The 65,137-nt window shown below is 41.9% G+C and overlaps 1 protein-coding gene across 1 annotated transcript; it reads right to left on the bottom strand.

Annotated features, from left to right (window-relative positions):
* Positions 1-35,098: 35,098 nt before the first annotated feature.
* Positions 35,099-64,643, bottom strand: LOC128701506 (kielin/chordin-like protein; the record flags this gene model as incomplete). Its single annotated transcript, XM_070081294.1, has 28 exons — positions 35,099-35,191; positions 36,273-36,464; positions 37,159-37,347; positions 37,450-37,644; positions 38,203-38,394; positions 38,471-38,566; positions 38,832-39,017; positions 39,639-39,830; positions 39,919-40,014; positions 41,342-41,527; positions 41,972-42,160; positions 47,780-47,875; positions 49,109-49,294; positions 50,157-50,348; positions 51,383-51,478; positions 51,914-52,099; positions 52,710-52,901; positions 53,041-53,136; positions 53,848-54,033; positions 56,011-56,208; positions 56,284-56,373; positions 57,324-57,506; positions 58,824-59,018; positions 60,464-60,562; positions 60,650-60,829; positions 62,681-62,776; positions 63,993-64,178; positions 64,427-64,643. Coding segments are annotated over 28 exons (4,406 nt in total), but the record flags the coding sequence as incomplete, so codon positions are not given.
* Between the last annotated feature and the right edge of the window lie 494 nt (positions 64,644-65,137).

The raw sequence follows: 65,137 nt of genomic DNA, 5'->3' as shown, positions 1-65,137 counted from the left end.
TGGGACAGAACTGGAAGCTCGACGGTGTTACAGTCAGTGAACCACTCGATCGCATGACTCGAATCCCAATGTAGCCACTACCACAATGAATATTGCTTCTACCTAACTGAACATTAACAAAAATTAGTTGATACACAGACAAATACACATGGTATATAGCAAACTTCGTGCACTGAGTGTGTGTGTATATATAATATAATATATATATATATATATATATATATATATATATATATATATATAATATAATATAATATATATATAATATAATATGCAAAACAACCACTCTGAAAGAATAGAGAAATTCCAAGCGCTTTCGTGACTACTCACATTGTCAAGTTCCTTGATAATGTGAGTAGTCACGAATGCGCTTGGATTTTTTCTATTCTTTCAGAGTGGTTGTTTTGCATATATTGAAGTCACCTGTTTACTGTGATCTTATTGCATAATATAATATATATATATATATATATATATATATATATATATATATATATATATATATATATATATATATATATATATATTTATTTATTTATTTACACTGAGAATATATTTTAAAGGCTTCATGACTAGCGAGGTACAGGTGATATGAGGCCATCATGACCCCATTGTAGTTCGAAAACTTTCAGCTTTACAAACCAGTCAACACGACATATTAATAGAGAAGTGTGCATCTCTTATACATATACAAATAATGTCTTCAATCCCTGTGCTACCAAAAAAAAAAAAGTATTTTTGAATGTTAATATACAGGTAATATAGGTAATATACGTATAGTCGATAGGTGTTAGGAGTCACACATTAAGTGCACACATGGCATATATATATAACTTTAGCCTCAGTGAACGTTATTCACTCGATAGGCCTTAAACTTGTCAAACTAACATGAACAGACCAATGGAATATTCTCTGTTGACATTGTTTACATAAAAAGTTTGAAGGAATGTTATTTTTTATGTCCTTTGAAGGCACAAGCATTGCATCCAAATGTTTGTGTTATATCGTAAAACACTCACATACGCCATACTGTATACCTTTTAGTTATATAAAGTTTACTATATGTCAAATTTATTATTTCTAAACCAATATATTTTTAGCTGTTGTTGACCGTGTCAAAGGAGGGTGGATGCTTGTGTTATGCCTTGTACATTACCTCTTCAGAGCCGGGGAAGTAGTAGAAGAGAACACTAGATGCTGGCAATGTGTTATTGATCCAAGAAATTGGAGCTACTTTCCTCTACACTTGGATCAAACCTTATTCCTCCTCCCCATTCCCCATAAGCTGTATGACCACTTATTATTATTATTATTATTAAAGATTAGCCGGTATTCTCCCGGCCCGGGCCTTTTCCAAGTGGTGGCCAGGCCTTGGCTCCCTCTTTAGGGAGTGTCTGAGACCTAATTCTCCCATGGGAGGAGGCACAAGTACCTCCTCATCTTTGGGACCAACTGTCCCCAGGCCTAGCCACAAGCTAGGCCTCTCTGGTCTGCCATCCCCGACCCAAGGGGGATAATGGGAATGACAGTCTTATGAGCTAAAGGCTCGGGCTCAGGCACCTACCCTACCCTAGAAGGGTTAGGCATGGTATCGATGTGTATGACCACTGCAAGTTAAACTCTTCCCACGACAATTATATTTCTTATACAGGATCCACACATCATTTCATGTAAATACTGAACAAGACTTCTAATCAATATAATGACTATCTGTCAGCACGTTGCTGCTTCGAGCATTATCTTTAGTGCAACGTTAGACTTTCAGAAATGATACACACACACAGTATTTGTCAGCATCGACCATTACAACTGATTATTTAGTCTCGTTGCTTTAGGACAGCTAAGCATGCGTTTAAAAATATTTGGATCAGAGGGATATGCAACATTCTCAGTATAGTCTGCATCCAGCTGTTGTGTGTTGTAGTGATGAAGGTAGACTCCGTGTGTTGTGTAGGAGTGATGCAGCTAAGCTCTGTGTTATCTAGATCAGTGGTTCCCAAACTGGGGGTAAATTACCCCCTGGGGGTAATTTAACCATTTTTGGGGGGTAATGGAGGGGTGACAGAAAAAAAGTTATGAATTCTGAAAATCAAGAAAACAATGCGGTACCCGGTATGAGGATTATTGTTAACTTTGTCTTAGTATATAAAGTTGTAAAGTAAACCTATTATAAGTAAGTAATAAAGTTAAACCAAATAATAAACATCAAAAACTAATATACAGTATTAGAAAAGAAGAAATATATAGCTAAGTGTGTGGAAACCCAAAAGTATTTTGACAAGTATGCTTCAGGACAAAAGTCACTCAGTAGCCCAGATCGACCTGTCCAGTACGCGTCACTCACTTCCTGAGGCTGCCTCTATTTCACACTGTCACTTTATCTGTGAGCATCAGCCGAGGTAGACATAAGCTGGTATGTATGTGTACTGCCCTGTGCAGTATATAGTTAGTATTTACCCACTGTTACTGTGAATTTGTAGCTATTATTAATTTTATATATAATGTATGTGTGGTTCTTACGTTTTCAATGGTTTTGCTAGGATTAGCAGAGTATGCGAGGCTGTATACGTTCACGTTTAGCCATATATATCAATAATAACAACATTTTGTGAAAGGGGTAACAAGCTTTATGTGCCATGTTAAATTGGGTAACAAGCTGAAAAAGTTTGGGAACCACTGATCTAGATGATAACAAGGCTGAGATAGAATAATTACGTTTAGTGATAAATAACATGCTGGGAAATATATCTCCGGTAATAAGACACTCGTCAAATTGTCATAGATAATCTATTGAAACTTACCAGAGGTTCCGAGCTTCTGCGTGCCAGAGGAAATCACATTTACGAATCTTTACATAAATCATCATAGATATATAGCAACCTATTGACTATAAAGTAATAATAGTCATTTTTCGCAGGTTTTTTCCGTGTCTGATTTCCCAGTTGTCGGATTACGCCAGTGTCTACACACCGGCTATTAAGAACACAAGAATTAGGAGGATATCGGATTTCTCATTAAGGATGTGATGTCCATCGCATTAAGAGGAAGATGAATGGCGTTTTGGCACAAAATAAATCATTGAACCTCACATTCGACCGTCCAGACTTCTCTATGTCTATATATTTGTGGTTGGAGGGTGGTGATGCTCAGTAATACTTATGATAGGTTGTGTGCGGGGTATATGTAGGAGTGTGCTCATCTGCATGATGTACAGTTCCGGAAACAAGTTTCTGTACTCTCTGTGGCGGGTAGAAGTAACATCTGGCAACTCAGATGTAGTAAACAGAGGAGTAAAGACAGCATTTCTGAATGAATTAACGCAGCTTGTAACGATGATGGCGATTCTTTGACAAAATTAATTGCCGGTACTTTCTGTGCATCTATATAAAAGATTTATTACTATTACTCTAATTACTATTAATATTGCTATTACTATTATTACTACTAGTTAATACTACTACTAGTTTTGTGGAGATCTGAACTGGGTCTTTATGACAGGCCACAGTCTCTGCAACTCTGGAATGCTTCAAATGTTACGGTGTGTGGCGGGGCTGGAGAGAATGTTATCAAGAGTATTGCTGCTCCAGTAGTTAACACGGTGGACAGCCATTTCACAGACTCCAGTTCAAAGCTTCGAAAATCCACTGGATCGTTACAAGAGTTATTTTTGTTTACACTGCCCATGGATATATGGGGGACGAGAGCTTGATTTTGCACTGGTAGCACCGATATACGATGTTTACTGTTAAAATAGCAGTTAGATAACTGTCCAACTCTCCAGTGCCACAGCATCGGGCGGTTTGCAGAAAATACTGGTAAAAATATTTCAGATAGAAACTAATATACTATACCTATATTTTTTGCCATAAATATGTAATAACCATTGTTTATGACCTATCACGATTCAAAAAAAAATGTTTACGCCTGTAAACTTTCTTAAAAATAGGCCTAAAATCAACTAAACTCTTGTCATGAGGTCATTTAAGACCTGGACAATTAATGACGAAAGAGGTGAATGACAGAGGATAAATTTTCCTCTCATGCCAGGGAATTGTGGGATACGTCCCTTTTACCACTGTTGGCTATGTGGAATCCCACCTAATTTGTGGGCGTCTTAAGGGTCACCTTTTCTAAATGTGAAGGGAATAAAAGACACGTTTCTAACTCCCTAAAAACAGTGTCACCTGTTTAAATTTGATTTAAGAGTTACGTCACCCTACAGCCATGACAAAACTCATAAATCACAGCTGCACACTAACAAATACACTTACATAGGTAGAAAACTAGAAATAAGGTTTAATACAGATTCAGAGCGTAACTTAAACAGAATTCAGTGTTCATTTATGAGCCTCTCAGTGGGCGAGTTGTGTGGTAGGTTGGTCTCGTCTAGCTGACCTACGGTCGTGGCTGTCTTTGTGGTTGTAATTACTGGACAGTTTTCTGTGTCACCTCCAGTAATTCCACCCACCTGAACAGTCTCTATCGTAGACCAGCTAGACAAGACCAAGTTTCCATACAATAAGGTTACTGGGGGTGGTGAAAACCGCTGACTTGGGGAAAGTGAGGAAAGGAAGACATCCAGAAGCGAACGGATGGATTCCTGGCGAGGTTGTTGAGGCTGACCTTGGGGAGGTGAGGAAGGGGAAACATCTGGGAGCGAACGGATGGATTCCTGGACTCATGAACCTGGGAAAGGCATGAATACTAGTTAAGGCAGACCTTGGGGAAATGGGGGAGAGAATATCTGAGGGAATACAAATGGACTCTTGGACACATTGACCTGGGGAATGCTGAGGCGACGCTGACCTTAGGAACGTGAGGAAGGAGACATCCGGAAACCCAAGGATGGATTTCTGGACACGAACCTGGGGAAGGCGAGGGTACTGGTTGTTGGGGCAGACTTTGGAGAATTGGGGAAGGAAGAATATCTAAGGGGACACAGATGGACTCCTGGACATATGAAACTGGAGAAAGCATCAACACAGTAAGGTGGGCGGGCTGACCTTAAAGACGAACCACTGGCCCCCACGTGGCAGGGATAACTCTTGAGGCTGACAGTGGTCGCATTATATATATATATATATATATATATATATATATATATATATATATATATATATATATATATATATATATATATATATATATATATATATATATATATTTTTTAACACATCGGCTGATTCCCACCAAGGCAGGGTGGCCCGAAAAGGAAAAACTTTCACCATCATTCACTCCATCACTGTCTTGCCAGAAGGGTGCTTTACACTACAGTTTTTAAACTGCAACATTAACACCCCTCCTTCAGAGTGCAGGCACTGTACTTCCCATCTCCAGGACTCAAGTCCGGCCTGCCGGTTTCCCTGAATCCCTTCATAAATGTTACTTTGCTCACACTCCAACAGCACGTCAAGTATTAAAAACCATTTGTCTCCATTCACTCCTATCAAACACGCTCACGCATGCCTGCTGGAAGTCCAAGCCCCTCGCACACAAAACCTCCTTTACCCCCTCCCTCCAACCCTTCCTAGGCCGACCCCTACCCCGCCTTCCTTCCACTACAGACTGATACACTCTTGAAGTCATTCTGTTTCGCTCCATTCTCTCTACATGTCCGAACCACCTCAACAACCCTTCCTCAGCCCTCTGGACAACAGTTTTGGTAATCCCGCACCTCCTCCTAACTTCCAAACTACGAATTCTCTGCATTATATTCACACCACACATTGCCCTCAGACATGACATCTCCACTGCCTCCAGCCTTCTCCTCGCTGCAACATTCATCACCCACGCTTCACACCCATATAAGAGCGTTGGTAAAACTATACTCTCATACATTCCCCTCTTTGCCTCCAAGGACAAAGTTCTTTGTCTCCACAGACTCCTAAGTGCACCACTCACTCTTTTTCCCTCATCAATTCTATGATTCACCTCATCTTTCATAGACCCATCCGCTGACACGTCCACTCCCAAATATCTGAATACGTTCACCTCCTCCATACTCTCTCCCTCCAATCTGATATTCAATCTTTCATCACCTAATCTTTTTGTTATCCTCATAACCTTACTCTTTCCTGTATTCACCTTTAATTTTCTTCTTTTGCACACCCTACCAAATTCATCCACCAATCTCTGCAACTTCTCTTCAGAATCTCCCAAGAGCACAGTGTCATCAGCAAAGAGCAGCTGTGACAACTCCCACTTTGTGTGTGATTCTTTATCTTTTAACTCCACGCCTCTTGCCAAGACCCTCGCATTTACTTCTCTTACAACCCCATCTATAAATATATTAAACAACCACGGTGACATCACACATCCTTGTCTAAGGCCTACTTTTACTGGGAAAAAATTTCCCTCTTTCCTACATACTCTAACTTGGGCCTCACTATCCTCGTAAAAACTCTTCACTGCTTTCAGTAACCTACCTCCTACACCATACACTTGCAACATCTGCCACATTGCCCCCCTATCCACCCTGTCATACGCCTTTTCCAAATCCATAAATGCCACAAAGACCTCTTTAGCCTTATCTAAATACTGTTCACTTATATGTTTCACTGTAAACACCTGGTCCACACACCCCCTACCTTTCCTAAAGCCTCCTTGTTCATCTGCTATCCTACTCTCCGTCTTACTCTTAATTCTTTCAATTATAACTCTACCATACACTTTACCAGGTACACTCAACAGACTTATCCCCCTATAATTTTTGCACTCTCTTTTATCCCCTTTGCCTTTATACAAAGGAACTATGCATGCTCTCTGCCAATCCCTAGGTAGCTTACCCTCTTCCATACATTTATTAAATAATTGCACCAACCACTCCAAAACTATATCCCCACCTGCTTTTAACATTTCTATCTTTATCCCATCAATCCCGGCTGCCTTACCCCCTTTCATTTTACCTACTGCCTCACGAACTTCCCCCACACTCACAACTGGCTCTTCCTCACTCCTACAAGATGTTATTCCTCCTTGCCCTATACACGAAATCACAGCTTCCCTATCTTCATCAACATTTAACAATTCCTCAAAATATTCCTTCCATCTTCCCAATACCTCTAACTCTCCATTTAATAACTCTCCTCTCCTATTTTTAACTGACAAATCCATTTGTTCTCTAGGCTTTCTTAACTTGTTAATCTCACTCCAAAACTTTTTCTTATTTTCAACAAAATTTGTTGATAACATCTCACCCACTCTCTCATTTGCTCTCTTTTTACATTGCTTCACCACTCTCTTAACTTCTCTCTTTTTCTCCATATACTCTTCCCTCCTTGCATCACTTCTACTTTGTAAAAACTTCTCATATGCTAACTTTTTCTCCCTTACTACTCTCTTTACATCATCATTCCACCAATCGCTCCTCTTCCCTCCTGCACCCACTTTCCTGTAACCACAAACTTCTGCTGAACACTCTAACACTACATTTTTAAACCTACCCCATACCTCTTCGACCCCATTGCCTATGCTCTCATTAGCCCATCTATCCTCCAATAGCTGTTTATATCTTACCCTAACTGCCTCCTCTTTTAGTTTATAAACCTTCACCTCTCTCTTCCCTGATGCTTCTATTCTCCTTGTATCCCATCTACCTTTTACTCTCAGTGTAGCTACAACTAGAAAGTGATCTGATATATCTGTGGCCCCTCTATAAACATGTACATCCTGAAGTCTACTCAACAGTCTTTTATCTACCAATACATAATCCAACAAACTACTGTCATTTCGCCCTACATCATATCGTGTATACTTATTTATCCTCTTTTTCTTAAAATATGTATTACCTATAACTAAACCCCTTTCTATACAAAGTTCAATCAAAGGGCTCCCATTATCATTTACACCTGGCACCCCAAACTTACCTACCACACCCTCTCTAAAAGTTTCTCCTACTTTAGCATTCAAGTCCCCTACCACAATTACTCTCTCACTTGGTTCAAAGGCTCCTATACATTCACTTAACATCTCCCAAAATCTCTCTCTCTCCTCTGCATTCCTCTCTTCTCCAGGTGCATACACGCTTATTATGACCCACTTCTCGCATCCAACCTTTACTTTAATCCACATAATTCTTGAATTTACACATTCATATTCTCTTTTCTCCTTCCATAACTGATCATTTAACATTACTGCTACCCCTTCCTTTGCTCTAACTCTCTCAGATACACCAGATTTAATCCCATTTATTTCCCCCCACTGAAACTCTCCTACCCCCTTCAGCTTTGTTTCGCTTAGGGCCAGGACATCCAACTTCTTTTCATTCATAACATCAGCAATCATCTGTTTCTTGTCATCCGCACTACATCCACGCACATTTAAGCAACCCAGTTTTATAAAGTTTTTCTTCTTCTCTTTTTTAGTAATTGTATACAGGAGAAGGGGTTACTAGCCCATTGCTCCCGGCATTTTAGTCGCCTCATACGACACGCATGGCTTACGGAGGAAAGATTCTTTTCCACTTCCCCATGGACAATAGAAGAAATAAAAAAAGAACAAGAGCTATTTAGAAAAAGGAGAAAAACCTAGATGTATGTATATATATATATATGCATGTGCGTGTCTGTGAAGTGTGACCAAAGTGTAAGTAGGAGTAGCAAGATATCCCTGTTATCTTAGCGTGTTTATGAGACAGAAAAAGAAACCAGCAATCCTACCATCATGCAAAACAGTTACAGGTTTTTGTTTCACAGTCATCTGGCAGGACGGTAGTACTTCCCTGGGTGGTTGCTGTCTACCAACCTACTACCGTATATATATATATATATATATATATATATATATATATATATATATATATATATATATATATATATATATATATATGTATTATATCTCTACCTCAGTTTGCCAGAGGGTAAGCAGCAAGCAGATTATTATTATTATAATCAAAAAGAAGCGCTAAGCCACAAGGGCTATACAGCGCTGCAGGGCAGGAAGGAAGCGAGGGCATCAGGTGGCAAAAGGGAGGTGGATGAGTAATAGGTTACGGATAACAGCGGAGCAGTGGATGGTGAAAGGGTAAAGGGCAGCAAGAGACTGAGCTAGAAAGGGCTGAGGGGAGTGCGTAAGGTATCATCAGAGTTTGTGGAGTAAATCAGTCGTTGTCAAGAAGTCAATGAGAGAGTCAGGATTAAAGGAGGGTCCATCAGCAAGAAGGGAAGGTAAAGAGAGAGTAGTAGAACGAAGACGGCGTTGGAGGTAAATTCTGCGTGCTCGTTGATAGAGAGGGCAGTCTAACAGAATGTGGCTAATCGATACTGGAACTTGACACTGCTCACAGAGAGGTACAGGGTGCCTCTCCATGAGATACCCGTGAGTAAGACGAGTGTGGCCAATGCGAAGACGGGAGAGAGTGGTCTCCCAACCACGGCACTGATGACAAGAAGACGGCCAGTAACCTATGCTCGGTTTAATAGAATGAAGTTTGTTACCAAGCAGAGTTGACCAACGTTGTTGCCAACGGGCGCGAAGGTGGGCAGCTATTGTAGCAAAATAGTCCAGAAATGGAACACCTCTATAGGAAATTGGTAGGTCATGTACTGCTGACCGTGCAGCAGTGTCTGCCTGTTCATTGCCCTGTACGTCGACATGACCAGGGACCCAACAAAAAATAATATCTTTATGCTTCGTAGAGATACGGCGTAGCCAAAGTTGGATACGGAGAACTAGGGGGTGAGATGTATCAAATTTTCGTATAGCCTGTAGAGCACTAAGGGAGTCTGAGACTACCACAAATGATGACACAGGCATAGATGCGATACGAATAAGTGCTGCAAGAATGGCATACAGTTCAGCAGTAAAAATGCTAGCCGAAGATAGTAAATGCCCCCGCACGACGCTGTCCGGAAACACTGCTGCGAATCCGACGCCGTCTGAAGACTTAGAGCCATCTGTGTACACAGCGGTGGCATGAGAATGGGAGTGGAAGTGATCAAGAAAAAGAGAGCGGGAAGCCACCGTAGGCAGTTGAGCTTTCGAGCAAGGGAGTGAGAAAGAACAGACCCGAACAGCTGGAACTTCCCAGGGGGGTAGGGAAAAGTGAGATGCTACATGAACATATAAAGGTGGTAACTGAAGGGAAGACAAGAGTGAATGTAGGCGAAGAGAAAAGGGACGGAGCAAACAGGGGCGGCGAACGAATAAAGAATGTCTACTAATATCGGTGACCATTCTATAAATGGAAGGATTGTGGAGATCGTGAGAGCGTACATAGTAGCGAAGGCAATGGGCATCACGGCGATCAGACAAGGATGGAACATTCGCTTCTGCATAGAGGCTCTCAACAGGGGAAGAGCGAAAAGCACCAAGGCACAAACGTAATCCTTGGTGATGGATAGAGTTAAGGCTAGAGAGAGTAGCAGGAGAGGCCGCGGAATAAATCTGGTCACCATAATCGAGTTTCGATAAAACGAGGGCTGAATGTAGGCGAAGCAGAGTTCGACGATCAGCTCCCCAGGAAAGATGAGCAAGGGTTTTAAGAAGGTTTAGCCGGCTGTGACAAGTTGCCTTCAGAGAGGTAATGTGAGGTTTCCAGGATAACCTACGGTCAAAGAGAAGGCCTAGAAACCTGACTGTATCACGTTCGGGGATACGGGAGCCATAGAGATACAAAGGATGATCGGAGATAACAGAGCGTCTAGTGAAAGTAATTTGGCGAGTTTTGGTACTTGAAAATTTAAACCCATGCGTGGTGGCCCAAGTGGAAACACGGTCGACCTCATGCTGGAGAGAAACTGCAATAAGATGACAGTCAGCGCCTGCACAAGCAATAGCGAAGTCATCAACATAGAGTGATGACCAAATATTGGGTGGAAGAACAGAGGCCAAATCATTTATAGCAAGGAGAAAAAGTGTTGTGCTTAGAACACATCCCTGAGGGACACCTTCAGCTTGGACGAAGTCCGGGGAAAGAACATTATTGACTCGAACACGGAAATGTCTGTCAGTTAAAAAGTTCTTAAGGAAGGATGGTAGATTGCCTCGGAGGCCTAAGGAATGGGCCTGGGCCAAAATATTATACCTCCAAGTTGTGTCATATGCCTTCTCAAGGTCAAAAAATATGGCAATAACTGAGTGATTATTCGCAAAGGCATTACGAACATACGTATCCAAGCGTAGTAAGGGGTCTATGGTAGAACGACCCTTACGAAAGCCATATTGACTAGCGGAGAGACTGTTGTGTGTCTCTAAATACCACATTAAACGTCGATTTACGAGACGTTCCATCACTTTGCAAACTGCACTAGTAAGAGCGATGGGACGATAGTGGGAGGCATCATGTCCTGTAGTACCCGGTTTGCGGAAAGGGAGAACAATGGCAGATTTCCACAGCTGGGGAAGAACTCCTTGTGCCCAAATAAGATTGAAGAGGTGTAAGAGGACTACAAGGGCTGACCGATGTAAATGTTGTAACATACGAATATGAATGTCGTCAGGCCCAGCTGCCGATGATCGGCAAGCTGAGAGCATTGCCTCTAGTTCTTGAAGTGTAAAAGGCACATTATACTGTTCTTCTCTGAGAGAAGAAAAGTCCAAGGGTACTAACTCTCTGGCAGACTTTGAGGAAAGAAACGAGGGGCATAGATGGAGCCCTCGGGAAATACGGACCAGATGTGTGCCAAGTTCAATGGCAACGTCGAGAGGGTTTGCTACATCAACACCAGCGACCCGTAGAACAGGAGCCGGGTCAGGAGAGTATTTACCACTCAATTTCCTCACTTTTTTCCAGACTGCACTCATAGAAGAAGCAGAGGTGATGGTGGAAACATAGTCTCGCCAACAAGTGCGTTTAGCTTCATGGATGACACGGCGAGCGATCGCACGCTTCTGCTTAAAATCAAGAAGTCTCTCAGCGGTTCTATTGTACCGGTACCTGCCCCATGCAGCGCATTTCAAACGTACTGCACGAGCACAAGCAGGAGACCACCAAGGCACGCACTTCTGAGAATGCCTGCCTGAGGTTTGGGGTATAGAATGAGAAGCTGCGGTATAAACTGACGTCGAGAAGAGGTGTAGGAGCTCATCAATGGAGGATGAAGAAGGAACCTCACTAAAAGCAGTGAGGTGTGAGTAAAGATCCCAATTTGCCCGATCAAATTGCCAGCGAGGGCTACGGAAAGGTGGTGAATAGGAAGGAGAAGTAAGAATGATTGGAAAATGATCGCTGTCATGTAAGTCCGGTAGAACAGACCAGGTGAAGTCTAGTGCAGTGGAGGAAGAGCAGACTGATAGATCGATGCAAGAGAGAGTATGAGTACGAGGATCAAAATGGGTGGGAGTACCCATATTTAAAACATGGAGGGGGTGAGAGGCGAGAAAAGCCTCCAACTGGATGCCACGTGAGTCACAATGAAACCCCCCTCAGAGGAAATGGTGGGCATTAAAATCACCAAGTAACAGAAGTGGTGGTGGTAAGGATGAAACAAGAAAGGCAAAGTCTGGGATAGAAAATGCTCGAGAAGGAGAGAGATATAAAGAACATATTGTAAACCACTTATTCAAGTGGATACGGGCTGCAGTGTAATGCAGCGAGGTATGTACAAATAGTTGACAGTATGGAATATCTTTGCATAGAAGAAGGGCATTTTCATTAAAGGTCCCATCTGAGAAAGGATCCGAAGAATACAATAAATTATAGCCTGAGACAGGTTGGAAAACAGCCGAGTGTAATTTTGGTTCCTGTAAGCAAGCACCAACATGGGAAAACCTGGAAAGCAACATCTGAAGCTCACCCCGATTACCCCCGAGGCTGCGGATATTCCACTGTAAATAGGCCATGATTGGCGATGAAGATTATACCAGGAATCTGTAGGTAAAGGCAACTACGGACTAGAGGGGTTAGAAAAGTCAACGTGTGGTGGCATTGGAAGATGTTCAAGCAGCGAAGGAACGGAGCGTTGCGAAGAATGGGGCTGTGAAGATGGAGGAGAGGGAAGAGAAGGAACAGGAAGTGAATCAGTGTCCATTGAAGGTTTAGTCTCTGCAATATATTCTGAAATGGCTTCAAGTGTTTCTGAATTCAAAGATGTATGGGAGACCATATTGGAGATAGAAGGAGGAGGGTGAGTAAAGATTGGGACAGTAATGGACTGTACCAAAGTAGAGGGGGAGGGAAGAGTGTAAGGGACTGGAGATGAAGTGTGGGGGGGGGACAGAAGAGGCAGAAACCTGGGAGGTGGCAGAAGAGGGAGAAACTTGGGAGGGGACGGGGGTGGAAGGCATAGTACGAGGAGGGAGAATCTCCACACTTGTAATAGAGCCAGAGAGAGGGGAAGAACTAGGTACAGAGACTGGAAAGGTAAAGTGTGGAGGTGGAAGAAGGGAAGGAAGGGGCAAAGAAGATTTGAGCAATGTGGATTTTTGGGACTTCTGAGAAGTAGAGGGGCGATTGGTATTAGGTGTCATACGAGGTCTTGTCGATACTGGGGCTTGTGAGGAAGGACGCAAAGATGTGAGAACAGACTGAGTTGTAGTCAGGACATCAGAGCCAAGGACAGCAAAAGGATTAGATGCCGGAGTGGCTATGGGAGGGGTAACAACAGAGGAGGCTGCAGAAGATGGGACCCCAGAAGTGGGGGGATGTTTGGAAACACGAGAATAAGAAACAGGGGGTAGTCTCCCTTGGAGGCGGAGATGAATAACTGCCATAGCATAAGGGAGACCTTCTGCCTCTGAGGCAACGGATTTCACGTTCATTTAAGTAGACCTGGCAACGGCGGGAGTACGAAGGGTGAGCTTCATTACAATTAAGGCAAGATGGAGGTTGACTGCAAGATGTATTAGAGTGGTCGTCGGCACCACAGACTGGGCATTCGGCCATAGATCTGCAATATTTCGCTGGGTGACCAAAACGCCAGCAATTTCTACATTGTTGTGGTGTAGGTATCACCTTTCGAACTTGTAACCGACGTCCCACGACATATACAGAGGATGGGAGTTCTCGGCTGTCAAAAGTTAAACGAGCCACATTGCAAGGGTAACGTCTCCACCCCCGGGCAGGAAGAACATAAGTGTCTACTTTGAGGATTGGGAGATCCTGGAGTTCCAGCTGTTCAAGAATGTCATTGCCACATGACTGGAAATTCTGTTGGACTATGGTATGGGGCAGAATGACAGTACCACTACAAGAATTGAGAGAAAGATGTTTTTCAATAGTGATAGTAGTAGTATCGATATTCGAAAGGAGAGAAAGATCATGAGCTTGGGTAGCATTCTGGACAGTGATGATGCACGTACCGCTCTTGAGAGCATGAAATGAAATATCTCTACCAACATGACGCAGGAGTGCTTTGCCAATACTATGGTCAGAAAGGTAGGCAGAAGAAGTCGGTCTTAAAGTAAAGAATTTAGTCCATTGTGTGGTCCGAAACTGAGCATGGAGAGGGAGTGCTTGACGTGTCGGTCTTTTCTGAGTAGAATGGGAAGGTAACGACAGAGCATCATCAGGAGATTGACGTTGGCGTTTAGGAGTAGGACCGGAGTTGGTCCGGCGTGAAATGGGCAGGGAATTCGAAAATTGCCGTACTGTAGAGGGAGAAGCCGGAAGCATAGTCAAAGAAGAGAGGAGTTCAGACAAATTGAAGGAGTCAGTCGAAGCCCCGGTACCTGAAGCGGGCGAGGAAACAGCACCAGCAAGAGGTACAGGGGCATCACAAGTGTCCGAAGAGTGGTCTAAACAAGGCAGGGTCAGAATGGGGTGTGGTATCAAGAAGGGGCCCGGAGGTAGTGGGTTCATGGATTGGGTTCTCCATGGTTAGGTTACTCCTTTGCTTTTTGTTTTTAAGAAAAGAAAGAAAAATAAAAATAAAAAAAGAATAAAAAAAGAATAAAAAAAGGGGGGAGCGGGGAGGAATATTATTATTATTATAATCAAAAAGAAGCGCTAAGCCACAAGGGCTATACAGTGCTGCAGGGTAGGGAAGGAAGCAAGGGAATTGGATGGCAGAAGGGAGGGGGGATGATCAGCAGGTTACAGAAAACAGCGGGGCAGGGGATAGTACGGGGGTAGAGGGTAGCAAGAGATTCAAGTAGAAAGGGCTGAAAGTATCAGAATTTGTGAAGTAAGTCAGTCGTTGTCAAAAAGTCAATGAGAGAGTCCGGATGAAAGGTGGGTCCATCAGCGAGAAGGGAAGGTAAAGAGAGAGCAGCGGGGCGAAGACGACGACAGAGGTAAATTCTGCGTGCTCGTTGATAAAGTGGGCAGTCCAACAGAATGTGGCTGACTGATAATGGAGCTTGGCAATTCTCACAGAGAGGAGCAAGACCCCTCTCCATGAGATATCCATGAGTAAGACGAGTATGGCCAATGCGAAGACGGGAGAGAGTAGTCTCCCAACCTCGACACTGGTGATAAGAAGACGGCCAGTAACCTATACTCGGTTTAATAGACTGAAGTTTGTTGCCGAGCATAGTAGACCAACGTTGTTGCCAACGGGTGTGAAGGTGGGAAGATATTACAGCAAAATAGTCCGTACATGGAACACCTCTATAAGAAACTGGTAGGTCATGTACTGCTGACCGCGCAGCAGTGTCTGCCTGTTCATTGCCCTGTACGTCAACATGACCAGGGACCCAACAAAAAACAATATCTTTATGCTTAGTAAAGATGCGGCGTAGCCAAAGTTGGATACGGAGGACTAAGGGGTGAGGTGTATCAAATTTTTGTATAGCCTGTAAAGCACTAAGGGAGTCTGAGACAACCACAAATGATGACACAGGCATAGATGCAATACGGATAAGTGCTGTAAGGATGGCATATAATTCAGCAGTAAAAATACTAGCTGAAGATAGTAAATGCCCTTGTACGACGCTGTCCGGAAACACTGCTGCGAATCCTACGCCGTCAGAAGACTTAGAGCCATCTGTGTACACAGCAATGGCATGAGAATGAGAGTGAAAGTGGTCAAGAAAAAGAGAGCGGGAAGCGACCATAGACAGTTGGGCTTTCGAGCAAGGGAGGGAGAAAGAACAGACTCGAACAGCTGGAACTTCCCAGGGGGGTAGGGAAAAGTGAGATGCTACATGTACATAGAAAGGTGGTAGTTGAAGAGAAGACAAGAGCGAATGAAGGCGAAGAGAGAAGGGACGGAGTAAGCAGGGGCGGCGAACAAATAAAGAATGTCTACTAATATCAGTGACCATTCTATAAATGGAAGGATTGCGGAGATCATGAGAGCGTACATAGTAGCGCAGGCAATGGGCATCACGGCGATCGGATAAGGATGGAACGTTCGCTTCTGCATAGAGGCTTTCGACAGGGGAAGAGCGAAAAGCACCAAGGCATAAACGTAATCCTTGGTGATGAATGGGGTTAAGGCTAGAGAGAGTAGCAGGAGATGCCGCTGAATAGATCTGGTCACCATAATCAAGTTTCGATAAAATAAGGGTGGAATGTAGGTGAAGGAGGGTTCGACGATCAGCTCCCCACGAAAGATGAGCAAGGGTTTTAAGAAGGTTCAGCCGGCTGTGACAAGTTGCCTTCAGAGAGGTAATGTGAGGTTTCCAGGATAACCTACGATCAAAGAGGAGGCCCAGAAACTTGACTGTATCACGTTCAGGGATACGTGAGCCATAGAGGTACAAAGGATGATCAGAGATGACAGAGCGTCTAGTGAAAGTGATTTGGTGGGTTTTGGTGCTGGAAAATTTAAACCCATGTGTGGTGGCCCAATTGGAAACACGGTCGACTGCATGCTGGAGAGAAACTGTAAGGAGGTGACAGTCAGCGCCTGCACAGGCAATAGCGAAGTCATCAACATAGAGTGATGACCAAATATTTGATGGAAGACTAGAGGCCAAATCATTAATAGCAATTAGAAAAAGTGTTGTGCTCAGAACACATCCCTGGGGAACACCTTCAGCTTGGATAAAGTCCGGGGAGAGCACATTATTAACCCGAACACGGAAATCCCTGTCAGTTAAAAAGTTCTTAAGGAAGGATGGTAGATTGCCTCGAAGGCCTAAGGAGTGGGCTTGGGCTAAAATATTATACCTCCAAGTTGTGTCATATGCCTTCTCAAGGTCAAAAAATATGGCAATAACTGAGTGGTTATTCGCAAAGGCATTACGAACATACGTATCCAAGCGCAGTAAGGGGTCTATGGTAGAACGTCCCTTACGAAAGCCATATTGACGAGTGGAGAGACTGTTGTGTGTCTCTAAATACCACACTAAACGTCTATTTACTAGACGTTCCATTACTTTGCAAACTGCACTGGTAAGAGCAATGGGACGATAGTGGGAGGTTTCATGTCCCGTAGTGCCTGGTTTGCGGAAAGGGAGAACAATGGCGGATTTCCACAGCTGTGGAAGAACTCCTTGTGACCAAATAAGATTGTAAAGGCGTAATAGGACTGCAAGGGCTGACTGATGTAAATGTTGTAGCATACGAATATGAATGTCGTCGGGCCCAGCTGCCGATGATCGACAAGCTGAGAGTGTTGCCTCCAGTTCTTGAAGTGTAAAAGGCACATTATACTGTTCTTCTCTGAGAGAAGAAAAGTCCAAGGGTGCTAACTCTCTGGCAGACTTTGAGGAAAGAAATGAGGGGCATAGATGGAGTCCCTGAGAAATACGGACCAGATGATTGCCAATTTCATTGGCAACATCTAGTGGGTTTGCTATATCAACACCGGCAACCCGCAGAACAGGAGCCGGGTCAGGAGAATATTTACCACTCAGTTTTCGTACTTTTTTCCAGACTGCACTCATAGAGGAAGCAGAGGTGATGGTGGAGACATAATCTCGCCAGCAAGTGCGTTTAGCATCACGGATGACACGGCGAGCGATCGCACGCTTCTGTTTAAAATCAAGGAGTCGCTCTGTGGTTCTATTGTACCGGTACCTGCCCCATGCAGCGCGTTTCAAACGTACTGCACGAGCACAAGCAGGAGACCACCAAGGCACGCATTTCTGAGAATGCCTGCCCGAAGTTTGGGGTATAGAATGAGAAGCTGCGGTGAAAACGGAGGACGAGAAGAGGTGTAAAAGCTCATCGATGGAGGACGAAGAAGGAACCTCTTTAAAAACAGTCAGGTGTGAGTAAAGGTTCCAATTTGCCCGATTAAATTGCCAGCGTGGGGTGCGAAGAGGTGGCAAATATGAAGGGGAAGTAAGAATGATTGGGAAATGATCACTGTCATGTAAGTCCGGGAGAACAGACCAAGTAAAGTCTAATGCGGCGGAGGAAGAGCAAACTGAGAGATCGATGCAAGAGAGAGTATGAGTCCGAGGATCAAAATGGGTGTGAGTACCTGTATTTAAAACATGGAGGGGGTGGGTGGCAAGAAAAGCCTCTAACTGAATTCCACGGGAATCACAGTGAGACCCTCCCCAGAGGAAATGGTGGGCATTAAAATCACCAAGTAACAGAATCGGTGGCGGTAATGACGAAACAAGGAAGGCAAAATCCGGAATAGATAATGCCCGAGAAGGAGAGAGATATAAAGAACAGAGCGTATACCACCTATGTAAGTGGATACGGGCTGCTGTGTAATGCAGCGAAGTATGAATAAATAGCTGATGGTACGGAATATCAGTGCGGAGAAGGGCACTTTCATTAAAGGTCCCATCAGGAAAAGGATCTGAAGAATACAATAAATTATAGCCTGAGATGTGAGAAATAACAGCAGAGTGTAATTTTGGTTCCTGTAAGCAAACACCAACAGGGGCAAACTGGGAGAGTAACATCTGAAGCTCACCCCGATTACCCCTGAGGCCGCGTATATTCCACTGTAAGAAGGCCATGATTGGCAATGATAAAGATACTTGAAATCCGCAGGTAAGGGTTCCTACGGACTAGAAGGGTTAGAAAAGTCCACATGCGGAGGCAGTGGAAAATGTTCAAGCAGCGAAGGAATGGTGCGCTGTGAAGAAAGGAGTTGCGCAGATGGAGCAGAGGAGAGAGAAAGAGCGGAAGGTGGATCAGTGTCCATTGATGGTTTGGTCTCTGCAATATATTCAGAGATTGCTTCAAGTGTTTCGGAATTCAGAGATGTCGTATGGGAGACAATATTGGGAATGGTAGGGGGAGGATGAGTAAAGATTGGAACTGTATTGGACTGTACCAAGGTAGGGGGGGGCGAAAGGGTGGAGGGAACTGGAGAAGCGTGGCAGGGGACAGAAGAGACAGGAACCTGGGAGGTGGCAGAAGAGGAAGAAACTTGGGAGGGAACAGGGGAGGAAGGTACATTACGAGGAGGAGGGTGAACCTCTGCACTTGTAACTGAGCCAGTGAGAGGGGAAGAACTAGGGACAGAGACAGGTAGGGTAAAGTGAGGAGGTGGAAGATGGGTAGGAGGTGTTACCGGACCTTTTTTTGACTTTTGAGAAGTAGAGGGACGATTGGGAAGAGGTGTCGTACGAGGTCTCGTCGATACTGAGGCTTGTAAGAGAGAACTCGAAGAAGCGAGATTAGACTGAGGCGTTGAAGTAGGGACGTCTGAGCCGAGGACAGCAAAAGGATTAGATACAGGAGTGATTATGGGAGAGGTAACCACAGAGGTGGGTGTAGAAGATGGGATACCAGAAGTGGGGGGACGTTTTGAAACACGGGAATAAGAAACACGTGGGAGTCTCCCTTGGAGGCGGAGATGAGAAACTGCAATGGCATAAGGGAGACCTTCTGTCTCTTTGAGGTAACGGATTTCCCGCTCATTTAAATAGACCTGACAACGGCGAGAGTACGAAGGGTGAGCCTCATGACAGTTAAGGCAAGAGGGAGATCGATTGCAAGACGTATTAGAATGGTCATCGGCACCACAGACTGGGCATTCGGCGATAGATCTGCAATATTTCGCTGGATGGCCAAATCGCCAGCAATTTCTACACTGTTGTGGTGTAGGGATCACCTTTCGAACTTGTAACCGATGTCCTGCTATATAAACGGAGGATGGGAGTTCTCGGCTGTCAAAAGTTAAACGAGCCACATTGCTAGGGTATCGTCTCCGCCCACGGGCAGGAAGAACGTAAGTGTCTACCTTGAGGATTGGGAGATCTTGGAGTTCCAGCTGTTCTAGAATGTCGGTGCCACATGTCTGGAAATTTTGTTGAACTATGGTATGGGGCAGAATAACGGTACCTCTACAAGAATTGAGGGAATGATGTTTTTCAAGGGTGACAGGAACAGTATCTATATGGGAAAGACGAGAGAGCTCACGAGCCTGGGTAGCATTCTGTACGGTAATGATGCGCGTACCGCTCTTAAGAGCATGAAAAGAAATATCTTTACCAACATGGCGTAGGAGTGCCTTGCCAATACTATGGTCAGAAAGATAAGCAGTAGAGGAAGTTGGTCGTAAAGTGAAGAATTTAGTCCACTGTTCAGTCTGAAACTGAGCGTGGAAAGGTAGTGAAGGACGTGTCGATCGTTTCTGAGAAGAACGAGAAGGTGAAGGTGGAGAAGTATCATCAGCAGGTAATTGTCGTTGACGTTTAGGCGTGGGACCAGAGTTGGTCCGACGTGGAACGGGTCGGCGATTTGAAAATTGCCGCACCGTAGAGGGAGAGGCCGGAAGCATAGTCAGAGGAGAGCGAAGGTCTGATAAATCGAAGGAGTCAGTCGAGGCCTCAGTACCTGAAGCGGGTGAGGAAACAGCACCGGCAATAGGTACAGAGGCATGAGGAATGTCTGAAGAGTGGTCCAAAGACGAGGCGGGGTCAGAACGGGGTGCGGTATCAAGAAGGGGCCCGGGGGTACCAGGTTCATGGACTAGGGCTGCCATGGTTAGGTTACTTCTTTCTTTTTGTTTTTAAGAAAAAAAAAGAAAGAAAAGAAAATAAAAATAAAAAAAAGAAAAAAAAAGGGGGGATCGGGGAGGGATAGTTCCTAGGAGTAATGAAAGGGCCAGAAATCTCCCTCCGCGCCCAAGAGGACTCGACACCGCTAGTAGCGCAGATGCAGCATGGAACCCGTGCCATACCCTACCCTTCATGCCAGTAAACCAGCAATCTGGGATAGCAACCTCACATCTGCCGAGCTACCTCGGTGGACAAAAGAGAGGGCGGCCGGATATCCGCCACAAAGCATACCTCCTTCAGCCACCACCCCCGGAATCCGAAAGGTGGCTTCCAGAGATACACCCGTCGCCCAAAAGACACCCAAAGCTACTCCGGGATACCGGAGAGGGATCGGGACATCCCTAGGCAATCCAGATTCCACGGCAAACTACGCCACCGCCAAGAAACCTCAACGGAATGGGATGGACCCCAGTGTCCTTTCCCCTACCTAGGAACTAGCACGCCTGTGGGAGAAATCACGAAGGCTAAAAAGAGGAAGGGCAAAAGGGAGGGGTGAGGAGGAGGAGGAGGAGGAATGGAAAAAGGGGAGGATGGGGAGGATGGGATAGGGGAGGGGAGAATGGGGGGTAATTAGGTTCGGTCTGAGGAAGAAGACCAACAGGGCTAATTCCTCAGACCAAGAGCCTCTTCACCACGCCAAGGAGCCCCCCTTGAAGAGGCGGGGAGGAATAGTTCCCAGGAGGAATGAAAGGGCCGGAAATTTCCCTCCGTGCCCAAGAGGACCTCAGCACCGCTAGTAGTGCAGATGCAGCATGGAACCCGTGCCATACCCTACCCTTCATGCCAGTATACCAGCAATCCGGGATAGCAACCTCACATCTGCCGAGCTACCTCGGTGGACAAAAGAGAGGGCGGCCGGATATCCGCCACAAAGCATACCTCCTTTGGCCACCACCCCCGGAATCCGAAAGGTGGCTTCCAGAGATACACCCATCGCCCGAAAGACACCCAAAGCTACTCCGGGATACCGGAGAGGGATCAGGACATCCCTAGGCGATCCAGATTCCACGGCAAACTACGCCACCGCCTAGAACCTCAACGGCATGGGATGGACCCCGGTGTCCTTTCCCCTACCTAGGAACTAGCGTGCCTGTGGGAGAAATCCAAAGGCCTAAAAGAGGAAGGGCAAAAGGGAGGGGTGGGGAGGAGGAATGGAAAAAGGGGAGGATGGGATAGGGAAGGGGAGGATGGGGGGTAATTAGGTTCGGTCTGAGGAAGAAGACCGACAGGTCTAATTCCTCAGACCAAGAGTCTCTTCACCACGCCAAGGAGCCCCCCTTCAAGAGGTAGGTACTGGCGAGATTCGATACATTTATTATAAAGGGGGAAGCGCTAAACTTGTAGGATTAGACAGCGCCTGTGGGGGATGTGGAAGGTATCCAGGCTTAATTCAGGGAACTGGAGCACAGATCCAATTCCCTAGATCAAGAGCTCCTCGCCAGCATCAAGGAACCTTCCTTAAGGGGATTCGATACAACAGCTGTAAACTAACATTTCCACTCTCACGACTCAATCGTAATAGCACGACTGTAAACAAGACACGAAAAGGGTGGGGGGTGGGGGGCTCAACCCATGACGAGCGAGTCCACTACTGTAGTTAGTGCCTACGTAAAGAAACACGAGCCAAATACCTCTGTCTTAATCATATATACTCTCAAAGCAGTGAGCATTTACCTGTCATACACCTTAACTCAAGTCTTCACACATTCGCTGCCTGACCACGGTCGAGTGAGGTTGTGCGCTGCACCCCTCTGCTGTTCAGGCGAGCTACCTTGTATCAACATGGCGCTGAGTGTGAGGAGGCGCGTAAATACCATTGGTATTGAGCTGCTTCGTGGGGCGATTTCACCCTCTTCAGTGCAAGTCTTACTCCCAACAATCATTAGGGAGACCTATGGAATCCAGGACGATGAGGTGTATGGTGTAGCCCTGAATGGGGCTTATAGAATCTTCGTCAAACTGAATTCCACGTCCGTGTATGAGTCTTTGGTGACGAGGTTCCAAGACGTGAGTCTTGACGCTACTCCAGCTGTGAAGGTGCGTTTGATCGACGTATCTCGCCACTTTACGTGGGTTAAGATACGTAATGTCCCATTTGAGGCAGATGAGGCTGACATAAGGAGTGTTTTTGAGACATATGGAACCGTACATCTGGCACAAAAGGGCAAGTGGACAGCAGGTGCTTACATGGGACGTCCGGAGGGTACCTTTTCCCTGAAGATGACTCTGAGACATCCCATACCGTCTTACGTCGTGTTGGAGGACTTCAGGACGCAAGTTATGGTATCGTATGCCGGACAGAGACGTACGTGCAGAATATGTGGGGCGTACGACCATATGGCGGCAGAGTGCGTGAAGCTGAGGAGGGCGCCAGCGCAAACTGGTGAAGCACCAGTTACCAGCGTGATAGCTGTTGAGAGCCCAGTGCGCAAGCAAGGGCCTGGGCGCTTGTGGAGTGAAGAGGTGGAGGATTCCAAAGAGGAGAATGGCATGTGTGAGGTAAGCTGTGATGTAAAAGGATCTGTTACTACACAAAGGAAAAGTACAGAAGTGCAAGTGCAGGAGGAGGTGCAGGCTATAGAGGAAGAGCTTCAGGAAGTGTTAAGGACATTGACACCGCCTGCAGAGGATGTTGTTCCTGAGCTGGTGAGAGACACGGCGGTGCCTGTAGAGGAATGTAAGGATAAAAAACATAGCAGGGTTGACGGGCCAACTAGTAAGAGAGAGTTGTCGCCGTGTGCTGTGGAACGGGGCGTGGTGGAGGTAGAGGTTCATCGTGAGGGAACCTCTGAAGATAACATGGATGTGGAGGGCATCACGAGGAAGAGAGCGGCGGCGTCAGACTCAGATGATGTCCTGACGCCGGCGCAGAGGTCTGGGAGGAAGGAAGAGCAACGTCGAAGCAGTCACGATAAGAGGCATCGCAAAAAAGGGGGAGGGGTTGATGGTGTGAAGCCTTGTGCTGGCTCTGGGGCAGGAGGCCCTGGGATGAATGAAGAGAGGAGGAAGGGTTGGAAACTATAAAGAGGCCTTAGGTGTATGACTGTGAACGTAAATGGACTGTGTAATAGTGTGAAGAAGGAATGGTTTCGAATGTTTCTGTATAAATACAGGGTGGATGTAGTGTTCCTGCAAGAACACAATTTCAAGGAGGGAAGAGTGCTCGAGGTGGAGGGGTTTCAGGTCATGACTCTGCCATCTGCACGTCTGAAAGGTGGTGTGGGTATATTGATCAGGGAGGCAAGCCCGTTTGTGTTGCTAAGAAGTGAGGGGGGGGGGAGGGGGAAGAGTATTGCGCGTGGATGGGTGGTGGATGGGACAGCGGGTATCTTTTGTATGTGTGTATGCACCAGCGGAAAATGATGTGAGGGTAAAAAGGGATTTTGTATGTGAAGAACTAGTTTTCTTCTTACGTGGTTTACCTGCAGTGGCCGTCGTTGGTGGCGACTGGAACTGCGTTATTAGGAGGGCTGACGTGGAACCAAAAGGGGCGGGGCACGTGTCGGCGGCCTTGCGAGATCTTTTGAGGGATATTCAGTTGCGGGATGCGGTTGGAGGAGGGGCGTGGGAGGTAGAGCACACTTTTGTAAGACGGGGTTACGCTGCTAGGTTGGATAGGCTGTATATATCTCAAGGGGTTGGGTTGACATTTTTCCGTACAATAGAAGTAGCTTATTCGGATCATCGGGCGGTAGTAGCAGAGGTGGTGTGGGAGTCACTAGCAGGTATATCTAGGGGATATTGGAAATTAAATACAAGTGTGTTAGGTGATGAGGAGGGGATAGAGGGATTTGCAACGCTGTGGGAGGGGTTACGTGCAGAGATAAAAGGGGTAGAGGATGTGGTGATGTGGTGGGATGGTGTGGCTAAAGAACGGATTAAGCAATATTACGTAAAGGAAGGGAAACGTATCAATTCTTTAAAATATGGGCTTGCTAACTATTTGGAGGATAGATTACGGGGTTGTTATGCGAGGGGGGCGGTGGCGGGCACTTATCCAATGGACGAAATTATGGCAATTAAAGGGAGGCTGCGTGAGGTACAGGATGAGAGGTTCCAAGCGGTGAGGGTACAGGCGGGGGTGGAAGAGGTGTTATGGGGCGATAGACCTTCATCGTGCGTATTGCGTAGGCAGAAACAAAGACAGCAGGCAATGACTATTCCATGGTTGGAGGTTCATGAATCGATAGGAGGGTACAGGGAGGGGCAGGTCATACAAGCTACGGAAGGAATGGGGGCGTTTGCTGACAAGTGGTATGAGAAGTACTGGCAACGAGAAGGGGTAGAGGATGGGGTTTTAGAACAGGTGTGTGGGAGTGTGGTATGTCAGTTGCGTAACAGTGATAGGGAAGCACTGGGTGGGGAAATAACTGAGGGGGAAATATGGAGGGCTTTAAGTGGAATGCGAAAGGGCAAAGCACCGGGAATTGATGGACTCCCGGCAGAGTTTTATCAGCAGCATTGGGAATTATTGAGGCATTTTCTGGTTAGGTTATTAAATTGCATGAAGGAGAGAGGTGAGCTGGGTGAGAAGCAGGCAACGGCTGTCGTTGTATTGGTACCGAAGGGTAAGGGGCAGCATACGCTTCGGGATTACCGGGCGATCTCGTTGTTATGCGCAGATTATAAATTGTTTGCAAAGATTTTGGGAAATCGGGTCAAGTGTGTGGTAGGGCGGGTAGTATCAAAAACTCAGTTTGGTTTGCCAGGGAGGTCTATGGTGGAGGGGCATGGGTTACTTAGGGATTTCGTGGAGGCAAAAGGGGGGGGGAGGGAGGGAGGTTTGGTGGCGCTCGATTGGCAAGGGGCATACGATAGAGTGGATCGGAAAGCATTGAAAGCCATCCTCAGGGGTCAGGGGTTTGGGGAAGAAATAGTGGGCTGGGTTGAGGCGTTGTATGGAGGTGCAATGGCGAGGGTACAGATTAATGGTCGATTGGGTGGGAAGATTGTAATGGGTAGGGGACTTAGGCAGGGGTGTCCTATGTCACAATTATTGTTTGCGTGCGTACAGGACCCCTTTTATAGATTGATGGAGCAGCGTATGTGTCACGTAGAGGGACCAGGGTGTGAGGTTGCGAGGGTTTGGCCAGTTTTAATTGGGTATGTGGATGATACAACTGTTCTGATCAGGGAGGGGATGTCAATGGACACATTAGACGGGGTAGTACAAATGTTCGCAGGGGCAACTGGTATGAGGGTAAATTCAGATAAATCCATGGTCATGGGGTTAGGAGCTTGGGCGGGTAGGGTTGATTGGGGTAGTGCAGTTGTGAGGAGGCAGGTGCATTCGTTAAAAATCTGCGGTCTTATTTATGCAGACGATCTACCTGTGGCACGCATGGAAAACTCGCTTAGGATGGTAGAAAGGATTCAGGGACGCTTGGGTGCATTGCGACCTTATCATTTGACCCTTGTGCAGCGTGCCATTGTTGTTAATATCTTACTGTATAGCAAAGTATGGCACGTGGCAGCCGTGTTCCCATTAACTGGGCCGGCAATAACGAACATACTTAGGAAGGTTTTTAAATTCTTGTGGGGTTCGAGCTGTGATTGGATTAAGAGGGATGTGGTAATGTTACCTGTAAGTAAGGGGGGGCTGGGATTGATGGACTTAAAGCGGAGGGTCAAATGTGTCTTCATTAAAAGGGAGGTGATGAGGGAAAGTGTGGGTGGGGGGGGTTTGGCCAGGATCCATAACAGATTGCAACGGATGTATACAGGAGTTGAGTTGCATGAGTGTGAAACTGTGTTGAGGGCTCTGGCGTGGGATCGAGAGCCAGCAAAGGTTAAAATAGGTAGGTTGTGTAGATTGTTAGCCGGGAGGGTTGTAGCGCCTGTAGAGGGAATTTTCCCCATGTATGCATGGGGAAGTATATGGAATAGGTTGAGTAGGATGAGGTTGCAACCTCGTGTTCGGGATGTAATGTATCGTTTTCTGCATGGCATTTTACCGTCGGGTGTGGTTCTACGGGATAGACGAGTCGTTGACGGGGGGGAGTGTGGGATATGTGGTGGGGAGGAGTCGGCTTTTCATGTAGTATATTTTTGTGATGGACTGAGGAGTGTCAAGGGGTGGTTAAATAGGGTGATAAATAGGATAGGAGGTAAAGGAATTTCTGTATTGAGAGCATTAAGTCTCGACGTGGGGGGATGGGAGGAAAGTGTAATCAGAGCTGTGGGGTACATTATGGCAGATTATATCTATATAGTGTGGGGATTGCGGGGCAAACAGGTTACTGAGGTGAAGAGGAGGGTGTTAGCGTTAACGTTCTATAAAACGGTATGTAGAAATAAGGAAATTTATGGGAGGAGGTGGGTGAAGGATTTTTCAGAGGGATATAGGCAACTTACGTTACAGGTTTTATTAGACTTGTAATATACGAGGGAGGGGAGGGTATGATTGGAAAGTGTTGCTGGGGTAGGGAAGTCAGGGGTGAAAACAGGGTTGCCTCCCTGGTAATGGATAACAAAAGTTTTGCGAGAGTGTTGGATGAGTGATGCATGAGTGAATAATATGTGGACCACGGGTGCTTGCACCTGTGGAGCTGGCCAGTTTTTGTGTGAATGGACTTTATACTTATTATACATATTGTGTGTGGTAATATTGATTTACGGTAATGACATTGTATTTTGGGGATTTGCTATAATAATTGCACGTATTTGCTCCAACTTGTTTTCTAGGTGCCTTGCACTGCATAGTGTTGATGCTGTGATCATGCACGGTGTCCAGAGATATGATGTGATATGTTTGTATTAATGTCTGTGCATAATTGTTCGTCACTGGTGTTCTGCAATTCAGTTTTGTTTTGAGAGTAAAGAGGTTAATGCACGTCAGATAGTGTAATAAAGTTGGGCAACAGTGGTGTTATAGGTTTTTGTGGTTAGGTGCGTGCTAGGCACAGTCTTTGTGTTACTTATGTCATGGTTATATTTTGTTGTATTGTACTATTGTCAGTAGTACTATGTAATGTCCATATAAGCTGTATAGAGCTTGAATGTCATAGTTGAAGCTGTGTTATTGTTTTAACACTGGAATTGCATGTTTAAATGTGTAAAGGCTTACATGTGTTGGATTTTGAGACTAAGTTTATTCTTATGGTTTTGTAGTAATTTTGTATGTCTTTGTGACTTTTCTATATCACCATTGTTATGTAATACATATTGTTATGTAACTGAACCATTAGGACAATTACATAAATTAATGTTGGATCATTGCTGTGTGACTTTCGATTAGGCAACATTAATTGTTTATAGTATGTTAGGTTGTAAATAGTGGGGTGGTTGGATAACCACGGAGGGGGGGGGGTATTATGTCTGTATAATATGTTCAGTGCAATGCATTGTATGGTCTGTAGTCGATTATTAAGTACCATTTCGAGGGATGTGTATATAAAAGTGTTGTTCATATCAGGTAATTCTGTTGGGTAGCTCCAACAGGTTTGGGTTAAGTGATAGGATGAGGGAGCAGGGAGGGGGGGGGGTGTACCCACACGGAGTTGTAAGTGTGGTGTGTAATATTAGATGTAGGGAGGATTGTGTTAATTATCGACTTAAATGAGTTTTACATATTATATTTTGTAATGTCATGTTTTAAATAAAATATAAAAGAAAAAAAAAAAAAAAAAAAAAAAAAAAAAAAAAAAAAAAACTCAAGTCTTGTAGCACAACGGGGGGGGGGGGGGTTGAGAGAATCAGATCTGATCCAATGAAATCATGATGGTACTTTTAAAGTGAGCTGTAATTAATGCATTCATAGCTCCCTTCATATTCAACAGGTTTCTTTTTCATCTAAAAAAAAAAAAAAAGTTAGTGCTGCTCTACTAAATCACAAAACAATCTCGTGTAAAAACATTGTATTTCTGTGGAACAAACTAGAAATTTCACATTCCTTCAGTGGAGAAATGCAATGCTCGCATTAACAAATTTTGAACTGTGTAATGCCCAATCTTTTTTTTTTTTTTTTTTTTTTTTTTTTTTTTAATAGGAGTTAACTGGATCCAGTCATGCTTTCCTCGACCTTGTTAGATTATAATCATGGGGGAGCGCTAAACCCATAGGGATTATACAGCGTCTGTGGGAGGGGGGAGGGGAATGAAAGGTATTCAGACTCGATTCATGGAACTGGAGCACAGACCCAGTTCCCTAGATCAAGAGCCCCTCACCAGCGTCAAGGAACCTCCCTTGAAGGGAGCTTGTTAGATAAAAGGACACAAGTGCAACTAATGACTGTGTTAACGTTTCGCTCTCCAGCAGCTTTATCAAGCTGTTACAGGGACACAAGAGGGTATATATAGGTAAAGAGTGAGGTGTAAACCACAGTAAAACATTTCAGTTGCACTCGTGTCCTTTTACTTAACATTGTCGGTAATTTTGGCAACATTACAATTTCTGGAGCTTGTGGATCGAGACTTCATGATTCACACGTCAGAAGTAACTTTACATTTCCTGCCATGTTATAGGTACAAAAAGAACTAAATATCGCCGACGTTAACCATATAAAGTTAAACTGACTTTTCTGATCATTAGAGATTTTCACATTAATTCACAAACACCAATTACATTAATAAAATCAGCAAATAGCATGTCCTCGAGGAAAACACGTCAATCCAAAGTTTGAAGCTTACCGAGAGATGCATTTTAGTTACAGCACGGAAACCAACAAAATGTGTGCCTTGACAACCTAAACCCACGAAACGTGCCATTGCATACGATGCGTCAGCCACTGAAGATTGATACCGTTCGTAATTGTTATAGTTGAAAGGCGCTAAACCCAAAATGATCATATGGCGCCTGTGTAATGGGAGGCATTCAAATTCGCTTCAAGCAAGGGGAAGTCCAGTTCCTCGGATCAAATACTATACTATTTCGACGTTAAAAGTAACAAAATGGCCCATCAGAGAATTATAAAGCACTAAACCCGTAAGGGTTATACCAGCGCCTATCAGAGAAGTCTTTCTCCAACAATCACAAAAAAAAATATGGGAAAGTGCTATTTAGCGTTGTGGCCAGGTCACCCGGGCATGCAAATAGTCGCAGAAATCTTGCCCAAGATACAATATTAATTATTCTAAGAATTTGGTCCATTTTACCGTACATAATTGAAAATTTGAAGCCAACTGGACGAGACGTTCTGTAGTTATGAATTAAAAAAACCTAAAAGTTGAATATTAATCATTCATTTTAAGCGCTAAACCCATGTGGGTTGTTTAGAGCATGACAGGCGGCTCGATCCTCCATCTGCTGAGCGCCAGAGACACTCTTCCCATTTGTACTTTGCCTATATGTCGAAATCGAAAAGTTGGAAAAAATCCAGGACGCTTTTCGAAGGTATATCTTCGGGGATACTTAGTGAAAACTAATGCAATTATTACAGAAAAATTTAGGCAACTTGTTTTTACGTATCTCGAGCTGCCAAAGCAAAATAAATTTATACAAAAATAGGGAACATCTGAACACAACACCCAATTAAGGAAAATGTCAGTTTTCCGTACACAGTTACCCAGTGTTTTAGTAGTCAGGATTTACAAATCGGGGAACGGGTGGGGGCATGAACCCATGGCACGAGTCCTAAACTTGAGGCCATGGGATACATTGACCATTCAACAGCAGTAATTGCTAGCAGAGATCAAGTATGCTTAACAGTTTATGGTGTTAGTATGGCTATGCAGTGTTACCCTACAGTAAAGAATGTCTTAATACGTACAGAAGCCATTTACCGATTTGTGTGTAGTTAAAATACTTAATTTCCAGTTGAATTTTTTTTTTTTATTATATACTTACCTTTAACTCCCTAAATTATTACGTGTTAAGTAGATTATAACCTTTAAATGACCAGGCATTACGAAGGTGTTTTTCCAACCAAAAATAGTGCGTCAAAATCTATTAAAAGTATGTTTGCACATTCAAAATTTATGAATTTTTGGAAATATTCCTCTTACTGAGCCTGCAGGTATAATTTTAAATTTTCTATAAACATTAAACTTAAAAACTTACTAAATCACATCGTTAAAATTCAAAGTTTTACTGAAGGAAGTTTTCCCATACAACTGATATTTTACATATAAACTTTCAAAATAACCTGCACTAAACATCTAGACAACATTCACCTGGCGAACATGACTACTCTTGTGGGGCACAGGTGTCTGCCCGAAATACCTAGGCATGCTAGTGGCCTTTGTAATTCATATTTTGTATATAAACCACAAATTGTAATTAATATTCTATATGTAAACCCCGCATTGTAATCTTTACAGAGAAAAGCACCTCAGTTTCAAGTTAGCACACGTGTAGCGAGTGTAGGGATCAGCTACCCCTACACTAATGGACGGTATACCAATGATATCTTTCAGTTACTGAAAAACCAGCCAAGTCTTCACTACTAAATTTGGGTATTTCTGTTTACGAGAACTTTGAAGTTGAAACCGCTTTTAAAAAGCATATTAAGCTCTATACCCGTAAGGATCATTGATGAAAAAGTAGGTTTAGTTCTATATTTTTATATTGTAAAAAATGTATTCTTTGTGTACAGACTTATCAAGGGGAAGCACTAAACACGTGGGATTATACAGCGCCAATGTGGGGTGTGTGGAAGGTATTCAGGCTTAATTCAGGGAACTTTAGCACAGATCCAGTTCCCTAGATCAAGAGCCCCTCACCAGCATTAAGGAACCTCCCTTGAGACGAGACTTAATATGTAAATTGTTGGCCGGATTTGAAGGATAATCCTCAAGAGATAAGCATTGTAATTAATCATGAAAAGGAAGAAGTTCGATTGCTCGTTGTGGTTGGTCTTCAGACTTAAGACAAGGTTAATTTTTTCTAACGAAATTAATAGCCGTTACAGACTAGTGGTCTAGGCACCGAAGGCGGACAATGGCAGAAAAAAAATTACGAAGAATACCGTGACGAATACGTAAATAACCCGGACATGGGAGAATAACTTAAGACAACTAGTTTACTATCAGTACTATCATCTCCACTTTGTCCCGTCCCTACTCGTCTATATACCGGCTCCCTTACCTTCGTGTTACTAGTTAATGGTCCAGATCTGAAAACTAAGCTTGTCTTTCATGTGCGGGTTATTTACGGAACTAGCAGACTAATAAATTTCTCAACTTATTGCCAGTATCACATGCCTAAGACAACATGTGCTGCATTCAAGGATTGACCGATTACAGAATCCAGGCTGAGGGACTTATTACTACTGATCTTCAACCATTTTCTTTGTAAGGCACTGACGAAGCCACTGGCGAAAAGTTTCCACAACAGATACCCAAGTGTTGCACCTGTGTAATTTATCAATTTGTCGGTCTGAACATTTATGTACACTAGACTTTATACCCCGAACATTTTAATTTAGATTACAAATCTTCGCCCAATTTTTATGGGTCATGCACTGCACTAGGGAGGGGGGAATGAATAGTGCTGGGAAATTTAAGTAGAAAATTGTATTTAGAGCATTGGGTGTCCAGAAAGTGAATACTTCTACGGGGCCTACGATAAATGAATCAAAAGGTTTGACTGGTCTTGGCAGGAGGGGTTCCAACCACTTGTCAACCATAGGCAAGGCGTGACCAGCAAGCATACCAGTACAATCAAAACTAAGCGCTAAACCCACAAGGGTGTGCACAGCAGGATGGGCTAAAGATGCAATACGCGAAGATCAGAGACCAGCGAGGGTGAGGAGTATGCCAGAGTCGGTAAGGGTAGTTGTGAGAGCTGAAGGGACAAGCAAGATCAGTCTTAATAAAGCTGTTGCTGACAAAGCAAAGTGTCAGGTAGGGCTGGCAGAGGGAAGGACAAATTTAAGGGGTGTCAGAGCGGTGACTCTGCTAGAGGTAAATTCTGCGAGCTCGCTGGTAAACAGGGCAGTATTAGTACGTATATGAAAAACTGCAAACGGGACTTCACTATTCTCAGTGGCGCTAGACGCTTCTCCACGATACGCCCACGAGTCATAGTGTCCAATACGAAGGCGGGAGTAGTCTCCCAAACACAACTAAGACCAGAAGCCTAAACAAGGTTCGACAATACAGTACATGAATCTAATGTGCCATTGCCAACAGTTGCGAAATTGCCTCGAGAGTACGGTGTTAACTGTTTCAACAAATAACAGCATTAAGTACCGAGCTTGCTTGAAGGTTACTAGAAGGGGGTAGCACATGTCAGAGATACGTCCGTAGACTAGGCCGTAGGTACAAGGTGGGCAGAGGGGAGTTTGGCCGATAGCCAGTCCTGGGAGGAGAGGTTGAGCCCGTGAGGGTAGGCCGTGGAGTGAGGCCGGATGGGCTCAGCGTCTGATCTGGGCAGGCCTAGAGGGGGGCAGCACCACAGTGCCGCGAGATATGAATCTAGCAGACAGTACAGGCTGTCTACAACTGCAAGACTGACAAACCAGTATATGAAATGTCTGGAACAGCTGATCACGCAGCTAAGTGTGTGTTCGTTGCCTCGGAACATCCACACATCGGCGACCCCACCACAACACTGCTGTTTTACTATAAACTTGGCGCGGCCGAAGTTGAATACAAAGATCTAGGCATGCTAGAACAATTTCCCAAGTCTACATTCGTGATATGCAGTGTTACTTCTAATTGGTTTAAAGGTAGTTATCGTTAAAGGGGGAAAGGGAAACCAGTTAAAATTTTGACATTACTAAGCTGTTCATTCAGCGCTTTTAAAGATTCCTTGCAAGATAAATTGACAACTTGCTGCTGCAGTTATCGGTTCTTAAAATTATCACAATGCAAGTAAAACTATTCAGTCTTCTTCACCCCTCCCCCACAGACACAGCAAACCTAAAACTAGACATCGGCCAGGAGCGATCAGATGTATACGGAAAAAAAAAAAAACATTTACCGCCGAAACAGGTTGGGTTCTTAAGTCAGGTAAGCACTTAAAAGCACCCCTCCCCCCACCCAAGAGAACCCCGTTCTACCCCTGGGCACAAATTCTCCCGCTTTAAGATAAAGTCAGGAAAACTTCAGTCATACCTAAGCCAAGGAAACTAATTTCTTCGCGCAAGAGCCCCTGCCAACAGCTTCCCTCGAGGAGTGATGGATGGCTTTGATACCGTTTATAGTTGCTTGCCAATTATGCTTAGAAAAATTACCGACAGTAACCAGTTTCATCGCTAAACGAGTACGGTATGATGAGCTCATTTCCATGTACACAAATCAGAAAACCGAGATTCATGTAGATTAGAGATTCGACAGATGCTTTAGAAAGATTACAATATTGGACTGAATCTCTTAGCTCATTGCCTAACCATGACAACTTTCAACAATATTAATGCAATATGAAAGGAGCTCTTTCAGCTCTGCAGCAAATAGCAGAATATTCTGAAAGTAAACTAAATGCAATCAATCATTGTTCGAAAGTCCTATTATATTTACAAAGCTTTAGAACTTTTGTGCTTCAAACATTCCATTTCTAACATTGATGCCAACACCGTTAGCTGCTTCTCTTTACACTTTCATAAATCACAGTAAAACATTCTGCAATACGTCACTCAAGATTATCTGCCAAGATATTTAGATTGAATTGTCCACCATTTATACCAAGGAACTGTTTAGGAAGGCACCCACTGGAAAGAAATCAATTTTTAAAGGGGTGGAGCAGTAAAACTAGTGCAAGGCTTTGTTAGGTTACCAAAAACTGCTAAAAGTAGTGGTATGACTTTGGACCCTCGTCAGGAAACAATTGTCACGTTTCTTGGAGATTTTTTCCCAAGGGAGAGTGGCGCACCCAACTCCTAGGAACAAACTCCTCGTTTCTGTAACCTAACGGTATCACTAGTCCCTCTTCCCCCAGGAGTGAGGGGAGGATTAAATTAGTGTGCTCGACTACTACTATTAATGCCAATTCATTTTTCCCGTCAACGATAGTGGGAGGGACACGTCTTAGTCTCAAGATCCACTGATAGTGGTCATGCCCCCCCCCCCAAACTGTCTTCACGCGTCTTCCAGTGCCCCTTTCACCCCTCCAAAACTTAGTGGTAGCTGTCATTCACTTCAAATGTACCTGGTATTATCTAAACCAAGCGCTAACTAAACCTAGTGTATCTGGTAACTTCAGTCCTTTACTACAAGTCCTGTAGTCAACATTGCTCCCCACCATTAGTTCCGCCCTGGTCTTTCAATGAAAGCATTCTTATCTTTCCTTCAGCCAGAGAATTTTCCTTTTGAAAGAATGGAAATGGAAAATTACCAAAAACATTTTCAAAGGTTAAAAAGCCAATTACAGAATATTCAAGGTATTCACCTGTGCTAATTTAAGCAAAGTTTGGAGTAAAAAATTTTTTTCATTAAAATTTTATTTAAATATTAACGAAAGAATTTTCTGAAATCCAGTGTTCAGTCAGGACGACGTTTAATGTTTGCCAAATATCCTGGGGAAAAAAAATTTTTTTAGTAAAGACTAACAATTAGAGCAGAATACTGAATAATTTAATGTAACAGTATTATTATAATCAAAAAGAAGCGCTAAGCCACATGGGGAAACTAGTTTCACACTAGGTATAGGTTAGATTCCAGTGGTACAAGTGTGGGGCTTTAAGCAGCATAAACTACGCTCAAATTCAGCGCTTAATAAAGCTCAAAAGAAAACTATCCAATTTCAAACCTATTTCTCAATTATAATGCAAGAATTTCAGTATCTTTCTTTAAAGTTATGAAAGATCGGCAGTCACAAAACTTCAGGGTGGCGGGGGAAGGGGAGGGTGGAGGGGGGGATTATAAAGTGTGTGTAATCTGGGTTAATGTAACAGCCGCAACTTTAAGAAAGTTACTTTATGATCCATTAAGGAGTGGAACTTCCAAAAGCCGAAGTAGGTGAACCTATACAAAATCAGACTCCGTAGGTATTTACTTTAACGTGCTGGCTCGTATTTCACCAGGAATTTAAAGTTCTAAGCAAATTTTCAGTCCATCCTAATAAACATTTAAAACGGGTGCTAGGATTTCTAACCCGTATAATTAGTATCCAATGATCAGCTATTACTTACAATTAGACCTTAGCCATTAACACTGCCTAAGTACGTTCGTCCAGGACCACTTATGTGGTCCAAGGACATCCTCAGTTTAGTAGTCTGCAACTATGTAGTTTTGGCTACTTCAGGGTAGGTCCTTAAAGAGCTTTTATGGGAAGTAGTTTGATTATATTGTCCTAGCCACTATGCCAAATATTAGACATTGTCTGCATACAAGATATGGAGAGCCATTGGATAGTACTGTTAGCTTTAGTACATTCCCCGCTTTAATCTAGACTACTTACATTTATTGCTTTAAAATATTACTTTAGCTAGTTACATTACTACTAGGTTACTGCTTATTTTACTAGCATGTATTAGCAAGTGAACTTAACATTCCAGAAGTATTTTCAAACTTCCATCTACCTTGTCGGAAACTGCATGTGTAAACTGTCATTAATAAACATTACAAACTAAGAATTAACTTGACAAAAATACCCACCCGCAATGCCATTCCGGACAACACTTTCCTGGTTGAGTGCGTTTAACGCAAAATTTGAAAGGACGACGACGCAGAGAACACTTTATAACCGTCTTCTTGATACCTTCATTGGTACAAGTCATAGAAGTGCAGGGATCCAGGCTCCAAGTCTCGTGAAGACTACGGTGTTTACCTTTATCATCAGTACAACCACTGCAAGATATTGCATTAAACTTACCAACAGAATAGCGAACTAAATTTATAACTAAGACACTGTACCTATTGAAAATTTAACTATTGCACAAGCTACCAAAGTTAATTTGGTGAAAATACTTAAACTTCTAATGGTGTTAAATGTTGTTTACAAGCTTTGAGAGAAGTAGTGAGGTTGTCTGCTCGAAATGGAGAATATTTTTGTAATTAGAGTGGAGGGTTAAGATGAAGTTGAAGGCTGCTTTAGCATCAAAACATTGGAACAGCACAACCCGGTGGATTAATAAATCTGGGGAAGGAAGGTTATTTGAAGTAAAAGGAAAGTGGGAGGAAATAGGGGTTGATTGCTAGTGTTTTGGTCTGTCCTTAAGCCACTCAGATCTGCTAATTTTCTTTGTGGGGAAATAATACCAAAGAAACAGCTACAGCAATCTTAAATTTTAGGAAACTAAACTGCACCAAGTCTACGATGGCGGACTAAACTATGCAACATATCGCGCGCGTGTGCGTCCACAATACTAATTAGCATTATGGGCACTAAGGAATACAAATTCCTTCATCTTAAGCAGTATATTAAAGCACTGAATCCGTAGGTCATACATTTCATAAGACAAGACTTACTTCTATTTATTGGAAGACTTAAAATGTTATATTACTCGGCTTAAGTCACCAATTTTATCATTCAGAACTTTACCTGCAGTTCCATTTAGGGCAGCATCCACCAGGCGGAGTATAAGAGTAGCAGCCGGGGCGTGATTGAGCAGCTTTCTCGCATTCCCTTTTGTTACTTTTTATTCCATGTGTGGTACACGTGTGGATGGAGCATTTGTCATCCCATTTACTTAACAGTTTATGGAATCTTCCAGCTACGTCTATGCATCCACTGAAATATTAAAGAGCATTAGGACCAATTTAATTCTCTGCAAAATATTCCAGAATACATTTAACTGGTTAAGTCCACCTCGTTTTATAGGCTAATACGTACCTGCAGTTCCAGGATGGACAGCATTCGCCTACTGGAATGTACATTGAACAGATTGGGTAAGGAGGAAGAGATTTTTCACACTGCTTTACCGTCCTTCGTATACCTTCAGATGTGCACACAAGGGTAGTGCACGGATCATCAGTGCTCCAGCGGCTGCCCAAGACATGGTAGGTACCATCCAGGTCCACACAGCCACTGAAATTTAAGATTTAGGTTATTCAGCAGACATGCTGAAAAACGAACAGCTAGTGTTCACAATCGGACATTACAATTTGTAATGACAGGCAGTGAACACAAGTAGAAGTTTGTAACTATTTGCAGTGGTGATATCAGTAGGAATACTTCAAGCAACAACTTATTGATAAACTGGACATTAAATTAAGAAGGGTACCTCAGAAGAGTATTTCTGAAGACGAGCAGAATGGAAACTTTCCTCCAAGTTAAAATGTTAAGACCTTTTATTTGCATTAAGTTTTGTTCTAGTCACACTTAATATTTGTTCTGTTGAAGTTTCCAGGAAGAAGCTGAGCGCAGAGTTAAAGTTCTTGATAAATTAACTGACAAATTTCAGCAATATTTTTTTTTTTTTTTTTTTTTTTTTTTTTTGTAGGTTGAGTAAATTAAGACAGTGGGCGGGTTTGTCTGGAATCGGTGATTATTCTAACATTTGACTTCTTTGGTAACTTCAGATCCACATGCCCATACCATTAGAGGTAGGGATAGATTAGCGACATACAGGGAAGCTATAATTACCTGCAGTTCCATTTGGGGCAACATGTTCTCACTGGTGTGTAAAGACTGCAATCCTCATGGGGTTTCGGTAACTGCCGACAGCTTTTCCGCATAACTTTCACACCATCTTCAGTACACACCGATGTGATACACGGACCAGTTGCCCACTCTCTTCCAATCTCATGGTGCTTTCCTTCTTCGTCGATACAGCCACTGTAAATTCAGTTAATTTATTTGTATAAATTTTAAAGTAAGTGAAAATTTTAAATCTAAAGTTATTCCACTGTACCTGCAGTTCCACTCGTAACAGCATGCCAGTGGCGGTCTATAGGGTGAGCAGTCTTCGCTAGGGGGTCCTCTGCACTTTACTAGACGACAGTCAGGACTGTTAGGGAAAAAACGGATTAGGGGTGAATAGGTTAGTAGTATTTGGTTAAGTACAGAAAAAGGTACTATCGTGGCTGGAACTACCCACACAAACTTGCAATGTTTCGGGTCAAGTGGGACAGACAGTTTAAAATATTCATAGTTATAGACTAATCCCTAGTTTGTTAGTTTAGCAATGAACTAGGCTTTCTTTTGCTAGGTATTTTGCTTTACGGAAATTTCAGCCAAGACGAGCAGAATCTTAAGAAAAATTATATACTTGCCCACACTTCCAAGTAGGACAACACTTGTTCCCGGCAGGAATCTCCTCGCAGTTACTATGAGGTGCATCAGGGCATTTCTGAACGATTTTCCGTATTCCAGCCCGTGTACACTTCAACGAGACGCAAGCACTTTCCTTCCATACACTGTTCAGTCTATGGTACTTCCCATCGTCGCCAAGACATGCACTGGGTAATTAGACCAGCATTCAAAAGCTTTATTAATTCAAACTATCAATTTGCTATAAAAGTTTAGGAAGGAGGTCAAAGAAGTAATCATTTTACACTGAAAACTTGGTTTCCATATTAAATAAATTTAACAAAATTAGTAGGGCGCTTTGATTATATTTAACATTTCATTCTTCGTTAATCTGCATGTACATGCAGTCCAATAAATCTTACGTCATATGGAGAAAAAAAAAAAAAGTTAAAAGGCGGCAGTATTTAGAAAGTTTGTTGAAAATAATTTATTCCTTTAATAAATTTCAAGTTAGAAAATTTTAGCAATTTATACTAAAAAGCAATTTTGAGGAAGTTTTCATAGGTATTAAGAAAGTTAAGATGCAAGAACTAAAATTAAGGCAGAAAAAAAAACAAGCTAATAGGATAATTTAGCTAATCCTATATGGCGGAGAAAATTTCAAGGAATAACTTTTGCTTAGACAAGTTATGCAAAACAACTTTTGCAAATGAAAGCAAAAAAATTAAGAAATACACAAGATAATCGTGTAAACTGATAATTACCCTTTATATGAAAACTAAGAAAAGGCAAATAAAAACTCAGGTTCTTAGCACTGTGAAGTTCCTAACCTGCAATTCCATTTAGGACAACACTCGCCCTCTGGTGTGTAACTTCTGCAACTGGGATGAGGTCTTTTCAGGGCAGAACAGTATTTCCGCGTAACATTAATACCAGTTTCCGTACATACAGAAGTGCTGCAAGGTTTGTTTGACCACTCGCTACCTATATTATGATGGTTGTTGAGCTCGTCAACACATCCTCTGTCAAGATATTGAAGTGGGTTTAATTTTTTTTTAAGTTATAAAACCAGTTAATTCAAATTATCACAGGTTTATCTTTTCTCTGTACCTGCACTCCCATTCGTCACAGCATGCCAGTGGTAGTTTATGTGGTCTGCAAAACATGTTGGGTGGCTCGGGACATTTAACAAGACTGCAGTCAGGTCTGAAATCACGTGAACCGAATGTGAGGACGAGTAACTGGTAATAGCGGTAATTAAGTAATTTTCAGAAATACATTTTAATCACGCTGGGGATAAATTTAACAAGCTTTTGTCTTAGTGGAGATTGATTTTTTAAAGGAAATTCATTTGTACTAAGATTGAAGTTTGTTTGGCCAACGTACGATTGTAAAAATCTAATTCTCTAACTAGTGCGCGATCTAACCAGTAACTGGCTGTCTAAGTTTATAGTAAGGCTGCAAGCAGAAAAATAGCTTTCACAAGTTTGCCAGAAAAATGAGGAACGTCTAACGCTTCAAGCTTACTCTAATTCATGTATTATAATCAAAAAGAAGCGCTAAGCCACAAGGGTCGTATTCATGTAGAAGTTAAGAAAGCGTATCGCTAAATTGAATTTAAGTTTTAAGGATTAATCTTTACATTAATTTCAGATTAGCACCTACGAAGAAAAAATCTCAGCCATTCATTAGGTAGCTTAAGAGGGTTTCTCGCAAATTCAAAATTTATTAAAACATCAAGTGGGATGGGTGGTGTTGCACGCTCCAATAATTTTCCTTTCATCAGGAATCTATACCAAGTTTTAAGCCGCTCAGAAATTGCATTATCAAGTTACAAGCGTTGAAGTGTGAAGCCAACTGGACGAGGCACTCAGACACCATGATCAAAATTACAATTTCCTCCCCAGTTTCTTGCATTTAAAGTAAATGCACATTGGGACGATATCAGATCAAAATCAAACCTTAAAATTTTGGAGCGTTTGAAGGTTACGTACAACTTTCATATGTATACGTGCTTATGTATGTGTATACGTATATTTATATTACACTAATGCATGCACTAAGTTCTACGAAAGCTATTAGTTAATATCCATTACATGTACAAGGTATACAGGCCTAGTTGACAATGATACTATATAGAAAGCATGTGCAGAAAATTTTGGACAAATTAGGTGAAGTTCGTCTCGGGATGCGACCCCACACTACTGTAGTAACCCAGATACCCACAGACCACCGGGGTAAGGAAACACTCCCAATGTATCTACCCTCGCCGGGAATTAACTCCGAACCTCGCCGTGATCTGGGGGCTTAACCGTTAGTTAATTTAACAGGCCAATAAACTGACCAGAAAGAATCTGCTTCATGGAAATTCAATTTAGTCCAGCGTTGTACTAATTACTGAAAGTAATCTTTCGTTCTCAGTTTTAAAGTTTGGTTTAGCCAAAGACTTGCCATGCTTCCCACTACCACTAAATATATTACACCTTATGTCAATAGTCACTGCTAAGCTTTTTTCCCCAGTATATTTACTCACCCACACTGCCAAGATGGGCAGCATCTTCCTTCACCAGGAACTTCTTGGCAGTTGCTGTGAGGTGGCTCAAGGCATTCCTCAATTTTTGTATGAATACCAGCCAGGGTACACTTATGGGTGACGCAGTCACTAGTCTGCCATTCGCTATCCATGTCGTGGTACACTCCAGCATTGTCGAGACAAGCACTGCAAAGTATTTTCACAGTTAGTTATTTTAAACTCTTAAAATTAGGTACTATTGCTTCTGACATCTGGCTGTATTTCCTGCTGCACGATTGTTTGAACTAAAAATCAGCCAAATTTTTAAATTTTAGTGTTCACTATTTGTATGATATTTTCGAGGAAAGCATTTAGTTAAATAAATTTGAACAATGAAACAACCACTGATATTCCAGTAGTACAGCTGAAATTTATCTTGGTACCAGTGCCCTAGCACTAGGAAATTTATAAAGTTTCCTTTTACAACGGAGAGAATTTTTAAATGTTCGTTAGGGAAAGCCTTTGACAGCTTTGGTAATTAAGTGCAAAGTTACACTAGGATATTTATTACGGCCTATGGCATGTTTTGTTTGACCAAACTGCCTTCAATGGTTTACGGAAAAAAACTGCCACAACACTTAAATTTTTTACCTGCAGTTCCATTTAGGACAGCACTCTCCCTCCGGGGTATAAGTAACGCAGCTGTGATGGGGTCTTGGTAATTTACTGCAGTACTGCCTCGTAACCTTTATGCCAATGTCTGTACACAGTGAAGTGCTGCAGGGGTCACTCTTCCACTGGCTGCCCAGCTCGTGGTACTCTTCCAGATCAACACATCCACTGAAAGTAAAGGAATTTAATATATTTAAATCTGCTTCTGTTACATCTAGCTAGCTTAAGAGACTACATTCAAAAGCTGTTGGTAGAATATTGGTAAATGCAGTATGTGGGAAACTGTTTACAGACAGGATATAAGGATTAAAGTTAACAGCATAACCAACCCATGTTGAGTTATTATGAAAAACCTTAATACCCACGAACTTCCAATCCTAAAGACAGAAGTCTTGCATGACAAGCGCTTCCAAGGCTAGACTTCATTTACCAAGGAAGAAAGCAAATGCATGTACACCTCTTAATCACATGACCCTCTATGCTTTTAAGGAGGGAGAGTCATGATTATGACCCTCTTAGAAGGAAACCAGTAAGAACTAAACACTGCAGGCCTACTGACCTAGTCGGGTCACATCTACTCAAGGAGCACTGAGTCAAACCTATTAGCATAAGCTAGTCAGGGCAAATTCACTCACCCCTACTCTTTTATCTAACATTTAAAATTTTAGCGTCCGAGTTTGTTCCACTCTTCCACAACTATTACCAAACCAGTTTTCCTATATTCTTCCTGAATCAATTTGTCCAACTTTAAACCATTTCTGAGAGTCCTGTCTGCTAGATTTTTATAGCATGCTATTTACATTCCCTTTATTCCAGTTTTCCATTTATACGCCTCATTCATCCCCTTTATTCTACGCCTTTCTAGATTGCATGTTAAGACCCTCAGTCCATCCTCGTAGGAAAGATTTGATACATGGGATCAACCGTGATTCTCCTTTATACATTTTCCTGTGTATTTTATCTATTTTGTAATACGAAGACCAGAATTCTGCAGTATAACCCAAACGAGGCGTAACCAAAGATTACACACACACACATATATACACATACACGTGTATATATATGTGTGTATATATGTGTATATATGTGTACATATGTATGTGTGTATGTATATGTGTGTGTGTATATATGTGTGTGTGTGTGTGTGTGTATATGTGTATATTTATCATATACACATGTACATTATATATATATATATATATATATATATTACACATATATATATATATATATATATATATATATATATATATATATATATGTTGGTAGACAGCAACCACCCAGGGAAGTACTACCGTCCTGCCAGATGACAAACAAACCTGTAACTGTTTTGCATGTTGGTAGGATTGCTGGTTTCTTTTTCTGTCTCAAACGCTAGATAACAGGGATATCTTGCTACTCCTACTTGCACTTTGGTCACACTTCATAGACACGCACACATATATACATACATCTAGGTTTTTCTCCTTTTCCTAAATAGCTCTTTTTCTTCTTTATTTCTTCTAGTGTCCATGGGGAAGTGGAAAATCTTTCCTCCGTATGCCATGCGTGTCGTATGAGGAGACTAAAATGCCGGGAGCAATGGGCTAGTAACCCCTTCTCCTGAAGGGAAACTTTAGGAAACTGGGATGCTTAAATGTGCTTGGATGTAGTGCGGATGACAAGAAACAGATGATTGCTGATGTTATTAATGAAAAGTTGGATGTCCTGGCCCTAAGCGAAACAAAGCTGAAAGGGGTAGGAGAGTTTCAGTGGGGGGAAATAAATAGGATTAAATCTGGAGTATTAGAGTTAGAGCAAAGGAAGGGGTAGCAGTAATGTTAAATGATCAGTTATGGAAGGAGAAGAGAGAATATGAATGTGTAAATTCAAGAATTATGTGGATTAAAGTAAAGGTTGGATGCGAGAAGTGGGTCATAATAAGCGTGTATGCACCTGGAGAAGAGGAATGCAGAAGAGACTCTGGGAGATGTTAAGTGAATGTATAGGAGCCTTTGAACCAAGTGAGAGTAATTGTGGTAGGGGACCTGAATGCTAAAGTAGGAGAAACTTTTAGAGAGGGTGTGGTAGGTAAGTTTGGGGTGCCAGGTGTAAATGATAATGGGAGCCCTTTGATTGAACTTTGTATAGAAAGGGGTTTAGTTATAGGTAATACATATTTTAAGAAAAAAGAGGATAAATAAGTATACAAGATATGATGTAGGGCGAAATGACAGTAGTTTGTTGGACTATGTATTGGTAGATAAAAGACTGTTGAGTAGACTTCAGGATGTACATGTTTATAGAGGGGCCACATATCAGATCACTTTCTAGTTGTAGCTACACAGTAGAAGGTAGATGGGATACAAGGAGAATAGAAGCATCAGGGAAGAGAGGTGAAGGTTTATAAACTAAAAGAGGAGGCAGTTAGGGTAAGATAAACAGCTATTGGAGGATAGATGGGCTAATGAGAGCATAGGCAATGGGGTCGAAGAGGTATGGGGTAGGTTTAAAAATGTAGTGTTAGAGTGTTCAGCAGAAGTTCGTGGTTACAGGAAAGTGGGTGCAGGAGGGAAGAGGAGCGATTGGTGGAATGATGTAAAGAGAGTAGTAAGGGAGAAAAAGTTAGCATATGAGAAGTTTTTACAAAGTAGAAGTGATGCAAGGAGGGAAGAGTATATGGAGAAAAAGAGGTTAAGAGAGTGGTGAAGCAATGTAAAAAGAGCAAATGAGAGAGTGGGCGAGACGTTATCAACAAATTTTGTTGAAAATAAGAAAGTTTTGGAGTGAGATTAACAAGTTAAGAAAGCCTAGAGAACAAATGGATTTGTCAGTTAAAAATAGGAGAGGAGAGTTATTAAATGGAGAGTTAGAGGTATTGGGAAGATGGAGGGAATATTTTGAGGAATTTTTAAATGTTGATGAAGATAGGGAAGCTGTGATTTCGTGTATAGGGCAAGGAATAACATCTTGTAGGAGTGAGGAAGAGCCAGTTGTGAGTGTGGGGGAAGTTCGTGAAGCAGTAGGTAAAAATGAAAGGGGGTAAGGCAGCCGGGATTGATGGGATAAAGATAGAAGTGTTAAAAGCAGGTGGGGATATAGTTTTGGAGTGGTTGGTGCAATTATTTAATAAATGTATGGAAGAGGGTAAGGTACCTAGGGATTGGCAGAGCATGCATAGTTCCTTTGTATAAAGGCAAAGGGGATAAAAGAGTGCAAAAATTATAGGGGGATAAGTCTGTTGAGTATACCTGGTAAAGTGTATGGTAGAGTTATAATTGAAAGAATTAAGAGTAAGACGGAGAATAGGATAGCAGATGAACAAGGAGGCTTTAGGAAAGGTAGGGGGTGTGTGTGGACCAGGTGTTTACAGTGAAACATAAGTGAACAGTATTTAGATAAGGCTAAAGAGGTCTTTGTGGCATTTATGGATTTGGAAAAGGCGTATGACAGGGTAGATAGGGGGGCAATGTGGCAGATGTTGCAAGTGTATGGTGTAAGAGGTAGGTTACTGAAAGCAGTGAAGAGTTTTAACGAGGATAGTGAGGCTCAAGTTAGAGTATGTAGGAAAGAGGGAAATTTTTTCCCAGTAAAAGTAGGCCTTAGACAAGGATGTGTGATGTCACCGTGGTTTAATATATTTATAGATGGGGTTGTAAGAGAAGTAAATGCGAGGGTCTTGGCAAGAGGCGTGGAGTTAAAAGAAAGAATCACACAAAGTGGGAGTTGTCACAGCTGCTCTTTGCTGATGACACTGCTCTTGGGAGATTCTGAAGAGAAGTTGCAGAGATTGGTAGATGAATTTGGTAGGGTGTGCAAAAGAAAATTAAACGTGAATACAGGAAAGAGTAAGGTTATGAGGATAAAAAGATTAGGTGATGAAAGATTGGATATCAAATTGGAGGGAGAGAGTATGGAGGAGGTGAACGTATTCAGATATTTGGGAGTAGACGTGTCAGCGGATGGGTCTATGAAAGATGAGGTGACTCAGAATTTATGAGGGAAAAAGAGTGAGTGGTGCACTTAGGAGTCTGGAGACAAAGAACTTTGTCCTTGGAGGCAAAGAGGGGAATGTATGAGTATAGTTTTACCAACGCTCTTATATGGGTGTGAAGCGTGGGTGATGAATGTTGCAGCGAGGAGAAGGCTGGAGGCAGTGGAGATGTCATGTCTGAGGGCAATGTGTGGTGTGAATATAATGCAGAGAATTCGTAGTTTGGAAGTTAGGAGGAGGTGCGGGATTACCAAACTGTTGTCCAGAGGGCTGAGGAAGGGTTGTTGAGGTGGTTCGGACATGTAGAGAGAATGGAGCGAAACAGAACGACTTCAAGAGTGTATCAGTCTGTAGTGGAAGGAAGGCGGGGTAGGGGTCGGCCTAGGAAAGGTTGAAGGGAGGGGGGTAAAGGAGGTTTTGTGTGCGAGGGGCTTGGACTTCCAGCAGGCATGCGTGAGCGTGTTTGATAGGAGTGAATGGAGAAATGGTTTTTAATACTTGACGTGCTGTTGGAGTGTGAGCAAAGTAACATTTATGAAGGGATTCAGGGAAACCGGCAGGCCGGACTTGAGTCCTGGAGATGGGAAGTACAGTGCCTGCACTCTGAAGGAGGGGTGTTAATGTTGCAGTTTAAAAACTAGTGTAAAGCACCCTTCTGGCAAGACAGTGATGGAGTGAATGATGGTGAAAGTTTCTTTTTCGGGCCACCCTGCCTTGGTGGGAATCGGCCAGTGTGATAATAAATAAAAAAAAATACACACACATATATATATGTATACATGTACACATACACACATACACACACATACACACACATACACACACACATACACACATACATACACATACACACACATATATACACGTATATATTACATATATATACATTATATATATATACATATATACACATACATATACACATCACTTGAGGACTTTCTTCTTTAATTTTTATACAAAGCCAACGATTCTATTAGCTTTATTGCTAACACTTCTGCACTGTTTTGGTTTTAGATTACTGGCAACCAGAACTTAATTCTTTTCGCAATCAGTAATATTAAGATCTACAGTTATGTGGCATGACTATTTTGTCCAATGTTTAGAGCGAGGTCTAGCTCAGAGGTTCTAGTCATTAAATTGTCTGGCGAGGTCAGGTATTGAGAACATGAGGGGGGGGGGGGTGAAGGTGGCAAGTACTTTATGCAGCCTAGCCTTGGGTGAAAAAATTAAAGCATCATCCTTTACCATTTTCCACTTGTCAGCTTTAACTATCGTCTCTTCCAAAGTTCTTTAACAGTTACTATCTTTAAAACTACGTTCAACATACCGTAGCTACAAAAAAAAAAAACCTGACGAAGCTAGCACAAGACTGCAAGCAGCCTTCAAGACTGCCAGGGAAACATTAGCAGGATTGGTCGATTTAGTATTAGCTCGAGGGTAAATAAAATAGCACAAGTTAAACACTGCAGTTTAACTTTTGGAAACCGGAGGAGATTTTTTTTATGAATGGTGACTAAGAGCATGAAGCAAGAATAAATCTTCCCTACACCTTTCTGAACCTACACTTAAGACTTGCTGCTCTGAGCTTAGCAACTTGGCAGGCACCTCGAGTCCGTACCTGACCAGAGGGGCGGAGATTCATGCGTCTGTGCGCGCGGTAGTCCATTTTGGAAGCTAAAATTCTAAATTTCAGGAAACTGGTAGAAAAATTAAGCAGATTTTGGAAAATTCAAAACCGTGAAGTCTACAATCTTAGCACAAGTACAGTACACCCGATAGTTTAGGTACAGATTTAAAGGAAAATTTCCTCGTACCTGCACGTCCACTCGTCACAGCATGCCAACGGTGGTCTGTGGGATGTACAGTCGCTGCTGGGCGCGCCTGCACATTGTACATTACTGCAGTCGGCTCTGAAATAAAGAAAGTTATTTTGCCGGTTTGATTTAACAGTGAATTTTAAAGTACAAAAGAGTAAATGCATTTCAAAATTTGACTTCAGTTTTAAATACAACAGCGTAAAATATCCTAACAGCTTTCTAGACAACTAAAATTTACCGACTCTAGAAACCTAAACACTATTGCAAACAAATCATACCATGGGTGGGGGTTTGAACCCGCGATCAGTCAAAACTCCAGATCGTCGAGTTAGCCACTGGCTAATGCGACGGTCTGGAGTTATAAAACTGATCGTGGGTTCAAACCCTACCCGTGGTATGGTTTGTTTAAAACAGTGTTCCACCCCGAGGTCCCATAAAACTTTAGTCCTGACATTAAAAGGAGCACTCGCCACCAACTTTCCTAAAGCCTTTGTTACGATAATTACCCTCTTCCATTGGAAACTACGAAGTTGCTCCACAATTAACTTTCAAAACCTTGGCTCAAATATGAAACACTAACGCAAAGTTAATTAGCACTTTAGGTTCCTGAAAGGAACCTAGTAATTAAGCATAGATGGCAAAGTTGCCAAGCAGATTTAATTTTTCCATATTTATACAGGTCCACAAAACTTTCATGCTACAGCGTTTAATACGGGAATAGGTACTTCAGTTATTTAATATAATTAAATTCCTAGTCTAATTATCCTTCCGCTAACACCAGCGCTACTACAGGCTTACGGCAACACTTAATAGAAGAAAGGAGGAACACCGCAGCAGGCCTACTGGTCCACACTGGGCAGGTCTATCAAAATCGAGCCTTTAGTCACAAGTATTGTCGCCATGCCTAAAAAATCTTTTCAGACCTTACGTAAGGGTTCAATACTCTTAAAGTAGCGTCAGTCATTAAAAGTTTAAAACATTTCAGGTGAAATTGCAATTTCATAGGTGTAGCATTCTAGAAATAAGTGGCACAAACTAAATCTCCACCTTTCGTAGCAGTAAAAGGTGAAAATTTCAAACTATCAGAAATTGGAAGTGTCCAATACTACCAGAGGAGACTTCACTTTCCAGTAGTTACACTGTCTCAAGTCAGGACATTTAAATTTCTAGCTAATCTGATGAAAAATGGCAAGTCAATAAATTTAGTAAAAATTCAGCCCAATCTAGTTTGGGATTCTCCATACCCAACTAGTTCTTAGAACAAAAACCTACCTGGGCTAAAAGTTTTAGCCATAATTTTTATAAACTTCATTCCCAGATACATACCCACATCGCCAAGACTGACAACACTGTCCTTCATTTGGAACTACTTCACAGTTGCTGTGAGGCTGATCAGAACATTTCTCCACCCTGGTGTGTATGCCAGCCCGGGTACACTGGTGCCTGATGCAAGGAGTTTCTTGCCATACGCTGTACAAGTCATGGTACTCTCCATTATCGTCAAGACATGCACTGAGGAAAAAAATGTAAAGTTCTAAACAGTGTTAACTCTTCCCTCGACATGAGAAAGTAAGGCTTATCACGAAACTCCACTGACTCGTTCCTTTATTAACCATTAGGCTGAGCTAGTTCGTGAACCTCGGTAAATCAAGAATCGGTAAGTTGTCCATAAGATGGATAATAAGCAATCTCTTCCCCTCATCCACAGTACATTAAATTAAAAGAACGGGAGGAGACTTGAAAGTCAGCATCATAACCAAAATCTCGTGTAGTGGGTCACAAACGCCACGTCAGGAAACCAATTGGCCAGGTTGCTGATGTTTTTTCCCCCCCACTTTCCCGGTTAAATATCTTTCTAGCAGCCTTAATGCTGCACCCGAGGATTAATCTTCCTAGAATCCAGGAGAGACCAAATAAGTATTTGAAGCTAAACTGATTTCAGATAAAGTTTTAGTTGCGCTTTAAAGAGCTTACCAACAAAAGCTAGGATGTTGTCTTGCGCAGGTAAGACAAAATTTCTTATAAATAGACCGTAAATTCTGATATTTCAAATTAGGACCGACTGTGCAAGACTATTAATACGACAGGGTAGAAGTAACTAGTCTACGGTGATGAAAAATCTAATCAGTCTCTTAAGACATTTAAAGGCTGCATTTTGAGTGAAATTGGAAATTCACTATTAAAGTTAAATCAAAAGGAAAACCAAGTTTCCCTAAAATAGCGTTTAAAGACTTTCAAAATCTAGGGCCAAACAAATTAAGGGGCACTTTAAAACAAACAGGGTGCTAGATGAAGTCTTTAAATACAGACTTAAGGTTAATGATTATGGCAAAAACGTGCTATTTCCTCGGGAAATAGGAAACTTAAATCTCACCTGCATTCCCATCTGGGACAACACTCTCCCTCAGGGACATAACTACGGCAGCTGTGATGGGGCTTCGGTAATGTAGGGCAGTATTTGAGAGTAACTTTAACGCCAGAAGGAGTACATTCTGAAGTGTTGCAAGAGTCGCTTGACCACTTGCTGCCCACCTCACGATGGTTGCCAAGTTCATCAACACATCCTCTGAAAGTTTTAATTAAAAATGTCGAGAGATTTCAATGTTTCATTTAAGTAATTTAACCTGTGATTGTATTGGCAAACACTAAAAGGTTAAATTTTCCTGGCAAGTAAATTACAATATCAGTGGTATCACTAGGATGGCAAGTCCTCCTGAGGAGTTTCCTAGAATGGCACTTTTCTAATCCTTAGCTTATTAATTTGTTAATTTTTACTTTAAAAACTAGGTATTACTAAACATGGGGAAACTAAACCCATGTGGATAATGCGCCGGGGAAAGGGGGTTGATGGCATTAAAGTTTTATTCAATGAATTTTTAAAAAAATCACAGAAATTAGGCCGAAGTATCTGGCTAGTGAAAAAATTACTTAACGATAGCTATGTTTTTCAGCAAAGTAGGAAATGTGCGTTAGTAGATGTATTTAAGTAAGTTTTTCTCCCATTTAGCAGTTTTTCACATTTCGTATATAAGCTTTCAAGTTCTGAGAACTAATTTAGTTGAACAATCTAGGTCAAAAGGGGGGCTAGAATAGCTTCATACTTTAAAGTATGAGCTAATGACTTTGAACATTTCAAATTAGTCTACTTGACATGAGCCACCACTTGCCAAGTACTCTGATTACAGGAGCAGCCACACTAATCTGCCTTTTTCCCCACTCTGTACGTTGCTTTTGCTGACGTTAAGGAAAACTAGACTGGTGGCAAAGACCAGCACGTTATAACAAGCCATCAGTGAATCCCACATGTTTAACACGTTGCCGGGTAGTGTTAGCAAATTAAACTAGGCTCTAAGTATGCATAAAATATTTTATTCAAGGGAGTGACTACGCTTGTGAAGAGCTCTAAGGAATTTTGATTATCAAAATTTACGGCATCATTCAATTGGTAAGAAATTATAATCAAAACTTTCCTCTAAATAATTTTCCATGCTCTGCCGCCATATTTATATCAGTTTTGAACTTTACTTGGGTAACGAGCGTGTGAAAAAAAGAGTAAGGGGCAAACTTTTTTCAATACGACTAATTTTAGAAAAATTGTACCTGCAGTTCCACTCGTCACAACATGCTAGTGGTCGTGTAACTGGTGTACACCACTCGTTGGGTGGACCGGCACACTTTACAAACCTACAATCAGGCCTGTAAAAGAATTAGATACGAGAACTATTAGTTCTATGGCTACATGCTATATATACTAGTCATATCCCCGATAACTTAAGTCATTAGCTTAAATTTAAGCTCAAGTTTCACATTCTCACTCCTAAACGTATACTGTAAAGACATTCTTCAGTTCCATAAGTTTTGTTACATTAAACTAAACTGCGCCACAAATAATTTGTACTCCAGGCAGACTCCTGGACGCAAGTCTCTGCTAACCAATTTTAGTCTTAACCATGATTAAGGCATGTTAAGTGAGCAAAGCGCCTTCCCCATAGTTTAAAAATTTTCGTAGTACACAAGGAAAACAATTGGACCACATCCTGCCTGTCACCGAGGTTCAAGAAATCGATTTTGGGCAGTTTGTCTATATACAATACCATAAATGTTTCTTCTATAGTTTAAACTAATACATACCCACACTGCCAAGATGGACAACAGCTTCCTTCAACAGAAACGTTTTCACAGTTGCTATGAGGTTTATCAATGCATTTCTCAACCTGCGTACGTATACCAGCCCAGGTACACGTATGAGTGATGCAAGGAGACACTTTCCACACACTGTTCAGGTCATGGTACTCTCCAGCATCGTCGAGACATGCACTTAAAAAGCAATTTCTCAGTATTAAGTATCCTAGGCATTTTTTTCAGAGTAGAGAATTTTGCAATTAAGGCGCAGTTATACATTCTGATCTTAAATAACACTGGGTTATTGAAGGAAAGTAGCTGACGAGGGAAGCATACATGAAGATTCAAGACATTCTGAAGGTCGGAAAATAAATAGGAAATAACTGGTCATTGAGTCAGCAGTCAATGGGACGAAAAATTGAAATTTTAAAACGGTAATCTCAAACATTGGGCACTTCCATCACTTACCGCCCAACGTAAATTTAGCACATTTTACCAATTACAGGAGAGTCTGCACTTCCTGCAAATAAGTACACTGAAAGGTCAGTTACGTGGACTAGTTACAGATTTGAAGGAACATTTTAAATAAAATTCTAGAGGGTACATCAGGCCCGCCACTACCAATAGGTTTAAGTTACTGCAACAGTAACGTAAACCATGAGTACGTAAACGAAGATAGACTAAGGCCTTTTAATGAAACTTTAAAAGAGTAGAGTACTTTTCTACCTCAAGTGACCACTTTAAAACTTTCTAGAATGCATTATTTTCAAAAGGAACTTTTGAACCAAAGTTTCCAGCAAGTCACCTGCAGTTCCACCTGGAGCAGCACTCTCCCTCCGGGGTATAAGTAACGCAGCTGTGATGGGGTTTTTGCACTGGGAGGCAGTATTTCCGTGCAACCTGAATACCAGCCTCTGTACACTCAGAGGTGCTACAAGGGTCGTCTGACCACTTTGTCCCTACTTCATGCTGGTTACCATCTTCATCAAAACAACCTCTGCAAGAACAATTTTTAATTCGCCAAGATAAATTTCTATGAATTTAAGATACTTTCAACTAGAAAAATCACCAAAAATCAAGGTTCAAGTGTTGCCTAAGTCACCAGTTTTCTAGACCATTTAGTCTAAAACATTTACCTGCACTTCCACTCGTCACAGCATGCCAAAGGTGGTCTGTATGGGTCACACCACTTGTTGGGCGCACTTGGGCACTTTACAAGACTGCAGTCAGGCCTGAAATGCATTACTTGCTATAGGAAGCCTACTGACCGTTAAGTATCTGATTATACTCGGTTGCTTGACTGATCTCCAATAATTCTAAAAGTTTTTTTTTTTTTTTTAATGAAAGTTAAGAGCATTTCCATTGGGTAACCACATGGACGAGTCTGACAAAAGTTTAACCAGTACCCAAGGTATTAAAAACCATGCCCTAGTTAAAGATTAAAGTCGTGGGGAGCAGTTAAAATATTTTTCTGCTCGAGGCTAGGCAGAACCTGCCAGCACAGGGCCTACAGAAGAGGTACATGGGAAAGACTTTCAATGTACAGGGAACAAAGTGGCAGTTCTTTTAGCAGGGAAATGTGGGAGAGGCAACTCCATTTACCTTTTACAACTTTGCTGCCCTCTCCTCCAAGCACGTACGTAGCCCACAAAATTACGAAGTTTCTGGAGCAAGTTTGAAATTTTTTTCGTATTTGCTTATTTTCCCTCAACCCAAATCCTGCCACCAACTGAGGTAATTTTACAGCTTCATTACCACTAATAGTTTGGAAATTTTCTTGCTAAGCCATTAAAGTTAAAACTATTTACATCACAAAACTTATAGATTCGAACACTAGCTTTCACTTTCGATAGACCCTCTCGCAATTCCAATTTAGAACAGTTTCGGCCCGGCCGGGATTGTCTCAGACGTTTTGAAGTCAAACCTGTATCGACAATACTCACCCACATCGCCAAGATGGGCAACAACTTCCTTCATCAGAAGCATCTTCACAGTTGCCGTGAGGTGGATCAAGGCATTTTTCGACTTCAGTGTATATGCCAGCCCGGGTACACTTGTGGGTGACGCAGTTACTCGTTTGCCACATACTGTTTAGGTCATGGTACTCTCCAGTATCGTCAAGACAGGCGCTAGAGAACAGCATTTAAAATTATTATTTATTATAATCAAGGGGGAAGCGCTAAACCCGGAGGATTATACAGCGCCTGGGGGGGGGATGTGGAAGGCATTCAGGCTTAATTCGGGGAACTGGAGCACAGATCCAATTCCCTAAATCAAGAGCCCCTCACCAACATCAAGGAACCTTCCTTGAGGGGACAGCATTTAAAAGCTTTGAATATTTTACTAAAAAATATTTGGAAAAACTGGGAAGGAAAAATGGGAAGGCTTTTGCATGTCTTAACTTAGAGGGCACGAGAAAAATGCCAATTCTGATTTAAATACTTTGGATTAAAATGTCAAGCTATTTCTATCGAGCCATTCAGCACTTTACGGAACAAACCAGATACTACTTTCACAAGCTGAACATTAGATTCTTAGAAATTATAAAGATTTAAAGAAAAACTCTAAACTATCACTTTAGACCGCCTGCAATCCCTTTACAAGATACTAGCTCCATTTGGCCGTTTACATCCAAGCTAGCCTGTTCAAATTTAGTCTGCTACTGCCGTTAATTATATAAAAAATCTTAAAACATTTTCAGTAGTTCACTAACTCGCGTTGTATCAGTTGCCACGAGCATTTAGATTAAGGGGGGATTTCCCCCCCCCCTGCTCCTGGGTTCAGGCAAGCACCTTCAATAGGAGCACAAGTCCGAGAAGGTCTACCCTAGGCATCTATCGAAATGTGACCCAGCATGGTGAGGAAACAGTAAGGAAATTGGTAGAGACCCTGTAAATTGTCCAAGAAACGGTTAGCGTGTCTTATCTTCAGGTACAAAAAAGTAACCGCTACTCATTTTCTGATCTGATAGGCCTACTAAGTGTTCTCTTACGAAAGGTCAGATTCATGTGGGCCACAAGTTAGAGACATGCTTAGTGCTTTCTTTGTAGAAGCCTCCACCTCTACCTGGCCATTAAAAGGAATAGTGAAAGTTCTTGACTGACCACTACTTACTGAAGGGCAAACCAATGGATTACAAGAATGCATGGATTATAAGCTTAACTGGACACCCCTCCCCTCCCCTCCCCTCTCCCACACCCACACCCACACCCACACCCAACTGCTGCAGCATACGGGCGCCTGGCAAACCTACGGATAGCGTTCCGATACCTCAGTAAGGATTCGTTAAGAGACTATACCATTAACGTCAGGCCCATACTGGAGTATGCAGCACCAGTTTGGAATCCACACCTAGTCAAGCAAGTCAAGAAATTAGAGAAAGTGCAAAGGTTTGCAACAAGACTAGTCCCAGAGCTACGGGGATTGTCCTACGAAGAAAGGTTGAGGGAAATCGGCCTGACGACACTGGAGGACAGGAGGGTCAGGGGAGACATGATAACGACATAAAATACTGCGCGGAATAGACAAGGTGGACAAAGACGGGATGTTCCAGAGAAGGGACACAGACAAGAGGTCACAATTGGAAGTTGAAGACTCGGATGACTCAAAGGGATGTTAGGAAGTATTTCTTCAGTCATAGTAGTCAGGCCGTGGAATAGCCTGGAGGGTGACGTAGTGGAGGCGGGAACCATACATAGTTTTAAGGCGAGGTATGATAAAGCTCATGGGGCAGGGAGAGAGGACCTAGTAGCAATCAGCGAAGAGGCGGGGCCAGGAGCTGTGACTACCCCTGCAACCACAAATAGGCGAGTACGTACACACACGTGTACACACGTGTACACACGTGTACACACGTGTACACACGTGTACACACGTGTACACACGTGTACACACGAAACTGACAGCAAATAGTTTCCTAAAATTACCGTTCATTACTAAAGGGGTTTGTTAACACTAAACACTAATTTGAGGCAATGTTAAACTAAGAATTAATTTCAGTAAAATTAAGACTGAAGGAAAAATTTTCAAGAACTCTTAAGGAGCTTTAAGAAACTACAGTTGAAGGGAAATTAGTCTACAGTTTATTACTGGGTTGAATTTCTCACCTGCAGTTCCATCTAGGACAACACTCGCCCTCCGGGGTGTGTGTATTGCAGCTGTGATGGGGTCTCTGCGTTATGGGGCAGTAGTTCCTACTAATCTTAATTCCAGACTCTGTACATCGTGAGGTGCTGCATGGGTCATTTGTCCACTCTTCCCCTACATCATACCGGTTTCCCAGCTCATCTTCACAACCTCTGCAAGTTAAGGGTTATTATCTACCTTAAATATACAAGAATTTTCTTTAACGGGCGAGAGGGAAGACAACTTGCCTGCAGTTCCACTCGTCACAGCATGCCAGTGGTGGTCTGTACGGTGTACACCACTTGCTGGGTCGACTTGCACACTGCACTTTACTGCAGTCAGGTCTGGAATGAAAATTTTCAATTTTTATTGTGCACTGAACATTAATTACTTTCATATATACTAGTAACTGAGCAAGCTACAATCTGTCTAGGGAATTAGATTTAAAATTACCTCAAGAAGCCTTATGACAAAGTAATATACAAGATAGTATAATTTACTTAACTGAAGCTTCAGAATTTCAGTTTACCAATAAATTTTCAGAGGGTTCAACTCCGAAGTCTCCCAGCTATTAGGTGGGCTCGTACTTAAAATCAGACCAGAAGCCTAGTGAAATTATGAAGCACAATTTTATGTTAAGCTATACAAACTATTCCTTACAGCTATCTTTGCTTGCCAAGAATACGAATCTTATCTGCTGTTGTGACTAATACAATTCTCACTGTGGAAATCAGACCCATACTGAATACGTGCAAATCAAATTTTAAGTTAATAAAACTTTCCAACTACTCTGGCTGAAAGTCTAATCTCAACCCCACCATTATTTAAGGCAAACCAGCAATCTGAATAGCTATTGGAGGATGTGGGGGGGGGGGGGGGAAGCAGGAATTCTGCTAACAGGCAAACTATATAAACGATTTGCAGTCATTACGACTGCAAGTTTAAACCCTTCAATTTCCAACGCCTAAAACTTTCGTGACGCATTCACTACCGGTATACCAAGAAAATTTTGCATTCCCACCGTTTATCTGAAGTCAATTTTTCGACTAAAATGCCCACCTTTCGTCGAAGGAAGAGTTCTTAAATGAAAAGAACTAGAGTGGAACTTGTCCCAGGAAAGGTTCCTACACAGGAACAGGTACCTCACTTCTGCATTAAAGGTTATTCACTTTATAAACCTTTAGTTTCGCCGCAAACTTAGTCTTCATGTTAAAAACCATCCACTATCTTGCTTTCAAGGTAACGAAAGTTAGAAGTTTAGTTGCAAAAACTAAAACCTAACCCTTATACTCACCCACATCTCCAAGATGGACAACATTTTCCTTCAGAAAACTTTTCACAGTTAGAATGAGGCGGGTCAAGGCATTTCTGTGTAATGGAGAGTATGCCAGCTCTGGTACACTTGTGCGAGACGCAGGGGCTGGTATGCCACACGCTGTTCAGCTCGTGATGTACGCCATCCTCAGTAATACATGTACTGGAACAAATTCACTTTCCAAAATAGTTGCAACACTTAGCAATGGAATATGGTTATCTGGAGGGATAAACTTAGGTATTACACAGATTGGGGCAGCTGAATGGAAGGCATTCTACCCTAATTCAGGGAATTTCAGCATAAATCTAGTTTTCTTTATCAAGAACTTACCAACATCAAGCAACTCGCCTTGAGGGTCTACACAAGAAAAAAAAAAAGTTGAATGTTTAATTAATGTGGAAAATACTGTATATATTTTCCAGAAATACAGTAGTTATATGTAAATAGATGGCCATACTGTATTTAATAATTGTCAAAAAAAAAAATGGGAAATTTTGTACCTGCGTGGAAGGACAGTGGCCATTTTGTTTGAATTTGGATTAGAAACGTTGTAATGGTTAGAATTTTTCGTGCTCTCGAGGTTAAAATTGGGTTGACACCTCAAATAGACTACATTGTTGGATGTGCATTCCTGCATAACTTTATATATCAGGCGACTGGACAAGACAGCTCCAGGAACCTGAGATAAGTGTTATGTTATAACTCTGGCCAGTTATTTTCATGTATAGACCGAGGTTTTCCGAGTATGTTAGAACTTATCTCTAGTCAAATTGGAGAGTGTTAAGATTAAGATGTATTCTCCTTCTGTTATATAAATGTGTACATGTACTATAATCTTTTTAATTTTAATACACAGTCCACAAATTTATATATTTACCAGCATTCCTGGTAATGTGTATTTCATTTAATAGGTCTAGAGCAACTTGTGGATATGACATTGGTAGGTATCGAAGGGGGGACACTTTTGCGACCTAGGTGTCACAAATTCCTACTTGTCTAACTGATAAATAATTATCAATGTTCATTTACTGTTATGTATATAATGATACATTCAGATAAATGCAATTTTCCATATTTAATCTTCCAGAAGATAGGAAGTTTGATTGTTACTGTCACTAGCTCTCGGCAATTAAAGAAATTTTAAATGAAAGTATATTAACTAGTTAAAACAGCCAGGAAAAGTTAAAATATTTTACGTCTAAGCACTAAAGAGCTTAAATTTTGCAACAATGCCAGGTAATGTGTAAGCAAGTCCCCCACACACTTTGAACATTTACAAAATTAGCCATTTGGTATCTCACGAGTTTGCAATGACTAGGTTTAGGTCAGCATGTGGTACTGCAGCACATGTGCACCAAGTTTAAGGAACTGAAATTTTATGTCAACTGTTTATACGTTAACATGCTTGCTATTAAAAGTTACTTCAGCAAGATTAGAATACACCAATTATAAGGGTATTGAGAGTACTGTAATAAATACCTGCAGTTCCACTTTGGACAACAATCTCCACTGTGTACAAATGATGTGCAGCTGGGATGAGGTGGCTGGGGCAGCCGAGGGCAGTGTACATGCACTGTCTTGACACCAGTGTGTGTACAAGTGGATGTTAAGCATGGGTCTTCAGTCTTCCACACACTGCCTTGTGCATGATAAATGCCATCAACGAAGCAGCCACTGCAAAAATTAGATTAAATTAATTGCCTCTGAAATCTTAGAAGAGTAAGCCAAAAGTGTAGAGAAAAAGCACACCATGGGCGGGTTAGAACCCGGGATCAGTCAAAATTATCTGATCATGGGTTCTAACCCCATCCGTAATTTGTTTGCAATCTTATTGTTTCGAGTAGTGACTAGAACATGTTAGCATTGAAAGGGTATCTACAAAGAGCAAGTTTCTGATTAATACCAACCCTAGTTAAATACCTTCTTCCAGGCATTTAGGACATTTTCCACTTAACCGCAACGCAAGTAACACTGCCCAGGAGTATGAGCAAATTTAAGAGCAAGGCGAGATCCTAATCATTTATGCCTAAAGAAATTTTGGGTTCTCAGGCAAGCACCCTTTGGTCAGTTGGTAGAGGGGGGGGGGGCTGATCCATCCTTTCCTCCCCCTCACTGCAAATGAACACTGCATCGTGACCAGCGACGGGGAAGTTACGGAAGGTTGAATAATCAGAAGTTTCTTATTAATTACTAAATTGTTAAGTACTGTACTTGCTAGACAGGTTCTACTTTAACCTCAGTTACCGAAGTCGAGGCGCTGCGACACGTTTTGCACTCCTTTAACAGACTATTTCATGAGCGACTAAGCACAACATTTAATCATTCAAACTACAGCCTATCTTATCCATTTATATATATTTCCTACCAAGCTCTAGCACAGTTTAGATCTTTTTCTTTCAAGTATTTAATTGATCCCTACCAATTTATATGTGTAGTGATAAAGTTTCTTAACCTGTAGCCATAATTGGTTAGAGTCATTCTGTCAGCCAACATCAAGTGAAAGTTTTTAGCAGAAACTCTCGGATTCGTTTCCCTCTGGGGAAGAATGCCACTGAAACCACCACGTTAAGATAACCCATTGTCGGGAAGGGTCAGAATATAATATTATACAACTATGCAGAAATTGGTAAATATTGCCCACTTCAAATACTTTGAAATTTATTTTTACGCCCATGAAAGGTGTTAATCAGCAAAACTAGCAAAATTATGAACCATTTAAAGTTTAATTTTTAGCCTTTAATCATTGCGAAGTAGTAACGAGCTTTCAAGCACGTTAAAATGGGTCATGGTAAAGGTACTACAATCAGTGCTCACGAACATATTTCCTGGAAAAAGTTGTGATTAATGGTATCAACTTTTCAAGATGTTTGAGAGGGCATCAAAACTTTATACTTAAAGGCGATGCTGTACAACGGTACGTTTAATTTGGTGACCCGTCCAGAGGTTCAGATTGGTGTTAAGATATTGACAAACCATTTGCGATTTGCGTGGATATTAAATTTAAACCTTTTTCCGTACACGAGCTGATTTAACACCAGTCTTAAATACTTCAGTTGAAGTTACATTACTAAAAAATTAAGCACTGTCAATGAACTCTCAACAAACGATATTAAACTTACGTGCAATTCCATTTAGGGCAACAAGCTAGAGGATCAACAACAAGATGGCAGTCATCTCCTGGAGGGATTACTGGACAGGTCACGGAGGTGCAATCTTCTCTGAAAGATCAAAAATATACAATAGACTTTTTACCATTTGTGGCAAAACAGTTTATTAATTCTTTTAAAGGAATAATTTACACTCACCCACACTCCCATTTCGGACAGCACTCGCCAATATCAACTTCCCGGCAGTTTGGACGAGGCTGCGGTACACATTCTTTAGTGATGTTCAGTATACCAACCTGCGTGCATACTCTCCTAGTACACTCGTCACTTTCCCACGTGCTGTGCAGCTCATGATAACCGTCATTGTCGGTGCAACCACTGCAAGAAAACTTTAGTTACGCTGGTCAAAGAATTCATGGAAAGAGGGTCACTGATAGTGATGGGGCAACTAATGGGTATTTATTCTTTGGGTCAAGAGTGACAGGCATTAAGGAATTTACTTTTAAATAGAAAATGTCCCAACACTAAGGAATCCTCAGTTCCTTTACATTCTAGACTGGCACTAGTAAGGAAACTAAAAATTGGCCAAAGCATTTATGGGAATGGAGGGGTGAATTGAATTTTAGCGAATTTTAATTGGTTATCGATATAGGTTAGTTAACATTCACCAAGCGAGTACAGACTCCACAATTCCGACTTCTTAAATTTATGGTTTAATAGCTATTCCCCTCTTTCCCCCTGAAAACTAGCTTCTGGTGCCTAGCCCTTCAAAAAAAGTTCACCCAACGTCACTGCAAGAAGACCCACCCCTTTAGACGGGTGTTAAATATCTAGACAGTAATGAAAACTTCCAGCAGTGGGATGCCTTTAAGCCTAGTACGACCCCGCTGAAGACTAAGTTCATATTCAAAGGCGTCAAATAAGCTTTCGTAGTTTTAAGTTACCTGCATAAGTAACGTTAAAGAAACTTAATTTAAAAATATAGAAAGGTATGATTTAATCATTGAATTAAATTAGTGTAATCTTAATATGCCCGAGTGTTTTGAAGCAAATTTGTCGCTTCAGAGCGCGCAATGAGACTTTTGGAAGTATTTCCTTATTTTTTTCCAAACCCGCTTAACTTTAATCTGTCAGTTTGCAATTCTTTATTTTTGCTTATACCCTTTAACATCCAACATCTGGTGCCGGCAATCTTATTTTTCATTCTGCTCTTTTAAAGGACTAATTTTTTCTTAGCTGCTAGGAAGCTGGAAGCAAAAAAAAAAAAAAAAAAAAAACTTCACAAAGTGCTCTAGTTTAGTTATGATTTTCACAGCTGCATTACAAATTTTTTGGTATGGAAATAGGTTTATTTAACAATTTGCCACTTAGTATTTATATGCTACTTTCATCAAAACTCAATCTTTGGAGTTCTAATTTCCAGTCAAGAACGAACAAAAGGACACGAAACGCGAGTGTAAGCCGACAAAATTCTCAGCTCCTTTAACCCGTAAACGGTCCAAACATACATGTATACGTTTTTTCAACATTTGAATGTAAAAAATTTAGCTTTTTTTTTACATTTGAAAAATTAAAAAATGTAGATCTACTTTTGTAACTACACATGTGAACGTAGATCTGCAAGGAAACCCGACTTGCTAGGTTGTATTACCGCTAAATTATGATTAGCAGTTCTGGGAAGGGACAGCGCCAGCTTAAGTTCAGTACATTAAAGTCTGCAGACTAACATTTCACTCTGTACAGTAAAGTATTAAGCAATACTATTAAGACTAGTTGAACTCTTTTCAACGTAAAAAAAGAGTCCCCAAGTGATATTCTTTAAACAGTCGCCCGAACCTACGAAATTAGAGTACCATTAAGGAAGAGTGTCTTAAAGAGGCTGGGGGACTAAACACTGCAAGCCATGACTGATACATGCGCCTTTTTTCTAACTGTAGAATCACAGTCAAGTCTTCTATAAAAGTCTTTCGACCCATTCATCAATGAAAGCTTTGCATGGAAGTAAATGATAAAATACCGACAAAGAAAACAAGCCGTATAATGTGATCCTTTATTGACAAAGTTTAGCCCACACAGTGGGCTTTATCAAGTCACACAGATTGACTTCATAAACCTCACTGCGGGCGAAACTCTAGGACCACATACTGCTCGTGTCCTATTCCCACAAGCTTTGTATACTGCTCTCCAAAATTAGTTTTGTTAACATACCAGCCCAGCAGAGAAACTTACCCACAATTCCATTTAGGGCAACATTCCATGGGCGCCTTAACAGGCTGACAGTCGCTGGATGGTGGTGGAGGGCAAAACACCAGTTTGCAGTCTTGCCTGGAAGATAAGTCTGATCAATCTTGCCAGTGGTAAATCATTAACAATTAGTCAACATGAAGATTTATCACCGGGAGGATAAAGCTAGGAACCTAATGAAAAATGTTAAAACCTTTCAAAGTAACCTGTCAGTACAATGAAGTACTTCAATTAGCATTTTCGTAGTGTTAAAATTTATTCACTTTTGGAATTTACAAATTGAGTAGCTATCTAAAAATGGCGAAGCCAGGGACTGAGTCGACCACACTTGCTAAAATATGGATTAGATTAAGAACCCTTGGGATGACTAGAGAATTCAACCAGTTCTTGTGGAAAAAGCCGTTCTTACCAGACACTTCGGCGTCATTACTCCTGAAGAGTACTCTTCAGGGAAGGTTTTCTATAAATTTCACTGTTTACTTCCTGCTTATTTCCTCAGTACCGAGTACTGATGTTGCTTAATTCCTTTCCTAGTTTATTTCAAGGAACTAATTCATACCACTAGTTAATTCTAACTAGTTTGAAGATTGCACGGGAGACAAGTAAAATATTTGCCAAGACGCACCGATTTAAAACTTTCGATAGGACTATTAGCTATGCGTAAGAGATTACACAATATGATGTTTACCATACTGTATACGAATGTACCTTTTTTTCGGAAAAAAGAATTCCAGAAAAGCAAGCTAGGAATCCAAAATTACCAAAGTAAAATCCAGCCTAGACTTTAGGGAGAGTCTAGCTTAGTTATTCCTGTACAAGAAAATACTTTCCAACCCGGAACCAGCGCTCGAGACTAATCAGGATACCTGTGGCAAGATCAAGAAAGTAGTTATTGCGAGTTATTTAAATTCCAAGTTGATTTAACCTAATTACCAGTTGGCCAATGCGACCACAACTTAGTATGAAGCACCAGCCGAGTCATTCTTGCACGGTACATATATTGTGCGGGTGGCCAGAACACTGGGAAAGTAAAGCCATCAGATTTTAAAGAGAAACCCGTAGGAGACTAGCATGATGGGTAGGAACCAGTATCAGTTCAGACTGATTCTAGTAAAGTTTCAGTAACTACTAAAGGAACGAACCATCACAGCGATGTTAGAAAAAAAAATTTCCCCGAGTTAAGCGAAATACTTTCGCCACAAGGCTTCCCTAGGTGAAATACTTAGAAAAAGAAAAAGGGGGCATGGGGGTCTAAGTAATTTTGGGCGCCCTGAAGCTCCTACGAAAAATTACTCACCCACATTCCCATCGTGGACAACACTCGCCAGGCTGTAAAACTTCGCGACAATTTGGATGAGGCGGCGGTCCACAAATTCTCGTTCTCTTCAAGATTCCGCTTAAGGTACAAATATGCGTGATGCAGGGACTAGTTTGCCAGGTACTGTAGAGCTTATGATGCTCTCCAGTGTCGTCCACACACCCACTGAAACATTGTGAAATTCTCTGTATATCAGTTTTGAACCTTGTGTGGGCAAGATTTCTTAAACCAAATTTAGTAAACTAGTTTATGGAATTTTAAGAGCGGCAGAAGTGAAAAAAAAAAGATAAGAATGCATTTCAGTATACAAGTTCAAGAAATGGGAAGACTGGCATGCTTAAAAATAGAATGGCTTAATTAAGCAGCCCCAGGAAACTACAACAACATTACGCAATTGGCATGAAAGTTCTTACCGCGTGACCGTGCAGTTCCACGTGGGACAACATGATCCTTCAATCTCGATACAGTGGCTATATGGCTTCGAAGGACACGCAATAAGAAGTGTTTGGCACACTGTTCTGCCATCAGTGCATACACATTTGTGGCATTGATCTGGCTGCCAGCTAGCACCTTCATCCTGGATCAGTCCAGTGTGGTCCACGCAAGAAAACTGGCAGGTATTACATTCAACTGGAAGAAATTAATAGTAATTGGTTTGTAAATTCAAAATTATGTATCCGTTCTTTATCCTGTATATTCCTTCACAGCTATCACGTTCTTGAGCAAACCATTTAACAGGTTACACTGAATAGTTATACTTTTCAAATCTTAGAATATACGTAAATGCCTAAAATTCACAATTCACTAGTATCTAAAGCACTAGTAAACGAAAGCCGATATCTCATCAATGGTCAGATTTATGCAAGAAATGCAAAAACTTTATACCAGTAACTTTATGAACCTTCAGTTGAAAATTTTAACTAGGGAAATTAGTTATTCTTATCCATCAACAAATCTTTCGTTTTTCAGATTAACAGTCAAATCAGGATCACAGGAATAACTTCATATTCGGCAATCGTTTTACTTAAATATTTTCATATCAGAAGTCAAAGTCTTCAATGAGGTAGGGAGTGGAAAGTCTAAAGATGGGTAATAACTAGAATGTCTACCAAATGTCACTACAA

The sequence above is a fragment of the Cherax quadricarinatus genome, unplaced genomic scaffold (assembly GCF_038502225.1).
Source record: "Cherax quadricarinatus isolate ZL_2023a unplaced genomic scaffold, ASM3850222v1 Contig2233, whole genome shotgun sequence".
Taxonomy (NCBI): domain Eukaryota; kingdom Metazoa; phylum Arthropoda; class Malacostraca; order Decapoda; family Parastacidae; genus Cherax; species Cherax quadricarinatus.
This window is presented reverse-complemented; position numbering and strand designations above follow the sequence as displayed.